Source organism: Musa acuminata, chromosome BXJ2-9, assembly GCF_036884655.1.
Source record: "Musa acuminata AAA Group cultivar baxijiao chromosome BXJ2-9, Cavendish_Baxijiao_AAA, whole genome shotgun sequence".
Classification (NCBI taxonomy): domain Eukaryota; kingdom Viridiplantae; phylum Streptophyta; class Magnoliopsida; order Zingiberales; family Musaceae; genus Musa; species Musa acuminata.
The window spans coordinates 47,029,788-47,090,735 of record NC_088346.1 but is presented as its reverse complement, the minus strand read 5'-3'; the positions used below and the strand labels follow the sequence as shown (position 1 = coordinate 47,090,735).

The following is a 60,948-nucleotide window of genomic DNA, read 5'->3' as shown; positions in this document are numbered from 1 at the left end:
AGGTCACTACGTCGTAATCCCTAGATGATACAAGAAAATCCAATCTATTGGACATGTCTATTCTCAATTGCTATGTATCTATAGTCCCTCATCAATCTAATATACTAAAGATCATATACCAGTGTTATCAGTCCCAAACGGTTTCTACTCAAGTCTCGCTCTAATCGGATTCTCTCAAAAAAACTCTTTCTCTCTCAATCCGAATGACCCTAACTAGGGATTTGCCTAAGAAAAAATATATAAGATATTTCTCTCATGTTACCGAGAGTGTATGATCTTCTATCGATACTCAATAGCCCTCGTAATGTTGGTTACCACTCCCGATGACTGATTGTGTTATATTTGGAACTTCCAAGTTTATAAGTTTGATATCAAATAGTAGAGTATTCATATATAATATCATTGGTATCTCAAGTCTAAGGACCATATACACCATTGAGACGATGGAAACGTTATATTACAGTAAGGTATCATCAACCATCCAACATTTCGTGAGTCAATCAATCAATGTAGTCATTTTCCAATGAGCACCTGCGCGATATCTCTGGTATCCCTATACAAGCAGCTATGAGACCAGTCACCACCATCATATGGATGAGTATACAACACACTAATCTATCTGGTCATCTCGATGTCCCTCCTGAGTAATCTATGATTGAGATTATTTAGGGTCTATGTTTAAATATGAATCAGTCTTATTATTATGATCTCATCATGATCTGATTCCCATTGCATAGATCTATGAATATCACAATATATACAATAGATAATATAAAGTGAAAAAAAATTAAATAAATAATAAGCAAAAAGAGTGCTTGTCATATCACATATTTCATCACTCATGTGATTGGCTTGTAGGGCACCTATGACTAGCAATCGCTCTCTCTTCTCATCTACAACTATCAACAATGACGTTGTCGTCCGTCACTACTAACTAAAACATTAAAATTGCTAGTTACACGTGAGTGATGACACGTGTGATACATTGAACGATTTTTTAGTTGTTATTATTATATCATTTTATTACGTTATATTGATGATGAATATATATTGTGATGTCCTTGGATCATGATGAGATCATGATAATAGATCAATTCGTCTATAAATATAAACCATAAATATTTTCTATCATAAGTTACTCAAGAGGGATATCAAGATAACCAGACAGACTAATGTACTATATACTCGTCCATATGATAAATTCAGCTGGTCTCATAGCTACTTGTGTAGGGATACTAGGGATATAATGTATGTGTTCATTGGAGAATGAGTTCACTGAATGATCCGCTTACGGAATGCTGGTTATTAATGATATCTCATCGTCAAATAACAATTTCGTAGTCCTAGTTATGTGTCCAGTCCTTCAACTTAAGACACCAATGATGCTCTGTATAAGTATTTCACTCTTTGATACTAGGTTTATAGGTCTAGAAGTTTTAGATCTAGCACAATCGGTTATCGGGAGTGGTAATCAATTTTACGAGAGCAATTGAGTGTTAATAAAGGATTATTTACTCTTAGTATTATGAGAGAAATATCTTATGCTATCATTTAAGTAAATCATTGACCATGGTCAATCGGATCGTGATGAATATGATAAACATGAGATTCAGATCGAGAGTGAAGGAGTTTTCCAATTAAATCTTATTAGAGTGGGACCATGAGATATTTCATAAGTTTTCCAATTAAATCTTATTAGAGTGGGACTACGAGATATTTCGTATGAGCTTGATAGCACTAAGCTGATCTTTATGATATTAGATGGATAACAGATTATAGATACTCGGTGACTGAGGGTAGATAGGTCCAATGGATTAGATCCTTCTATACCATTTGGGTATATGGCGTAGTGGCTTAGTACGTCCGTAATTAATGAGTTGAGTGAATTATTATGAAAATAATAATTCATTAAGTCAAAAGAAATTCTAACAGGTGTAACTCGCGATCTGCTCGGTATTGGGCCTAAAGAGTCACAGACATATGGTAGACAAATACGAAAAATAGATGATCGGATATGGAATATCCGATAAGTCCTTATTTCAATGGATCCTTGGAAGAGACCCAATTGAGCTTAAGATGGTTATTGGATATGGATCCAATATCCATTAAGCCATGGGTTATTTGATGGAGATCCAATACCCAAAAGAAAATATCTATTAGGGTTAGTTAAAGGAGGCTCTCTGTAAATAAGAGTTGAGACTAAAAGGGTCATAGGCTAGACTCTTGCTATCGCCACCTCCTACATCTCCTCCTTGCCCCTTCCTCAAACTAAATGCCCCCTCTCTGATGATAGCAAGAGGGACCAATCCCTCGGTTGTTGCGCTACGGTGGAGTCACATCCGTTATGTGGATTATCACTAGAGAGGAGTTTACGAGAACTCCTTTATCCACAAACTACTCCATTATCCACAGACTGAGATATGCAAATTAGGAAATATACCATCTCCCCTAAATGAAAACTTAAATAGTACTATCAAAATTTTCTAGATTCTTTAGCTGGTGCTACAGTTATCAGATGTTCTAGCGGCTGCTAAGAAGTTGTTCCTTGACAACATCAGTGATTGAATTCCAAATTAGTTCTGAATAATATTATCTGTACTAAAGTTTACACTTATGTGAAAGCATCCTCGTATGATGACCTCATATTTCCACTTGTTATGGCATGCTAGTGTTAGTGTTGTATTATCTTTAGCCTGACGAATCTTTTCTCCATTGAAACAAGTTCCAACTCGGTGCCTAGATTTAGTGGTGCTTTCTTCATTGGATGACAAACATTCCAAGAGGTTGAATAAGTTTTGTGCTATTTGCTGCAGAGTTATATAGGAAATAGATGACATTCAAGAAGGATTTCAATGAATTACTCTTGCATCTTCGGCGTATACTTGTGAAGGATGCATTGCACTCTGAAGAAAGTGTATCTGCATTGTCTAGAGATTACAATTCCAACATAAAAGAAAACAAACACAAGCAAGGGGAATTAAATATCTTTCTGCAAGCAGTTTTGGTCAGAGATCTTAGTAATAAATATAGCCCGAGTTTAGTAGCCATGAGCACGCACAGGTGTCGAACATGGTGATGTATAATCTGCTCATGCAGCTTTCAAGCACTACTAACAGTGGCCTGGAAACTGCACTTAGAAGAAGCCATCCAGGAGGTTGCACTTGAAATTTCCAGTAAAAGAAGTTGCATGCTGCACTCAACTAGATACGAAAGAAACCTTTCATGCTTCATCTTGCCAATGGATGCTTCATCACCCCTCGACTTTCGTCCAAAATGAAATTGCTACTTGTGAAATGTGCACCGGAGAAGAATGGCTTCTGATCATAGGTTTCATATTCCTGGGCCTGCCCCAACCAAAACACAGCTTGGAGAACATTGAATTCAACTGATCGATTGACCTTAGTGGATGTTAGAGGAAAACAGGAAAGAATTTTGTTCAATATTTGCCTTGTTTCTTAACTCTTCCGTCTTCACCTCGATGTGTGTGAGACGTGCGGTTGTAAAGACAGTTCTACCAAAATTTAAAGCTTTAAAAAACTACTTGTAATGTTATAATAATTGGTGAAATCGGCCTCGTTTGTGGAATTCATATGATCTTATAACTTATGTTATCTCGGGATAATTATAGATTATCCCCTATAGTTGCTTAGGATTGGTATTTCGATCCTTATAATTTAAAAAGTAACATTGGGATCTCTACACTTATAAAAATAAAATATTTAATCATAATTCTCTTCATATCATTAATTTTATCATAAATAAAAAGAGTACAAAAGTGAATATATAAAAACTTCTATTTTTTACTCATGTGGATGGTAGACCATCAACAATGTCAGTGGTATACAAGGCCAATGGTGCATGTGGCACGCGAGGCCGATGATGCCCCAGGGGAAAGGGGAACAGGACTTATACCAAGGAGGTGTGTGGAGCGATTCTCGATCTAGCCGATCATATTTCGTGCATTGGAGATGGATGTGGTAGCGGGAGGTGCCTCCTGTAGTCCACTGTAGGACTCCCTCTTGGAGTCCCACCACATAAGGGAGTGGTAGAATTCCACCACCTCCAGTACTTGCATCATACTTGTTGTCATCGACCTGGACCCCAACATTAGCGAAGGGGGGAGGTGGAGGTAGGAGAGGTGGCTGTGCTCTGCCGTTCAGTGTGAATTTTACCAATGAGACTAACGATGGAATCGATAGGAGGTATGGCAAGTTGGGCCTTTGCTTATTGCGAAGCAGGACATGGTATGGGAAAAAGATGACATGAGGCCAACACGTGAGGGTGGTGTTCCAAAGGAGATCCGAGCACCGGTGCCATCAACCTTACATGCCCCTAACATTGTCGATGGTCTACTGTCTATGAAATTATTTTTTTATCCTTTTCATTCACATCAAAATTGACGATACGAGGAGAATTGAGATTAAATATTTTATTTTTATAAATGTATGGATTCCAATATTACTTTTTACAATATAGGGATTGAAATTCTAATCCTAGATAACTAAATGGGGTAATCTGTAATTACCCTGGTTATCTCATCAGATAGCACTTTGCGTAGTGGTGCAAGTGCAAAAGAGCAAAAGGCATCCACAGCTCATGAACTTAAAGGCAATTGCAAAAAGAAAGCTACTTGGTTTCATCATTTACAGCAGTGAGGGTGTGAACCAGAAGGGTGGCTGGAAGAACACAGGAAATTTCCTGGTGTTTGGCAGAAAATTTGTCGATGAATATAAGCACTCCCACCTTCCCTTTTTCATATCAAACATTCTAGCTTTACGATAAATTAGCGTCCCTTCAGAATACGTCTCCGGGAAGAACTCCGTAAGATAGATGCAATTTCCTCTCATTCCTCGTAAATCCTCGGTAGAAATCGAAATAGAATTGCTGTTGCCCACCAATAGAGACATATTCCCCAAGTCCTTCACAACATCCCAACAAGGCTGGTCCTCGGAGTATTGCAACCTGAGAACGATGACATCCTCTGATTTATTCACATCATATGGAAGTACGTAGTCGATTGCAAGCTTCAAAACCAGGAACAGCTCCCCTGTGTTCGAGCATGCTAAGTGTATACAGTAAGTACCCGCGGGGATGACACTAACAAGTGCTGAACTCCGGGCAATGATCGTCACTATAGGGCTAACTCCGCTTAGGTCAAAAGCTATGACTTCACCTTTGCGCGTTATGCAGTAGAATTTGCCATCATGATGCATGATGTCCTTGTATGAATCATCGTTCTCGGTCAATGCCGTTTCAAGAAGATTCCACCTGTCTTCGCCCGACTTCGTGTAGGTGAGCTCCCAATCTGTAAATCTATAGATAGCCACGACAACATAGCTATGGACAGTAGGGTTTGCAGAGAAGACCATCTTTCCAATGCGATTAGGTTTGAATGCTTGGTGGTTAACTCGGTCGACGTTCCATCGGGCGACGTGGGAAGGGAGGCTGATATGATTCCCCGTAAGCGGATTTAGGAGGCTGACCTTTCGCTTCCAATCGGTGATCACAAACCAACCGGCGTGGGAGCCGACACACGTCATACGGCAGAGCTCAGGGAGAGAGGGGTAGGTGAAGGAGCACTTGTCGGGGAGAGAAAAAAAGGTAGAATTGTGCTGCTCACCGTCGTCGTCGGGTACGAAAAGCCACGGGGACGGGCTGATCACGGGAACCATTGCAGAATGCCAATCCTTGCATGTGGCACGGATGCGAGCACGATGTGGGATGGGAAACTCTTCGCTGATCTTTGCGAGGAGATCCGGTGGGAGCGACGTCCAATCGGGGCTGTGCATGGTGGTTTCTACCTCCGCTACCGGCGGTTCTTCTTTTCATTATATACGACATGAATACATTTGGGAGAGCGCTGGAATCGGGATGAGGACTCGGAACCGAAGACGTATGCATGATGATTATTGAACCTAAGACAATCTTTGATTTCCACTTTGAGACCGAGCCAAAGTTGTTTGAGCATAAAGGGGCAGACTTTTTGGTTTCTTTCGGTGATCCAAACACATAAATTGGAATGGAAACAAGCTTGACTTAACATATTTTCTATTATACTCTTTTATCCGATTTGATAAAATAAGATTTTATAGCAGCTATAAATTTCTCTTTTTTCAGAGAGTTTTAAAAGTTATATTAAAATATATATACTTATAAAAGTGAAACATTTAATCCCATTGTTTTAATAAAAAATTTTATTTTTATTCATATAAAATTATTTTTTAATCGATATACCAATATAAAATTAAAATATAAAAAATAATTAAATATAGGAGGTACTCTATAATTATCCCGTTTTCCATGTAGAAAGCACTTTACTATTTTTATTTTTTATTTTATATTTACCCTATTTACAGTTCCTATAGAACTCTCTTTCCAAAGTCTAAGGTTTCTTGCTGATGAAATATCATTTATTTCTTTCCTTCCTATTCCACTTTACTCTCATTTATTATTATTTTTTTATCTTGTACTGATTCTCCCTAGGTATCATTTACGTGCCTTTCCCCTTCTCTTTATTAACAAATATATTTATCATGATGCTTATTTTAATTTAGTTGAGGTGATTGCATTTGAGTGAATCTCTTATAAAAAATCTCTCTAGGGAGAGAAATAGAAACTACTTAAAAAATTTACATTTGAATCTATATAGATTTGAAAGTAAAACATCTATCTCTATTTATCTAACATTATCAATTTTACTAATGAAAGTATAAAAATAATAAATAAAAAGATAATTTTAATGGTCAATTGGTGATGATAAATGAAGTTGGTAGTGACGGAGTGATCCCATTAATGGTCACGGATAATTGTTGTAGATAAAGAGAGAGGGTGGCAATGAGAGTTGAGAGCCTCTGCATTGGTGTCGGCATTAGTGCAGTTATCAAGCAATGCGTTGACACAATTGTCGAGTGACGAAAGAGTCGCTTAGCATCTGCATCAGCCTCAACGTAAATGCGTAGCGACATCACTTTGCATCTGCATTGGCACTGATGCAGTTGTCGAGCGACGCATCGATGTAGTTATCGAACAATAAAAGGGTTGTTCGACATCTGTTTTGGTATCAACATAGATACAGAGTGATGAAAGGGTCTTTTGATAATTGCATCATCATTGACGTAGATATAGATATTGAGTGGCTCTTTCGCTACTCAGCAATTGTATTAACATAGAAGTAGAGCGACGAAAAGACTAGTCGACAACTACGTCGACATCGAAACAAATGTAGAACAACCCTCACCTCTCATCCTCACTATAGGAAAAATCTTGCGATAACATCACATGCGCAGCGAAAGAACAAAAAAAAAATTTCAGATTCCTCTAAAGAGGTCTTATCGTTGTGCGAAGATTAGCACGCAAAAGTTGAAAAATAAAAAATTACACATATAAGAAATATATGCTACATAGGGAGATCGTATATCCCTAAAATCCTATATATCTATAAGAGAGGATGAAGGAGGTCAAGTGTCCTCCTCTCTAGCGGTGATCCACGCGACAGAGGCTGCGAAGATACTCCTCAAATCGTTGCTCAAATCTCCACATGCCCTAAATTAGGGCTGTTGGTTGAGGAGAAGAAGGGGAGAAGAGAATAAGAGGTGGCAGCTAAAAAAGTCTAACCTATGCCCTTTGGTTTTCTCCTATTTGTATAGGCCTCATGTCAACTTAACCTTAATGGTTCATACGCTATTGGGTACTAAATCTCTATCCAACTATCTAAGCTTCTTAGATTAGTGGATCTCTACCCAATAATTTCTCATTGGCTCTTATTAAATCTTATATATATGATCTAATAATTTAGGGACTTATTTGGATATCCAATAAGATAGGGGCTCTAATGAATATCTCATATATGAACCTCTACTCGTCGCAACACCTACCATATATGTGCGATCCTTTAGGCTCAATATCGAGCTGGCCATGAGTCATACTTGTTAGAACTCCTTCTGGCTTAGTGAATTATTATCTATATAATAATTCACTTGATTCGTCGACTAACGTACTAGGCCACTACGTCGTAGTCCCTAGATGATACAAGAAAATCCAATCTATTGGATATGTCTATCCTCAATTATCATGTATTTATAGTCCCTCATTTATCTAATATCCTAAAGATCATATATCAGGCATGGTGTTATCAGTCTCATAATGTTTCTATCAAGTCTCGCTCTAATCGGATTCTCTCAAAAAACTCTTTCTCTCTCAATCCGAATGACCATGACTAGAGATTTGCCTAAGAAAAAATATATAATATATTACTCTCATGATACCGAGAGTGGATGATCTTCTATCGACACTCAATAACCCTCGTAAGGTTGGTTACCACTCCCGATGACTAATTATGTTATATTTGAAACATCCAAGTTTATAAGTTTGATATCGAATGGTGGAGTACTCATACATAATATCATTGGTATCTCAAGTCTAAGGACCAGATACACCATTGGGACGATAGAATCACTGTCTTATAGTAAGGTATCATCAACCATCCAACATTCTGTGAGACAATCAATCAATGTACTTATTTTCCAATGAGCATCTGCGATATCTCTAGTGTCCCCATACAAGCAGCTATGAGACCAACCACCTCTATCATATGGATGGGTATACAACACACCAATCGATCTAGTCATCTCGATGTCCCTCTTGAGTGATCTATGATTGAGATTATTTAGGGTTTGTGTTTAAAGATCAATCAGTCTCATTATCATGATCTCATCATAATCTGATTTCCATTACACGGATCTATGTATATCATAATATATACAATAGACAATATAAATGAAAAAATATATCAAATAAATAATAAGCAAAAAGAGTGCTTGTCATGTCACGCATTTCATCAATCATGTGATTTGGCTTATATGGCACCTATGACTAGCAATCGCTCGCCCTTCTCATCTACAATTATCAACAATGATGTTGTCGGCTGTCATTACTAACTAAAACGTTAAAATTACTAGTTACAGGTGTCTTATAAGTCAATCACGTGAGTGATGACATGTGTGATACATTGAATGATCTTTTTAGTTATTATTATTATGTCATTTTATTACGTTATATTGATGATGAATATATATATCGTGATGTTCTTGGATCATGATGAGATCATGATAATAGATCAATTCGCCTATAAATATAAACCATAAATATTTCCTATCATAAGTTTCTCAAGAGGGATATCAAGATAACTAGACAGACCAGTGTGCTATACACCCATCCACATGATACATTCAGTTGGTCTCATAGCTACTTGTGTGGGGACATTAGGGATATACTGTAGGTGTTCATTGGAGAATGAGTTCACTGAATGATCCGCTTACGGAACGCTGGTTAATTAATGCTACCTCATCGTCAAATAGCAAATTCATAGTCCTAGTTATGTGTCTGATTCTTAGACTTAAGATACCAAGGATGCTCTGTATAAGTACTTCACTCTTTGATACCAGTTTTATAGGTATAGAAGTCTTAGATATAGCACAATCGGTCATCAGGAGTGGTAATCAATTTTACGAGGGAAATTGAGTGTCAATAAAGGACTATTTACTCTCAGTATCATGAGAGAAATATCTTGCACTTTCATTTAAGTAAATCATTGACCATGGTCAATCGGATCGTGATGAATCTGATAAATATGAGATTCAGATTGAGAGTAAATGAGTTTTCCAATAGAATCTGATTAGAGTGTGACTCTGAGATATTTCGTATGAGCTTGATAGCATTAAGCTCAGTATATGATTTTTAAGATATTAGATGGATAACGGATTATAGATACACGGTAACTGAGGGTAAATAGGTCCAATGGATTAGATCCTTCTGTACCATTTGAGTATATGGCGTAGTGGCTTAGTACGTTCGTAATTAATGAGTTGAGCGAATTATTATGAAAATAATAATTCATTAAGTCAGAAGGTATTCTAACAGGTGTAACTCGCGATCTGCTCGGTATTGGGCCTAAAGAGTCACAGACATATGGTAGACAAATACGAAAAATAGAGGATCGGATATGGAATATCCGATAAGTCCTTATTTCAATAGATCCTTGGAAGAGACCCGATCGAGCTTAAGATGGTTATTGGATAGGGATCCAATATCCATTAAGTCATGGGTTATTTGATGGAGATCTAATACCCAAAAGAAAATATCTATTAGGGTTAGTTAAAGGAGGCTCTCTGTAAATAAGAGTTGGGACTACAAGGGTCATAGGCTAGACTCTTGCTATCACCACCTCCTACGTCTCCTCCTTGCCCCTTCCTCAAACTAAATGCCCCCTCTCTGATGATAGCAAGAGGGACCAATCCATCGGTTGTTGCGCTATGGTGGAGTCACATTCGTTATGGGGATTATCACTAGATAGGAGTTTACGAGAACTACTTTATCCACAAACTACTCTATTATCCATGGACTGAGATATGCAAATTAGGAAATAAACCATCTCCCCTAAATGAAAACTTAAATAGTACTATCAAAATTTTCTAGATTCTTTAGCTGGTGCTACAGTTATCAGATGTTCTAGCGGCTGCTAAGAAGTTGTTCCTCGACAACATCAGTGATTGAATTCCAAATTAGTTCTGAATAATAAATATTATCTGTACTAAAGTTTACACTTATGTGAAAGCATCCTCGTATGATGACCTCATATTTCCACTTGTTATGGCATGCTAGTGTTAGTGTTGTATTATCTTTAGCCTGACGTATCTTTTCTCCATTGAAACAAGTTCCAACTCGGTGCCTAGATTTAGTGGTGCTTTCTTCATTGGATGACAAACATTCCAAGAGGTTGAATAAGTTTTGTGCTATTTGCTGCAGAGTTATATAGGAAATAGATGACATTCAAGAAGGATTTCAATGAATTACTCTTGCATCTTCGACGTATACTTGTGAAGGATGCATTGCACTCTGAAGAAAGTGTATCTGCATTGTCTAGAGATTACAATTCCAACATAAAAGAAAACAAACACAAGCAAGGGGAATTAAATATCCTTCTGCAAGCAGTTTTGGTCAGAGATCTTAGTAATAAATATAGCCGGAGTTTAGTAGCCATGATCACGCACAGGTGTCGAACATGGTGATGTATAAACTGCTCATGCAGCTTTCAAGCACTACTAACAGTGGCCTGGAAGCTGCACTTAGAAGAAGCCATCCAGGAGGTTGCACTTGAAATTTCCAGTAAAAGAAGTTGCATGCTGCACTCAACTAGATACGAAAGAAACCTTTCATGCTTCATCTTGCCAATGGATGCTTCATCACCACTCGACTTTCGTCCAAAATGAAATTGCTACTTGTGAAATGTGCACCGGAGAAGAATGGCTTCTGATCATAGGTTTCATATTCCTGGGCCTGCCCCAACCAAAACACAGCTTGGAGAACATTGAATTCAACTGATCGATTGACCTTAGTGGATTTAGTGGATGTTAGAGGAAAACAGGAAAGAATTTTGTTCAATATTTGCCCTGTTTCTTAACTCTTCCATCTTCACCTCGATGTTTGTGAGACGTGCGGTTGTAAAGATAGTTCTACCAAAATTTAAAGCTTTAAAAAACTACTTGTAATGTTATAATAATTGGTGAAATCGGCCTCGTTCGTGGAATTCATATGATCTTATAACTTCTGATGGTATCTCGGGATAATTACATATTATCCTTACTTAGGATTGGTATCTCAATCCTTATATTTTTTAAAAAAATAATATTGAGATCCCTACACTTAAAGTAAAATATTTAATCATAATTCTCTTCACATAATTAATTTTATCATAAATAAAAAGAGTACAAAAGTAAATATATAAAAACTTCTATTTTTCTCTCCTATGAATGACAGACCATCGACAATGTCAATGGTGTGTAAGGCCAAAGGTGCAAGTGGCACGCGAGGCCGATGATGCCCCGGGGGAAAGGGGAACGAGACTTATAGCAAGAAGGTGCGTGGAGTGATTCTCGATCTAACCGATCATATTTGGTGCATTGGAGATGGATGTGACAGTGGGAGGTGCCTCCTACAATCCACTGTATGACTCCCTCTTGGAGTCCCACCATAAGGGAGTGATAGAATTCCACCACCTCTAGTACTTGCCTCATACTTGCTGTCGTTGACTTGGACCCAGCATTAGTGACGAGGGAGGTGGAGGTGGGGGAAGTGGCTATGCTCTGCCGTACAGTGTGGATTTTACCAATGGGACTAGCGATGGAATCGATAGGAGGTATGCCAAGTTGGGCCTTTACTTATTGCGAAGCAGGACATGGTATGGGAAAAAGATGACATGAGGCCAACATATGAGGGTGGCGTTCCAAAGGAGATCCGAGCACCGGTGCCATCAACCTTACATGCCCCTGACATTGTCGATAGTCTACTGTCTATGAAATTATTTTTTTATCTTTTTTATTCACATTAAAATTGATGATACGAGGAGAATTAAAATTAAATATTTTATTTTTATAAATGTATGGATTCCAATGTTACTTTTTAAAATATAGGGATTGAAATTCTAATCCTAGATAACTAAATGGGGTAATCTGTAATTACCCTGGTTATCTCATCAGATAGCACTTTGCGCAGTGGTGCAAGTGCAAAAGAGCAAAAGGCATCCACAGCTCATGAACTTAAAAGGCAATTGCAAAAAGAAAGCTACTTGGTTTCATCATTTACAGCAGTGAGGGTGTGAACCAAAAGGGTGGCTGGAAGAACACAGGAAATTTCCTGGTGTTTGGCAGAAAATTTGTCGATGAATATAAGCACTCCCACCTTCCCTTTTTCATATCAAACATTCTAGCTTTACGATAAATTAGCATCCCTGCAGAATACGTCTCCGGGAAGAACTCCGTAAGATAGATGCAATTTCCTCTCATTCCTCGTAAATCCTCGGCAGAAATCGAAATAGAATTGCTGTTGCCCACCAATAGAGACATATTCCCCAAGTCCTTCACAACATCCCAACAAGGCTGGTCCTCGGAGTATTGCAACCTGAGAACGATGACATCCTCTGATTTATTCACATCATATGGAAGTACGTAGTCGATTGCAAGCTTCAAAACCAGGAACAGCTCCCCTGTGTTCGAGCATGCTAAGTGTATACAGTAATTACCCGCGGGGATGACACTAACAAGTGCTGAACTCCGGGCAATGATCGTCACTACAGGGCTAACTCCACTTAGGTCAAAAGCTATGACTTCACCTTTGCGCGTTATGCAGTAGAATTTGCCATCATGATGCATGATGTCCTTGTATGAACCATCGTTCTCGGTCAACGCCGTTTCAAGAAGATTCCACCTGTCTTCGCCCGACTTCGTGTAGGTGAGCTCCCAATCTGTAAATCTATAGATAGCCACGACAACATAGCTATGGACAGTAGGGTTTGCAGAGAAGACCATCTTTCCAATGCGATTAGGTTTGAATGCTTGGTGGTTTACTCGGTCGACGTTCCATCGGGCGACGTGGGAAGGGAGGCAGATTTGATTCCCGGAAAGCGGATTTAGGAGGCTGACCTTTCGCTTCCTACCGACGATCACAAACCAACCGGCGTGGGATCCGACACACCTCACACCGCTGAGCTGGGGGAGGCGGGGGTAGGTGAAGCAGTAGTTGTCGGGGAGACATAAAAAGGTGGAATTGTGCTGCTCAAAGTTCTCGCTGGGTAGGAGAAGCCACGGGGACGGGCTGATCACGGGCTCCATTGCAGAATGCCAAGCCTTGCATGTGGCACGGATGCGAGCACGATGTGGGATGGGAAACTCTTCGCTGATCTTTGCGAGCAGATCCGGTGGGAGTGACGTCCAATCGGGGCTGTGCATGGTGGTTTCCACCTCCACCAGCGGCGGTTCTTCTTTTCATTATATACGACACGAATACATTTGGAAGAGCGATGGAATTGGGACGAGGACTCCGAACCGAAGACGTTGAGGTCGAGGATGCATGATCATTCATGAACCGAAGACAATATTTGATTTCCACTTTGGGACCGAGCCAAAGTACGTTGTAACATAAAGTGGGAAAACCTTAAGAGTATAAGGGGCAGACTTTTTGTTTTGCATCGGTGATCCAAACACATGAATTGGATTGGATAAAAGCATGACTTAACATATTTTCTATTTTATCCGATTTGATAAAATAAGATTTTATAGCTGCTTTAAATGTCTTTTTTCAGTTTTAAAAGTTACAAAAGTGAAACATTTAATCATGTTGTTCTAAGAAAATTTTATTTTTAATCTTATAAAATTATTTTTTAACTTTACATAAAAATCTTAATATTTTACTTTCGTAACTATAAAAAATTTAATATAATTTTTAAAAATATAGAGATCGAAACATTAAAGATAACTAATTACTATATAATTATACAATTCCTTCCGCTTTACTATTTTTATTTTATATTTTAAATTTAACTGGTGCTATTTTTACCTAATTTACGGTTCCTATAGAACTCTCTTTCCAACGTCGAGAAAGGTTCCTACTTTGGGAATTATCATTTATTTCTTTCCATCCAATTCTACCTTACTATCATTTATTATTATTTTTTAGCTTGGACGGTTTCCCACTGCTTAAGACAACATTTATGTGCCTTTCCCATTCTCTTTATTAATAAATATATTTATCTTGGGGCTTTATTTATATGAGTTGAGGCGATTCTATACGGAATCGATACGAATGAATATCTCAAAAAAATCTCTCTAGAGAGAGAGAGGTAGAAACTGTAAAGAGATATGTGAGGGCTAATTACATATAGTTTGATCTTTTTAGTATCTTAATTTTTAGATTTAAAAAATTTATTTTAGAATCTCTATAGTTATAAAGTAAAACATCTTACGCTATTAGTTTTATCGACGGAAAAATAAAAACAAGGGATAAAAAAATAATTTCAATGTTAAGTTGGTGGTGACGAATGATATCAATAGTGACAGACGAAGGCGTCACTAGGGGTCATAGGTAATTGTTATGATGAGGAGAAAGAACGATGACGAGATGTAAAGGTTACTTTGCATTTGCGTGAGCATCGGTACAGTTGTCGAGTAATATATCAACATAGTTGTCGAGCGACGAAAGAGTCACTCGACATATGTAATGATAATGATGTAGATGTAGAGTAACATCACTCTACATTTATGTCTCTACATCTATGTCAGTACCGACATGGTTGTCGAGTGATGAAAGAGCTGCTCGACATCTGCTGTAGCACTAATGCAAATGCTGAACAATAAAAGAGTTGCTCAACAATTGCGTTAGTATTGACACAGATACATATGCCAACCAACCCTTTAACCGCTCAGTAACTACGTCAACACTAACATAGAGTAATAAAAGGGTTGCTCAACAACTACATCGACTTCGACACATATGTAGAGCGATCCTCATCTCTCACTATTGCTCTCCCTCTTTATCCACAATAATCACTCACGATCCCCAATGATGTCATCGTCCATCACCACTAATTAAAATATTAAAATTATCTTTTAAACATTTATTTTCATACTATGTGCCTTATTTTTATAATTATAAGAATTTTAATATAATTTTTTTAAATATATGGACTAAGATACTAAAAAGTGAGGATAATTTATAATTAGCCTGATATATGATGTGGTAGATTTGTTTGCATACTAGAGTTATGAGAACAAGGATCATGCATGCTAGAGTTCATAAGAACAATTATACCACTCGAGTCACCTGTGCCTCGAGACATAATAATTTGCCAACTGCAATATAACCGCAGGAAAGCAACAAGAAGAGCATTAGAGAACAGATAAATACAGTGGATTCATCAGTCTTGACTGGATAGAGCTTGGATGAAACCATGGCTCAATTACAGAAAAATGCATGGTCAAAATAATTGTACACCTGTTGACATTCTTGTTCAGTACATTCTCCTAATAACACAAAAAAGTATTCTGATTGGTAACTACTGTTAGTGCCCACTTGTCTCCGGGGTAGAATTCCGAAAGATAGCCTGTCTTGTCGAGTGAACGGGAACCCAGTTCCGTATGTTGTGAGAATACCGTCTCTATCAACTTGGATATGATGGTCGGCTTATTCTGGCATGCAGTCACATAATAATAAGATCAATGTGATCGAAGCTATATATCGTTTTGGTCCTGCAATTTGGCTCACAGTAGCCAGCTGAGAAAAATATATATAGTTTGAGCTCTTGATCTCGCGTACCTTGACATGAAGATGCCTCAAACATGGTGGGGGAAAGGAGTTATCCGGTATCAAATCCAAACAATCACACAGAAGAACGAGAACAAAGACATCTGGTCACAACCAACTGCACAAGAGAATATCTTGTGAAATATGAAGTGAGACGAATGAATAAGTCCCTACCACGCAAAATGAGGTAAGCAATGAATGCCATATATATAACTACGATGACACAGACGACCAAGCCAAAGAGCGGCCCATGTATTTCGGAAGAGAAAAATTCCAGCAGAAGATAACCGTTGATTATGAGAAGAAGTGCAGCAACAATCCAAGTTACTGCCTGCAGCATACAAACAACCAATGTGATCACTTCAAAACTCCAAACATTGTGTACGTATAGGAATACACACCATAACTGTGTCATCAACAATATCATGAAATTGTAGTAAAAAACGTGATTCAAAGGGACAGTGATATAGAGAAAGCAACAAAGAATGACACTGATTATGTCAGGCTTCTTTAAGCAAAAAATCTGAAAACATGATACCAAAGTCACCAAACCAAACAGTTATTTAAGTTAACAATGTTAACGTGAGCAGCTATGCCAACAGCTGAGGCAGGGAATATATGTTTGCCTCACATATAGTCATCGTTTGTATTTGAAGAAATGGTTTTCTATAGAAGGTTTGTGAACATGTATCATGCCAAGTGATTCCATGATTCTCTTTATTTTTAAGATCCAAAATATAAGCTTCTGGTCAAGATTGATCTAATTTTTCTAAATCATGATGTAAGTAGAGGTTGAGGTTTTACTAGTGAATTCCCCTACAGCTAAATAAACTCTAAATTTATAGGTTATCCTTACCCTCTAGTTGGCCCATCGCCCAAATAATACAGAGTATCTTATTTATATTTCCTCCCAATTCATTAACCTTAAAAGAATTACAAAGATTTATGGCAGGATTCATACTCCTTTTGTTTTACTCCAGTGATTTTAGCCATTCTTGCAAACGTAACTCCATGTGATGAACTCCTATAAGGAAAAAACTTCCCGAGAAATATACAAGTTGCATCAACAATCCGTACCAGATATTTACCACATTAAGTACACAAGATATAAACATTCTAAAATATGTATTTGTGACCTTAATGGAAGGAGATCCAGTCATTCCTTTAGCACCTAAACTAATATAGTCATATACAGCATTAGTAGGTCTCCAAATTTGTTTTGATATTTTGTCAGCACACGCCTCAAATTTTGGTTGGCTAAGCGATTACATAACAAGAAATCTCGAGAAAATGTCGATCTAGAAGTGTTTTGCAGAATGACTTCAAAAAATTGGTAAATCTTCCGCAGCCCCACAAGCATCACAAGTCACTTGTAACCATACCTAATACTCCTAAAATCCATGCTCATGTAACAATTATTTTTTTCAGATTATAAATCATTTTGAAAATTTTATAAACTTAGAAAGGAACACTTCTGGCTCAGTGCAGTAAACATCCCGGAAACTTTCTTCCTTTGAGGTTCTAGTGGTGAATAAATATCAACCAGATTCAAGGAATACACTAACAAACAATTTGTTTTGCAGGAACCACTTTAGTAAATTCTAACAACATAAAATAAACCTATATAAAATTAGATATACAAGAGATGAAGGAAGCAGAACAGGGCATGCATGCTAATATCCGATAGTATTCATTAAGAGTCCATTGGTAAAAACCCCAGATATCCAATGATCTGAGATAACATATAACGAAAGACCATCTTTTCTTTATACACTAAATGCTAATTTAATAAGAAAAAAGACAGCTAATAATCTTAGTGAGGATTTAGATATATCAAAGTATGTGTTTCATGATATATGAGCCAAAATTTTGTGCACACAAATAAAAGATTGCTGATGACAATATAAACAGACTTTTTCTTGCCAGAATATTATTGAAGCAAAACTTTTACCTCTCTGTAACAATTTGCTTTTAAAGGAGTATTCAAAGACCATCATATAGCTGAAGATGTGTGCACACTAAAACTAATAAAAGACTACTGATGACAATATATCAGAAAGAGACTTGCTCTTTCCAAAATTTCATTGAAGCAAGAATTTTACCTCTAACAAGTTGCTTTTGAAGGTGTATTCAAAGGGCATCTACTTCTAAACTTAACATATCCAAGTGAGATATGCCAACATACTATATAAGAAAAACTGTGTCAGCACAAAAAGATTGTAAATTTTATATCACATCCTGCAGCTAATACAAAATTGATGTTGGCAATCTATAGTTCCTCCCCATGATTTTACAGGTAGCAGATGAGCGGTACAAGCACCATGTGCTATGCAAGTTAGATAGCTCATTTTCATCGTTTCTTCTTAAAGTTCTGCTGCTCCTAGAATTCAAATCAATAGAATATTCCACCTTGTTCTTGAACTTCCCACACTCTAAATTGTTAAAAAGTATAATACAAAAATAATTAAGAAAAGAAAAGAGAAGGATATTTGCAGGTGTGAGAACAAAAAATTGGCAACAATAGTGGCTCAGACAAGAAACACATCGGAATAAGATAATAAGAAAATTTCATAACAATATTTAAGATTCACAACTTACTTGAATGGTAGGTCCAATCTTAAAAACCCCCATCACTTGCTCCTTCGACACCAAGGTGAGAAGCGGAATGAGGACAAATGGGATCTGAACTGATTGGAGGACATTTAACCACTGGTTAAGGGTATCCAATGCAGAATCATAAGTGTCAAAGAATAGAGAAACAACTATAGTTGGGACAATTGCGAAGCTTCTAGTGATCAATGATCTGCTCCATTTCTTCAAACGGAGATTGAGAAATCCACCCATTATAAACTGTCCAGCATAAGTTCCAGTAATCGTGCTACTTTGTCCAGCTGCTAATAACCCAATTCCCCAAATATATAGAATAGGAAATAGCCCTCCCCCGTACTTCTCTTGTAGGTATTTCCCAGCATTCTCAAGGCCAATGGTATCTGCTACTTTAGTACCATAAAATCCCTTTGCAAAAACTGCTGTAACGAAGAGATTTATCATAAAGGAAATGATTAGCGCAATCGTTGACTCTATAGTATAATATCTTAGTGCTTCTTGAACATGGCTTTTCTTGTTAGGGTCAATCTTTCTTGATTGTACAAGAGCAGAATGCAAGAAGACATTGTGTGGCATTATCACACAACCAACAATACCAACAGCCTGCTTTATTGTTTTTGAGCCAAGTGTTGGAACCAAGGTACCTGACAGAAAAATGAATGGAATTGAAATTGTAGGAACACGATTTAGAGAAAAATCAAAAACAAATTTGGCAAATTGGAGCAAGGTAATCACCAATCAGAAGCTCCTTCCCACTGGGCTTGGCTTCACCAAACATCCACGTAAATGAAAAAGCCATTGTTGCAATAAGAAAAGCGAAAAATGCTTCCAATTTCCTCACTCCGTAGTTCTCAAGGAACAGAAAGATGAAGCTGTCAAAACAAGTTGAAGGCAAAAGATAATAAAAAATGATATGACTCCTAATAAAAGAAATTAAAGAATATGATTGGTGAAACCAACCATAAGAGTTCTCCAGTGATAGCATTTGAAGACAAGCTGTTGTATGATAACCAAAGTCTTTGTCATTCTTCTATTAGGCTGTCAAACTACTACCTCAATTTAGTGCAGAAGTTAGCTTTGCTAATGAAGAAGGGGGTTAAACTTTCTTTATTCAACTTAGTCCAACTTTATTCAATTGCCAATAATCCTTATCGCTTGATCCTCAATCACCAATGTATTTGAGGTAAATAGTACATCCTAAATTAATCCATTATTACGTACTTGGAAGTGGCAACCTTGAGTGCCTTACAGTTTGCAATGTAAATAACGAAGTACAGCAGACATAGAAGCTGATACTACTAAGCTAAAGCTATAAAATTGAGAGATTTAATGTACCATATAATATAAAGCATAACACACTCCAAGACATGCAATAGGCAATATGCAATTTTTGTTTTTTGATGAAAAGAGGCAATATGAACAGCAACCTGAATCCTCTAAGATGGGGGAGTCCATAATTGAAGGGGAAAAACCTTTCGGCAAGTTCCCATTTGATTAAAGAAGCTAAATTTAACAGATTAACAACAGAAACTTGAAAAAGACGAAAGCCTCACCAATCCAAAGCAGTGATGACGACCCCAACCCAGAGCGGAATCATTCCTCGGCTGAGGATCTTAATCGCGATGGCACTCCCAATCACTTCCTGTATATCCGCGCCGATCAGCGCCACCTCCGCCATGAACCACAGCACCAGCATCGCCCACCGGGGGTACTCCTCGTGGCACAGCTCCGCGAGGTGATGTCCCGTGGCCACACCGAGCCGCGCAGAGAGCATCTGGATCAGGAGCCCCATCGCCGTCGCCCAGAGCAGCAGCCAGAGCAGCGAGTACCCAGCGATCGCCCCGGCCTGGAGATCCCCCTCTAGGTTCCCGGGATCCAAGAACGCAATGCTCATCAGAAATCCTGGCCCAGTAAAGAGCCACAACTTCCTCCAGGAGAAAGGCGGCGGGGGGCCGTCGTCGCCGCAGTCCTCGTCGGAGACCCAAGCGACGACGACCTTCTCTCCGGACTCGAACGCGCGCTCGGTGGTCTCGTCCTCCGACCCGTCTTCATAGGCGGCGAGGGTGCGCCTTGCTTTGCCGTCGGCGCCGCCGCCCGAGGGCTGCGATCGGAGCGGGAGGAAGGATTCCGCCGCCTCCTCCTCCGCCTCTTCTTCGAAGATGGGGTTTCTTGGCGCCATTAACGTGACGAGGCTGAGAGGAAAGAGGTGGCGGAGGGGATTTAATAGGCGTGCAGGAGGAGGAGTGTCGAGGAGGACGGAGGCGGACGTCCGTTCCTTTAGGAGACGTATAGTTTTATTGTTCCGGTGAGGGATCCCGTCCAATTCCACATTTAATTCACGTCGACTGGCTCTCACATCTCAACCGTCCACATGGAACGGCGTTAATTATGAAGCGTAAATTCTGATGCGTATCACCTGCAATAATTGAAACTTCCATACGGCGTTGCAAATTCGTCACTACTTAACCGTCTCATTATTGGATATTAGTGTTGGTCCCACATAATGACTACGCGAGGTAAACTACTGTGTATCGAAAGAGCCCTCCTACTTTGGTTAACCTGTCAGCTTAGGATTCTGGCCAATTGTGATCCACCGATTCCCACATTTTACCCGTTCACACAGTGGTGGGTCCCACCGGGCTAGGATTTCCGTAGTCGAAACGTGTATTTTTCGGCTTAGCCACCGCCGACACCCACCACGTGGTAGGAGGATGCGAAACATGAATCGCACGCACGTAGATGGCATGGTTTTGACATAGTTTCGAGCTTATTTCGGAATTAGATTAAATTTGGACTCGTGGCTCAGTCATAGAATTGGGGTCAACATTAATTTGTTTGAGCGTAATTAGATTCGATTTGATTCGGCACAATCACATTCTCAGAAGGATGTGAGAATTAGATGCTGAATGCTAAGTTTTCGTTGATGTGACGGGACAGCTTGGGATTCTTTGGGGAACACGTGGTGCTCCTTCGGCCGCGGCCTCGTATTCGCGAACCAAAGAAAGCTGGCGTGGACTCGGAATATGATGGAGATTTCACATCCTCAGGAGTCGTGTCTTCTGTGGCGTCCGATGTTGTTGCACTTTATTCGGTCGACAAGGAACGCCGGAGTGTACCCTGTCTGTGCCCAGCGACCGAACTCGCCAGTCGCCGTTGGAGGGTAAGATCCACAGTTGGCGACAACGGGAGGGGTCTTCTTCCGTGTTCGGCCGCTTGGGTATGACAGAAAATCCTATCTGTCCTACTAGCACTGGTACAGTAATGGAGAACGAGTGGGACCCGTTGTGTCATCCAATCACAGAAAGGTAGGAGAGTAGGTGCCTGCAGAGAGAGAAAATTTCTTTATATTCATCACGCAGAGAGAGTGAGAGAACTCCAAGCACTGTGCTGAGGTCACCCTGACCATGTAAAATGAAGCTATCGAGAGAGACAAGGTAGTCAACGGGACCATGTCAAGTGAAGTTCTTGAGAGAAGGAGATGTGAAGTTGCTGATAGGTCTTGCGATCCCTCGGTGCATGTTTGGAACACCATTCATGCCTGCAAGTGCCAAATAAATGAGAGAGAATATTTGGAACCATCACACAAATTGAGTAGAGAACAAGGATGCTGTTGCAACTGTGATTGTGAGGGATGATATATTGATAATGTTTCAGAGTGGTATTGATCTCCAAAATCAAAAAAAGACTATTACAAGTATAGGAAAAAAAAAATCAAATCTATGAGAAGAGAGTCTTCACTATCATCTATTAACATGATATTTTAAAATTTTATTTAATATTAATTTTAGAAGATATTAACATTTCATTGAATGGAATTCTCTAATCAAATGGTATATACACTATCCATGGTTGCAAATAATAAACTATAAATTAAATATTAGAGATTGTGACCATATATATTATTTATTTAGTTTACAGCTACATAGAAGCAAGAATTTTTTTTCGCTTACATTTAAAAAATAAGTTATGTGTCACTCATTCAGGGGCATCTATCCTTATAAATCCCTTCATATTTCGAAATGAATAAAGGAACGAAGATTTATTGTAGCTACTAAGAACTTTAAATGAGATACTTAAGCAAGGAGAGAGTCTTCAAGAGTGAGAGGCCTTACTCTATTCTTTTTTCATTTCCTTCTTCTTCCAACCATTCGCCTATTTCAATTTCATCACCATCATAACAGTAGTACCATAAAATTTGTTCCCCTCTTCCCACCATTCACTCCTCATTTGTTCTAAAATATCAGAAAATTTTTTTTGAACTCTTAAAAAAGAGTACATCGTGGCACTAATAGTAATCAATCCAAAGCTCATCGTATTCCAATTCCGAGGCTCAAGGTATTATCCTAACTTGATAATAATCAAGTAAGAAATGATCTGTGCAAAGCTTATTTTAAATCAATGATTAATGTTGAGCCTTAAGAATACAATAAAGTTGTATTATAGAATTCGTTCATTTTATAAATGATAAAATTTTGATGGTAGAAACATGAAAATAATACGAATAACCATTAGTTTAATTTGTTTTGTAGACCAAAACAAAAAACATTTTGCCAACTTGCAATTGCTACCAAATTGGAAGGGATTATAATTTTAGGTAAATCCAATTCACAAGAGCTAGTGGTTCACATGCAAAGAAAAAGTAGAGGCTTTGGTCGGCACATTCATTGGCAAATAAATGAATGGCAGATGATATGAATTGTGGGTCCCTCATGATTAAAACAATTACTATAAAATGAAATATCATTGTAATTGGACTCACCATATAATTGATCTGCGATCATAAATCTACTCTCATCACATCGGATGCCGACATGATAGTCCATCATCATCAAATGAAAACGAAATATTATTTTTATAATTACTTAAAATTAGAGTATCTTATCTAATAGCCTCATGGAACGTTATAAAAGTAACATATCTAGTAAACTTATTGATCAAATTTATATCTCATATTCATCGACGTCTAACACCATAGTTCCTATCAGGAGATTAACTCAACTATATTGAGTCAATCATATTAAATAAAAATTAAATTAATTAATAATTATCTTTAACGTTATATAATCACACTTATAATTTAGGAAGACGTATAACTATTTTAAATATTTAATTTTGATCTCAAATATTCTATAAAATGTTTCCTCATATATACTTTCTATCATCTGAATTATTCTAATACACTTGCATCCATCACTCAAATCCTTCAAACAAAGAAACTAACTTAAGCATTAAAATTTTTCATCATTCAACATAATATCACTCTTTATATAGACGTTGAAGAGGATCTAATATGGCTTAACAAAATCGATTTAGACCATTTAAGTCTTCTCTTTACACCTTAAATTTGCAAAGCATTATCTCCAAGTATTTATACTATATTACTTGCTAGCCTTCTCAATTTCACGCAACCAAACGTCCCCAAAAGTTGCTCCCATCGCTACCTTGGAATCAAACAAAACATGATGAGATAATAAGGAAAGGCAATGGATAATTGGAGGACTCGACGCAAGTACAACGGTGATCACTGATTGGGGACATCAGCTCCCTCTCCAGATATGTGTATCGCCGCACATGCATCCAAACTCGCGTGCACCGCAGACGCAAAACGATTCAAATCAAACTGTTGCACTCACTCACCTGCAGATTTGCTACTTACGTTTCTACCTTCCTTGGGTTTTGATCCAGGTGGCCTTACATGTGGGTCCCATGGAAATTTTCCAGTCACATGGGAGGTAACGCTCAGGGTTTCGTCGTCCAGAGGGAGCACCCACCAATGTGGCGGTCTCGTTTGCTCGCGGCTGAATTCGTGCGGGATCAGATGTTGAGTTGACTTAAAAAGATGAGTCTAGATGTCGTATTTGAACCTTCCACGTTTTCTTTAGAAAAGTGGGCGGTTGAGATGAATCCTATTGAAATCACACCGATGGTTAAAATGAGTCTTTCAGTTCAAGTCCGGTACCGAGTAATGCATCCAATCCAGATTCATCTAGCGGAGCTCCGTACCAATATAATAATAATATTGGTAACTCTAAAACGACCCAATTCGAACGCGAGAAAACCGAAGAAGGAAGCGATTGAGATTGGGGAGAGGGTGCTGGTGGGCAGGTTATGCCGACCGTCGCCGCGTTCCTCCCCCGGGCTCTGCTCTTCCCTCGGCCTCGTCCCCCTTCTCCGCCGCCGCTTCCCCCGCCTCTGTCAACGGTAGTTGCCCGGCGGCAGTTCCATCACTTCCCCTTCCCTCGGCTGCGCCTCACCAAGCCTCGCCCCCTCGTCATCGTCGCCTCCTCCTCCTCCTCCGGGGCTTCCTTCGATGAGCTTGATTCCGTCGGCAGATCCGACAACCTCTCATCCAAGGTTAGGTTTTGTTTTCCTTTTCCCCTTGTAATTATCGGTTTCCATTAGCTGGTTGAACATGGGTTTCGCTAGTCTCGATGGGAATTTGGAGCGATTCATGTTGTCTACTCTTTCATTGAATTAAGGTTCAAGAACGTCCCTAAATTTGTGGAACACGGTAGATTATTGATCAGCCGTTTCGAATTCACTGGAATCATCGTCACATATAAAGAATCATTAGATCGATACCAAAGAGGGCTTATGGAGGAGATATGTCACTGTGATGAATCTGGTTGAGATAAACTGAAAAGTGCCAAGGATGATTTGAGGAGCATCAAGTCTAATTAGTAGCAATAGGTAACTGCAAGGCCTTCTTTTCTCTTTCATAGCTAAAGGCTGTCCAGCTCATTCGGAGTGAGTGATTGCATCAAAATCCATTGAAAAAGTAGTTCCGGGGGTATTAGAAACTTTACCAGATATTGCCTGGCAAATTTTCTGAAACGGTAATAGTGGAGTTTGATGTCAAGATAGAAATAGAATGAGACAAAATGAGAAATGAGAATAGCTCAAAGTTGTTTATCACATTAAAAGCTCTGTCAATGAAGAACAAAGTCTTTCAACAGTCCAATTTGATTGTGGATTGAAAATTTGAAGGTTCGAAAGTTTTCCAACATACCTTTATTTGGACTAGCAGAGGAAGAAGAGGACTGGTGGAGGGGAAAGAGGTGTCTTGGAGGTAGAGGGGGTGGTGACCCTTACGAAAAGGAGGACACGGTGGCCCTTATGAAGAGGAGGACACGATGACCCTTATGAAGAGGTGGCGGAAGCAATAGCATGGCAGGGTGAAGGCAAAAACTGATGGTCCGGATATAAGTTCATAATCGAATCAGTAGGTATCATCCTGCGTAGACCAGTATGCACAGTGCACCCAGATTTTAATATTGTAGTGGGGGGCAGCATATAAAGAAAGTAAGTGATACGAGTCTAGAACAAGATTCTTGATGTGTTCAAAGGGGAAGGGCAAGAGAATCAGTTTGTCAATTATGTTGAGATTTGGTAAAGATATTTATTAGCTTGCACAATGTCTTTGCCTAACATTGTTATTGATTTTTCTGGAATAAATTACATTGCAGTTTAACTCTATAATATTTGAAAAATACTCTATCTTATCAAAATTACATTCAAAGCCAAAAAGTTGGCTATTGATTGTAAAATAGCTTTCAGAAAACACCTTCTTATAGGTTTTATTTTTCTTTTATAGTTTGTCGCTGATACTTAAGATAGACTTGTGATTAGTGATTTAAAAAACGTTATGTGCTAAAAGACATCAAGGTCCCAAAACGCCTGAGGCGCTAGGTGTTCGCCCGAGCGGAACGAGGCGCTTTAAAATATTAAAATATATAATATAATTAATAACTAATTATTTAAATAAAAATATGTTATTAAATTAAGAAAATATAAAGTACAAAGTCACAATGTCACATTAACAAAAATCCCAAAATTCAAAACAATAAAGTTTTACATCAAAGTCATTTATCATAATTAACATTATCATCATTTTCATACAAATCATCTTCATTGAGTTCGTCCTCTTTCTTTTGTCATTCCTCTTTATTAAAATATATTTCATTCTCTTTGTCTTCAACAATAGTAGGAGTCGTACTTAATGTTTTTGTACTCATTCTTCTTCTTGTCATCTGTCTTGTATATGTTTGTAATTCTCCAGCATATGAAACTCTTGTCACAATTTCTCATGTCAATCTATCATTTTCAAATACAAGCTCGTCTTCGGCATCTTATAAGTTGGCACCTATTTCTCTTACCAACCACTCATTTGAATTATCAATATCTTGTGATGAGAGTGGATCAATTCTATTTCGCAAATCATGATGAGCCTTCAAAACTTGATTATATTTGATATAAACAAGATCGTGTAATCGTTGATGTTCCAATCGATTTCTTCTCTTTGAATAAATCTGTCATGTCATATAATTTTAAAATATATAAATACATCTATCTAAAAAATAAATTAATTGAAATAAAAATATTAAATGATCTTTATATACTCAAAGACACTATAGTTTCGCTCACAACTCGCAGCACTACATGTCAAACTAAGTATTTTGATAGCAAATTGCTACAGGTTTGGGATGAAATTTTCAATTAGACTCCACCATTTAGCTGCAAAATTTATGTTATTATTAGTAATAACATAGTATCATACTATAAATTAAATTAATTATATCAAATTATTAATACCTGATGATGTAGTTGTCTTGGATCGAACTGCCATTGGAATTCCAAAAATACCATTGATATTTTTATATAGAGATAATTAATGAATAATCTTATCTTGCACCTCAAGACTTAAAACTAATCTTGTAATGCACTATTATAACGTATTCAGAACTTCTGCATCAAACCCAACATATTTGATCTTATAAAAGAATTTTGGATTCAAATAATATCCTATTATATGTAAGAGACGAGAAGCTAACAATTCCATCTTTCGTCAATGATTGTAAAAATTTTCTTATATTTTTTAATTTTCATTAAAAGATTTTTGAATCGTTTTTTTTATTATATCCATAGCCTCATAAATATATCTCATTGTAGGCTTATTTTCAGTATCCACCGATCGAATGACTCAAACAAGAAGGCTCATTATCTTTAATATATAAATTATATGATTCCAAAAGGATGACATTAAGATGATATCAGTAGCCCTCTTGCCTTTTGCTTCTTTTGCCTAGCTTGTCATCTATTTCTTAGAGATAAACATGTTTCTCAGGTTATGTTTTTGACGATGCACGCTTTGTAATGTCAAAAATGAAGTAGTAAATTGGGTAACACTATATCTTATAAATTCTTTGTTGCCTGTGAATTCCCTCATCATATTCAAAGCCCTAGTATGATTATAGAGAAATCCAACAACAATGATTGTCTTTTCTAAAGTTTTCTCGATGTCAGAGATCTTTCCAATATCCTCCAACATTAAATTAATACAATGTGCCGCACATGGAGTCCAATAAAGTGTTTGTCTTTTTGTTTCAAGTAATTGACCCGAGACAAATGATAACAAAAATGATAAGACTTAAGAGTTTAATACATTTTTCATTTAATTGAAGATAAAGTAATAAAAAAATTCAAAAATTCAAAATATCAATCTTACAAGCTAATACATAGTTGCTTCCATTATCAATTATAATTTAAACGACATTTTGTTCACCAATTTCTTCCATGAACTTGGTAAGCAAATCATATATCTTATATCCAGATTTCACAAAAGATGAAGCATTTATTGACTTCACAAACATGGTCCCTAAAGAACAGTTAATCATAAAATTAATTACACTCTTGTGTCTCCTGTCGGTCAAAGCATCTTACATAATAGAGCAATCATGTGTTATCCATAATTCTTTATGACCCTTTAGTAAGTCATTTGTATATTTCAACTATTTTCTTAATAATGGAACTCGCATCTCATAATAAGTTAGAGGTTTTAATTTTGTATCATATCTTTCAATAGCTTTAATCATCTCTATAAAGCTATCTAAACGAGTTGTACTAAGGGGAAGACCAGCCTGATATAAGAAGCGAGCAATATGCTGAATTGTTTTTCCTCTTATTTCTTTATCACAAGCATCATTTATATTTGTTTGTCTTAATTTTGAGCCTTCTACATGCCCTTATTGCTTCTGTGATCCTTGAAACATCTATAGATCTATTGGTCGCATTTTACCCTTCTTAGTAACCATAGCTTCTTCTTTTTTTTGTCGTGTACTTTTTTTTCACTTGGGTTGACACTCATAGAATAATCTCCTTCTTCTCATTCCTGCTATGTTCAACATTATCCTCTGGTAAATTCTCATAAGATACATTCTTTTGCATCTTCTTTTCATTCATGTAAGCCAATAACTCTTTTTTTACCTCAGGTGGACATTTCTTGCAGACTGTTGCATTCTTGAAATTTCCTACTATATGTTGTTTTGCACAAAAAAATATACCTTTAGTAGTCTTATCATAAAAGATACAAGTAACTGCATTAGGATCTTTTAGATAATTATACTTCTATGCAGGATCTTTTTTTGATATCAATGAAGAATTTATTGAGTTGCATTGTACACTTGCTATTTATCCTGAAATCCTAACAATAATTTCAAATAAATAAAGATTAGCAGTATTAAAATTAAAATAATATATTATTAATCTAATAAATAAAAAATACTGTTAATAGTATATTGTTAAAAGTATGTTGTTAATATACTGTTAACAACATACTGAGTCGATATGAGAAGAGTAGAGATCAATGTGAGGATTGAGGAGGAGACCGAGGTTGTTGATTGAGAGCAATGGCAGCGATAGTGGTAGCGAAGAGCAACGATAGTGGCAGCGGCAGCGGAGAGAGGCAGCAACAGCAGAGAGAGGCAGCAAAACCGTCGGCGGCGGAATCACGAGTAGGGTTAGGGAAGTCATGACGAGGGGGAGGCTGATATGCGTGCATTAGTTGGTTCAACTAACACAAATGTGATCGAGCAAGACTTAAAAATCTGGTTCGGTTGCCTGGCCATTAAACGAGGTGCTCGGGTCTCGTCGAGCGCTTAGGTGAGCGCCCGAGTGCCTTTTTAAATCACTGATTGTGATTCATGTTTTTCTTTCTGTTATCTTTTATCTTTAACAACTTGATTTATTGACTTTGTTTATCATTGTACTGTCATTATAAGTTTTATGTTTTTCTTACTGTTTTACACAGGCTAAATTTTACTTTTTAGACAACTTGCACTGTTGTTTTCTAAATCTCATGACTAATATTGCATTTCAGGAATCCATTCTCTTAAACATGGTACAAGAGATAGAGCCTTTGGATGTGAGCCTTATTCAGAAGGATGTTCCGGCTAAAACAGTGGATGCAATGAAGAGGACAATTTCTGGCATGCTAGGTTTACTTCCTTCTGATCAGTTTCATGTCCTTGTAGAAGCCTTATGGGAACCACTCTTCAAGTTATTGATTTCATCCATGAAGACAGGGTACACTTGTGCGACAGAGATGCATGTTGCATTTTACATAAAAATCTAAATTTATGCAGACTGTCACTTGCAGTACTTTTTAGTTTTTTGCCAGCCAGCAGTATACAGTTCTTTTACTTGAAAGTGATCTATATCATTATATGCAAACTTGAACTCTTTAGAAATTACTCCTATCCCCAACTACTTTTTCATCAGATGGTACCTGTCTTGCTATGTTTTGCAAGCTTTTTAGTTATCTGAATTACTTTGATGGTTAAAGTCATGTGTTTCAAGAAAAAAATATTTATAATTAATACTACATGATTGTCAGGCCTTCAAATGATATTGGTTGCTCCCTTGTAGAATAAGTTGGCACATGAAATACGATAAGATGTTCCATGATGTTCAACTAGTGTTTACCATAAATTCTGCTTTGGTTTAATATATCTGTTGAATGAACAATAGATCTTCCAATAAATCTATGGACTACAAACTTCTACTGAACTACCTAGATGATTCAATCAAATCTCATCTGGACAGCAGCATGGATGTGTTCAATTATTTTTTAAGATCAATTCTGGATTTTTTTAGTCATTGAGTTGTTTTCAGGTTCTTTTTCCCTTGGTTTATGGGTTAGTTCTCAATCGCGCTTACTAGTTACATTGAACCTGTTATACTTAATCAAATTAGTTTGTTCAAATCATCATTCTATCGGCTATATTTATCATCCTAGTGTTCATTTAGGGATGGAATTGGGATTCTAGCAGTCCTTGCCTAAACTGAGGCATAAAATCAGTTGAATATAATTTATGAGAGGGATTATATGTTGCTTATTGAAAGGATGCCCTTAAAATCCTTCCATGGCTTAATCTTATTTAAAAGATGAATAATGGTTGGGGTTATGTGAAGGGGATCAACCAACTGGTTCTTTTCCTTATCACAGAGTGACATACTCATAGGATTAGAGGTTCCAGTCAGTTTTTATACTACGGAACTACCTGGTTAGATACAAACGAGCTGCAACTGAAGGATACTTAACTGGTAAATTCCTTGACTTAAAGACATTTTTTGTCCATCTTTGTTGTCTCAGTACGGTTGGTGTAGATGCGTACACACAGTAATGTCATCAATCAAGCATATTAAGTGGCATCTAAATATTTTATTTTAAAGAGCCAGTTCTTCTCGTTTCTGTTTTATTTATTATGTATTAGCATATAATTGTGGAATATCACCTCTAAAGTCATGTTAATATCATGAAACGAGATCCAACTTAAACTGTTTTATTCCTATCGTATGCCATATCCTATCATTGATTATTGTGGAAAGTGAAATGTCTTTATACTGCTTTGTTTAATAGCCTGTTCCTTATACATTTATGTATTAAGCAGACTGTTTAATTGGTCTTTTAGTATGCATAATGACCCAATTAGATATTTTAATTTATTTCCATTATGTCAAATATTTCATCTGGGATGCTTTATATGCCAGACATTTTGAGGTTCATTAAGTAAATAACTATTGACTTTGTCATGTATGCTGTATAATAGACAGTAACCTTTGGTTATGCACATGTATTGAAAGTCAGGGTTGAAATTGTAGTAGTATATATAACCGTTTCAAATGTGTCTATCTTTAGTTCAAAATGTCTGCATAATTAGCTTCATTTTTTGAATCAATAAAACTGCCTGGGAGCTCTGCAATATAAAATGCCATGTCCTATTCCATTTTGTTGAAGAATGGGAGAGGTATGACATTAGCATCCACCTGTTCTTAGTTTGATTTTGGTATTTGCAAAAACCAGTCCGCCGTTGCTGGTAGCAAAGTCACCTTGTAGTTACCAGCTCATGTTGACTTAATCTAATGTCTCAGGTGTAAATGTCATCCTATTTTTTCAAGTCGTGTCTGGAGTATATGCTATTAAAGCTTCTCATTCTGAAACTGAACTTTGATTCTCTTTTTTTATCAAGTTGTACAAGTATGTCAATCTGTCAATTACTGAGCTTGGTTTTATGTCTACTCTTTAGATTTATTGTATATATCTTAAATGTGTCTTTATCATTTTATTGTTGTTCTTAATCATCTTAGGTTCTATAACTGCATCGCAGGTACACTTTGCGCAGCGCTGAATATAGGCTATACCTAGAAAGAAATCTAGATATCCATGATGAACATAGTGAAAAAGGAAAAAAGGATCCTGTTGAAGATGATAGTCCTGAAATGTTGTTTGGTAGCTCTCCAACAATATCCAGTGCCCCTGGAAGAAATGATGCTTATTGCAACCATGAAAAGAATGATGAGACATCACATGAAAATGTGGGTATCGACATCCTTGGGGAGTTATCACCTGAAGTTCAAGAATACATCTGCTCTCTGCAATCTCGTTTAAATTCTGCAGAGAAGGTATTACGTATAAGCCCACATATATGAAATGACTAAACTATTTTGTTGGGACTTATATATTTTCTGGAACTTGTCATGGAGAAAACTAAATTGTCTTTTGTTGGCAAGGCATGACAGATCTCTTTTAATGGAAGTGAAACATTAGTAAATATAGTTCAAATTTTATTTTTGACTGATAGGAGCTTTGCGACATCAAAAGGAGGAACACTGCTCTACAGATGCAAAATTTTGTAGGAGAAGAAAAGAATGATTTGTTGGATTATCTAAGATCATTGCAACCTGAGAAGGTTAGCCAGTGCATTTGGTATATTTATTATCTTTGTAGCCTTGCCCAAATGATTGTGTTAGCAAGTAATTTTCAGCTACCAATTTATCCTCAAACTTTCTTTCACCCATATGGAAATTTCATTGAGAGACTTGGATGACAGGTATTGCTAGCATAAATCTATAATTTCACTACATACATTAATTTAATGCCAAACAAAGTGTGGCACAAAGTGTTCTTTACTGCAATTGAGACAATTAACTGTCAGAGTTGGAGATACTAGTAAACTATAAAACAGGAACAACAGTTAATAATTTTTTTATATAAATTAGTAACAATATATTGTGACTAGGTCAAAGAAAAGGGCAGTCAAATGGATGAGCCTACTATTATCATTGTGGGGTCTAGGAGGCTCAATCGATGCAGCTTCTATGGGGAAGATTGTTTCTGTGATTTGAACTCTGATCATCTAGGTCATAATATGCGAGGACTTGCCCTCTCAAATATCTGAAAGTTCAATTGTAAAGTTTAGCTATATTACTCGATTTTTTATATGCATCAACAATAGTTGACAGATTTTGTAAAGAATTTGAATTATATGATATTTGGGTTCCTGCAGTTCTAGAAATGACTGTTGTGTGATATGGATTATGGAGTTTTATGTTGTCCAAATATTTGGTGATTCTCTTTGTTGCTTCCATTTTTACTATTACAAATATTGATAATGTTTCCAAAATTTTCACTGTTGGTGCACTGATTATTTTCCATGTGATAGCGTATATTCATGAACCATACAAAACTGTTGATATGCAGATTAGGGTCATTGACCGGCCAGCTTATATGTATAACAACTTAATTTTGATTAATGTGAAAAGTAACACATCGAGTAACATAAAATTAAGCAAAAAGATGTATAAATCTTACTTATGAAGCTTAGGTATACAGTTCCAAGCCTGTGTTTCCATGCTTTAAAATTTAGTACCGTCATACATCAGCTGCAGTAGAATCAATCAGTAGGCGATGACTTTTTTGGCTACCTTTGTACAGTTTACATGGTTTCTTGTGCAGGTTGCAGAACTTTCGGAACCAACTTGCCCTGGTGTGGAAGAAACAATACACTCTGTCGTGCATGGCCTCCTTGCAACTCTTTCTCCAAAGGTGCATTCAAAACCCCCTCATCATATGGAAAATCCAACAGGAGGAACCTTAGGTGTTGGAAAAGATGACTGTGCTGAACTAGTAGAGAACACTTCGATACAATTTCAGCCCCTTATATCAGTCCCCAGGGATTATCTTGCACGTCTCCTCTTCTGGTACAAATGGCATATCACATTTGTGTCGTAATTTGCAACTGTAGTTATAAAGGAATCTTTAAACCTTGTTTTGTTGTGGTGTATAAGGTGTATGCTGCTGGGTCACTACATCAGAGGCCTCGAATACCGTCTAGAGCTGATGGAACTTCTGACAATCTCTAGCGAGGTGGAAACCGTACCACGAGAAGGTGATTCCCTTGCTTGACAGTGCCTACAGGTTTGCTTATTTACTTCATCAAAGAAGAGTCTCTGATGGATGATTTTGAGTCCACACTATGAAGGATCATCAGAGGCGAAGCGCTCCCGCTGGTAACTATGCTCCAACGTTCTTTATGCCACCAATAACTAGATTATAAAATTATAAAAATATGTATATGTCAAAGTCCAACAATAACAGAGTAAAGTTGCCATTCAACAGTTCTCTTTTTTTCTTTATCGAGGTGCTCAAGGTGCATCTGTTTATTTGCTTTATGATGTCCAAGGTAACTAAAAGTTGTGATTTATTGACTGTGAACTAAAGAAAGAATTCCTTAAGCTCTTTTGCAGCCCTTGCTAACATAGTCTGAGCTCCCCATTTTCACTCGTATAATCAATTTTTATGTTTTGTAATTTGGAGTGGTGAAACATAGAACTTGATCAATTCCAATATGGGTAGTACTGCCACATGGAATTTTCTCCTTAGTGGAGATAGTGTGATGTTTACTGTCAACTGCATCAGCTTCCTATTGCCACAATTTAATGAGTATTGTTTTTGACTCGGTCCTCTATCCCTGCACAGCTTTGCAAAACCCATTCATCCTTTCGTTGTTTCCTGGAGGATACTTAAAAACCTTCACGAGTTTTATCTTTTATATCTTTTATAGGTACACTCTTCAGTATCTTGATCCTTAAATTTAAAAAATATATATTAATTTCTTTTATAGTTATAAAAATAAAAATATTTAATCTCATTTATCATTACGCCATTGGTTTTATCGATGGAAGATACAATACATAATAATACATGCATGAATGATACAGAAATGATGGATAAAATAATAATTTCAATAGTTGTAGGTGACTATTGTGATAGTAATTGGTCTTGTTAATATCGATCCAAACATCGACGATGAGAAGGAAAAGAAGGCAGAGCGGTGAGATATATGCGTTGGTGTCGCACCACTACGTATGATTCCTCCTCTAGCGTTATTTTGCATCTGTATCGGCACTTAAGGAGGAAGAGGAGGCAGATGAGGCATTTGCAACACTGACGACAAGGAAGGAGGAGGAAGAGGGGGCAGGTGAGGTAGAGTAGTGTAATGTTGGAGGAGAAAGAAGAGGCAAGTGAGGCATCTATATTAGCGTCTGTGTTAGTGCCAAAGGAGGCAAGTAAGGCATCTACATTGCCAGACGACGAGGAGGAATGTAATCACAAACAAAAATTACAAGCAAGAGAATGAATGGAAATTGATTTATAGTAGTTCGGTCTTCTTGACCTATATCCACTCTTGATTTCTCTTCTCTCAAGGCTACCGACTTTCACTACAGATCTTCTTTCTAACATGCGAAGATCAACTACCTTTGTTATAAATTTTTTTCTTTTTACAGGCCTCGGAGAAAATCTCCACACTCACTTTTACAAGAGATCTCTCATCTCTTATAACTTAGTATCATAACTACACTCAAAGAGAGAGGAAGAGACTCAAACAATGCTAAAAGAAAGAGCTATAACACTTCACAAACTTGAGAATTGATGACTCATCAATTAAGCATGAGTGGGGTATTTATAAGTTTCAAAAGGTTTTAAAAATATAGCAAAAAAAATTTCAGATCTTAAAAATTTCAGGGTATGGGTAGTACTATTGTTGGCGCTAAACGATACCATCGTCATAACTTTTAACATCATAATTTTGGACTCCGGCGGTCCTATCACTATAAAATTTAAATTTCGAGCAATAAAGGCTGACAAGCACAAATAGTACTTATTGATTGACTCAAGCAGTACTATCGCTTGGGCCAAGTGGTACCACCACCTATGCTTGCTTTAGGCTACCTATTTGGCCTTTTAATAGGCCTAGTTCGACCTAGCTTCAAGCCTAATGACTTTCTTAATAAATTGGCATTGTTTTGATGTAATACCAATTTAAATTGACTCAAATAACCTTGATCAAGACTTTGACAAACAAAGCACATATCTAACACATTTACGAAGCTTTCGACACATTATACGCTCTTTTGACATATCGTATAATCTTCCAATACTTCGTCTGAATTTCTAACACATCACCCTTTTCTTTAGCATATCGCTCATTCTATCGGCATGTTAAGTTTTCCACGATATCTAATCTTCCGACGGAATATTTGATCCCTTTGGTATGATACCCAAACCCAAGCATGAAGTTTGATATTTGGCACGTTGATGAATCCTTTGGCTCGACGTTCAATTTTTGACACAATAATTTTTAAACGCAACGGTCGACTCTCTTGCTCTATAGTTGACCCTTGGGTGGTCAAAATATATGATCGAAGTATTTCTTACGTTACTTATTTGAAAAGCATATTAGTCCAATAAACTCATAAATTGATTTCATCATCAAAATCTAAAATTCAATAGTCTTTAGATATGAAGTCCATATGATGGTCGATATCCTTAGTAAATAATCACCTTCTCATTGGAGAATTTTAAATAATGTTAGAGATATGTTCAAGTTGATATATGCTATGAATGATTAAAATCATATTGCTAATTGGTTGGATAATTATATTAGCACTACTAAACTTTTTGGTCTTTGCATAAATTTATTTCCCCTTTTTTGGTTTGCACTAATAGGGTTATTTCCTTTGGTTAATAAAATTCTTCAAATATTTTCTTTCTAATCTATGTATATATATACATACATATGTATATATATATATGTATATGTATATATATATATATACATATATATATATATACATACATATATATATATATATATATATATATATAGATATATAATGTGTGTGTATATATATATGTGTATATTATAATTATATATATATATATATGTATATATTATACATATATTATATATATATATTAAAAGGAAAGAGTTAGAGAATTTTATTTCTCCAATTCTTACAAGTTCCTCCCGATCCTCTGGCCACCACTTGGTTGAGGTTAAAAGCTTCTAGGGAGGTTCTAAAGGATGAAGTCTCTGGAGACCCACGTGAAAGAATTAATTTTGACCTATAAAGGAGGGTATTTAAAAGGAGGAGGTCAATCTCTCTCCTCCTACGATTAGGACAAGTGTCAATTTGGGGGCAAATCCCATGAGACATCAATAATAAGAAGATCCAAAACCCGCAATGGTGAAAAGGACTTAAAGCTCACCACGGTGGAGGGAGGACTTGAAATTTGTCACGATGGAGAATCCAAAATATGCCATAATAGAAGGAAAACTTGGTATTTGCCACGACAGAGATATAGGGCGAAATGTAATTGATACATGTGAGTCAGGAAAACTCGACCCGCACCAAGAGAAATCCACCATGGTAAAGAGTAGGGCGAAACGTGCTCGAGGTGTGTAAGTCTTGAAAACCCGACTCGTGCCAAAAAAAATCCGTTATAGTGGAGACATAGAGTAAAATGTGCCCAAGGCGTGTGCTCACACTAAGATTAATCCGTTACAACAGAAGCATAGGGCAAAATGTGCTCGAGGTGTGTATCGAGAAAACTCAACCCATGCCAAAATTAATCCATCATAGTGAAGGTTCAGGGAGAAATGTGCCCAAGGCATATGAATCGAGAAAACTTGACCCACACCAAAAGAAATCTGCCATGGCAAAGACGTAGAGAAATATACCCAATGCATATGAGTTAGGAAAATCTGACCCGCGCTAAGAAAAATACGCCACGATGGAGACATAGGGTGAAATATGCCTGAGAAAGAGTCGAAAAACCCAGGCCCACACCAAGATTAATCGACCACGGTGGAGGCTCATGATGAAATATTCCCAAGGCATGTGAGTTAGAAAAATCCAACCCGCGTTAAGATTAATCCGCCATGTTAGAGACGTAAGACGAAATGTACCTAAGGTATGTGAGTCGAGAAAACCTGACCCACGCCAAGAGAAATCTACAATGACAAAAAACATAGCAAAATTTGTCTAAATCATGTGAGTTCGGAAAACTTGACTCATTGCAAGATTAATCTTCCATGGTAGAGTCGTAGGGTAAAATATGTCCGAGGTGTATAAGTTGAGAGAACCCGACCTCGCACTAAGATTAATCAGCCACGGCGGAGGTGTAGGGCGAAATCTGTCCAAGGCATGTGAGTTAGAAAACCTAACTCATGCCAAGAGAAATCTGCCACGATGGAGACGCAAGGCAAAATATGCTCAAGGCGTGTGAGTCGAGGAAACCTGACCTGCACTAAAGAAAATCCTTATGACCAACGTGTGTCCTTTATGTTGGTAATGGGCTTATCGAATGAATTGAAACATCATACTCCAAGCCCTCCAATGAAGAGCTCCGAAAGACATCTTGGGGAGGGGGTAGGATAAATGATAGGGAATACATTAATGATCAATCATCATCTGATACGTAAGCACCACGTGAAAACTGTTGTGGAAGAAGAAATATCTAAGTCACCCCCACCTGCCCATATAGACAAAAGTCTAAGGTAGGTCATTCGGGTTTGTCCGTCTCGTGCTGCCCATGTAAACAAAATGCTAAGGGGACATTGTAGCAATTATTAATTATCCCCTTCAAGGCATGGTATAAAAGATAATCCCTAGCACTATGTCGAGAGGCACTTTTTTCGAAAAAATCAATACTGCAAAAGATAAGTCCTTAGTGACTAACTTGAATGTCAGACAAACAAGGTCAAAAATAAATTTCGACATCTGTCTTAATGTAAATGATACTTCGGATGCTCAATGTTCTCACATTGAAGCCATCTTGGGGCCATTTTAGAGTTACCTTTGAAGCCACTTTGGATATTCCTATATATTCAAGTTTATATCATGTTAAATTGACTTGAACATCGATGATGATTTCTCTGGACAATATTCAAGAAGCAAATTAATGACAAAGTCAATGACCAAAGCCCACCCCAATTTACAAATTAATTGAAGACACATTATCTTAACTAAAATGCAATCCTCTCAATTTTAATTTATGTGATAATAAATAAACTCACATAATCATAAGTCATATGGATAAGGTCCTATAACTACCCTCTCTATTTTTTTATTTTAAGTTTCTTTCTTGATATTTTTCTTATTTAATTCGGCTGATGATTTCATGGACGAGAATTGTTCTGTTTCAGCAAAATCATGTATATATATATATATATATATATATATATATATATATATATATATATATATATATATATATATATATATATATATATATATATATGAGAAAAAATAGGATATCTTCAAATTTTATGGTACGAGACTTTAAATAATTAATTTTTGATAAATGAATTTGGTAAGCATCCTCATATCAATATTTTAGGTGCAAAAATTTATCGTTGCGAACATTAAATTCATCCTCGATAAGAATGATGGAGCAAGATTTATAAGTCACTATGAAATTAATATCTTTAATTATTAAGATTTTAGTGAAAGCTTATGAAATCATGCTAGGGTTAGGACTTGGATCTTTTGGTTGTCGCTGACGCGAACAATATGTCTGCTACAACCACATAGATCTCAGCTGTCCCATCCCCACCTCGATTAGTCTTCACGGAGGAACAAAAAGCAGGGAACACGATGGACCCACCACCCCCGGCGCCGTCTCCGGGCCCCACGTAGGAGACAGCGGGACAGCCGTGCCGGTGAGTCGCGCAGCCGCTGTCCGTCGTTCTCACCGTCGCTCTCCGCTGACCGGTGCACGTCTCTCCCTCTCTCTCTCTCTCTCTCTCTCTCTCTCTCTCTCTCTCTAATGTGGTACTGAACAAACAGTGGATGCACCGATTACACCCCTTCACGACATCAGGAAAGGAGGAAACGCAGGCTCATCAAAGAAGCAAATATCCGGCGAAATCCACACATAATCTACAAACTACAGCATCTTACTCGTAGTTGTTGAACGTTAGCTGAAGTATGACTTGCTGTTGGCCACCAAGTTGGTTCTCTCTCTCTCTCTCTCTCTGTTGATATATATACGTCGGCAAGCGGCAAAAACAGGTATTCCCTTTCGGTAGATCAGTATTCTTTTCGCATACCGTGCTAACATCCACGATGTGAAGGCAACAGTAAAGAGTTCGTTCAAGTTGTTGGAGTCTATTATTGTCCTTTGATTTAGTTGTGCAGACATAATATAATCTTCATCACACAACCACCAGATCACAAGCTTGCCCTACAGCAATTGTATCTGGATTCGGATTAGGTAATAGCTCACTGTTCTACTCTCTCTCTCTCTCTCTACAGAGAGAGAGAGAGAGAGAGAGAGAGAGTATAAGAGAATAAGAGAGAGAGGGATGGGAGGAGACAGTGAAGCATGATTTCTATTAATTCCGTCGGTCTCGAGTGGCGGTTTTGAGTAAGTCGGGGGAGGTGACAGCAAGCCCGAAGTGAACAGAAGAGCACACAAAGCATCCAAAGCTCGCATAAAGAACACGAGGAAGGCAACAAAAAGCAAGCAAGCATGCAGCCCATATCAGTCGCCCATTCGTCCGGCCGCGGTGAGGTGATGTCAAAAGGTGTAGAAGAGGCCAAGAATAGACGGAGAAGGTTTCCAGCCTTTACTCTTTTTCTCTTCCGAAGACTTTCTTCCCCCCTGCAACAACAACATTTCAGCCTATTGACTCGATAGGGAACTGTGCTGTGGCTCTTCTCTCTTCGCTCTTTTTGCCTTGCTTTTCCTCTTCTTCTTCTTCTTCTTCTTCTTCTTCTTCTTAGCTTGAAGACTGTTGATGGAGAAGGAGAGTTTCATGGACTTGCTGGGCTCAGTTGAGGGAAAGGATCATCTGTTCTCTCCACCCTCTTGTCTCTCATCTCCCTCCTCCTCCTCCTCCTCCTGCTACTCCTCTTCAACGTCAGCACAGATGCTATGGTTTGGTGGGAAGGAGGAAGATGCTGTTGCAGTACTTTATGGGGTTCCTCAGATATCAACCGACTCTTCTCTGTCTTCCCCCTCCTCTTCTCCACCTTCCACCACCATCAGTACTTGCAAGTCTCCAAATAAGGTGAGCCTGACTTCCTCTGCCTATTTATACTTGACATCATGATCGGAAGGATAACAAATGGTTCTGTGACATGCATCCTTTCTATCGATCACCAAGACGAAAGTGGGAAGAGGGCGAAGAACAACAAGTGTGACAGCCACCAAATTCAACACTACCAAGAAGCCCAAGACAGCAGGCTCATCCTGTCCAGGCACGATCATGGTATACTAATTGTTTATCCCTTGGATATTGCTTTGGTTGTGAAGCAATATATGTGGCAATTAATGCATGTCTCTGTGAGGAGAGCAGGTGAGGAAAGACAAGTTAGGGGAAAGAATTATGGCACTGCAGCAGCTGGTCTCTCCATTCGGCAAGGTAGCCTAATTGATGGCTTCTTCAAAGTACACTGGTCTTAATTAGGTCCCTCATCTGATTTGACTTCGTGGACATGGCAGTCTGATACGGCTTCGGTTCTGCATGAAGCCTTGGGGTACATCCGATTCCTGCACGACCAAGTCCAGGTTGTGTGTGTGTTTTCTTGTACACCTTCCCTCTTTCTATTCTTGTTCTTTCTCTGACACATCTTCTGAACTTGTGCTTGTTCGATTCTTGCAGGTTCTGAGTTCTCCATACCTGCAACGCCTGCCGTCCTCTGCTCACCTGCATGTAACGCGAAGCATGCACACACACACACGCACTCTCACTCTTTCTCACTCTCTCTGTGATCTCTGACATACGTTGTGAGTTTAAGTTGCTGACGGTTCTGTGATCTTGGAAATGAAGGAAGGGAGAGTGAAGAATGATCTGAGGAGCCGGGGGCTGTGCCTGGTCCCAGTGGCGAGCACGGAGCACGTGGCGAGGAGCAACGGTGCCGATCTGTGGTCGCCGGCCGCCCATGGGAAGTAGCAGCAGCAGAGACGCTCCTCCTCTTCCTGGAGTTAGCAGGCAAAAGCCTCGTTTCTTGAAGCTCCTCCTGTTTTGATTTCCTTGCTACCAACAGCTCCCTCTCGGGCTGCTCATTCCTTTGCACTTCTCAGTTGCAGAAAGAAAGTATGTCGATCACGCTACGACGTCTAATTCAATCATAGATTGAATTACTGCATATTAGAGTTTAATATAATTTGGAATCTTTTCTGAACCGATCAAAATTTTTGATTATTTATTTCATGCTTAAATTGACGATAGCAATTCTGATTATGGATGTGAGTTCGATTTTGAACAGTAATTTATAAAAACTTATATGCATGCAAACAAATTAATAAGAGTTTTATATACTTTTTTTTTATATTAATAATTAATCATCATGAAATTAATGTAATAATTATGCAAGCACAAGCAAAAGATAAAAAGAATTAATTATATATTACTTCCTATAGTTAACTATATTTAATATTTCGATCCTTACGGTTTAAAAAATTATATCAGGATTTTTATATTTATAAAAATAAAATATTTATTTTCGTTTCTCTGCATATTATCGATTTTACTTACGAAAATATCGTACGTACTCAGTGATAAACCAAAGTGAGATAAGTCCGCACATTATTAATTTTACTTGTAAAAATATCATACGTACTCAATGACAAACCAAAGTAAAATGGGTCATACGTACTCGATGACAAACCAAAGTGAAATGGGTTTTATATCAGTACAATCGACCACATGCGAAGAAATTATATTTTTTTTTATAAACATAAAAATATTAATATAATTTTTAAAATTATAAATATCAAGATATTAGAGATAATTAATTATTTAAAAATATATAATTAATCTAAGAAAAAAACATAAGATGGGATTAGATGATCAGAGAACTCGAAGACAAAAGCCATAAGATGGAGCGATTCTTTCAAACATGACAATGCAATTCACCGGAAATTGTACGATTGATCGGCACATCATTCATCTCATTGAGCTGAAAAGGGAGAGATGCATTAATTTCTTGCTTTTGTATCGCTTGTCCGAGTAAGTAACTGTCTTAGACGTCATAACTTTGACATGTAGAGGTGACAGTACCCCCTTCAATTTAATATGCCAATTCTTTTGTCAGCAACGAGTTGATTTGATGTTGCCATGTTCACAAACGTACAACAATTAGAGAGACCATAGATTCGATTCAGCGTATTCGTTCTCTCCATCAAAATCTTGTAATAGAAACCGATCCCATCATCTATTTTTACCATCCATGTATATTTTGAAAACAATCTTAGTTAGATTCAAATTTATTGATAGATTAAGATTAGAAATTCAAATATGAAGAATAATACTTAGAGAATTAAGATTTATTTTTATAAATATATTATGAGTCTTAAGATTATGACGAGAGAAAGAGATTTTATTATATCTTATATTAAGATGCTTCTTATTTTTCTCATTCTTTTTTCTTGCACCGGCTTAATTCATTGAAAAGTAAAATAATACTAGTATTACATCTTCTCTTTTGATTCAAAGCAAGTGATCCTTCATCTTCATCATCACAACAACATTCAAGGGTGCATAATCTAAGATGGTCATGCAAATCTTAAAAAGCATATTTAACATCAACAGGGTGTAATCATGTTTATAATGACTTGATATGACCTTTTCATCATGCTTATTATGTATCTCATTCGATAACAAAAATGTCCCTATATCTAGAAATTATAATATATAAGTAGTCTTATATAATATAAAAATAATATTGGTAAATTTCAAAAGATGAATCGTATTTGTTGGCAACATGTTATCGAGTTCATTGAAATTATAATCATCTACCGTTCGATTTGATTTTTTATTTTTTTTCGAAGTCTACTCACCAATAAAATGAACCAAATATGTGTATTGTCTCGATCGATTGATGAAGTCTCATATGTTTCGATTGTCGATTTGACTAAAAAGATTAGTTTAAAAAGATTACATTTGAGATAAATTTTTTCACTCATATCATTGAAAATATAATATCTTGAGAGAGTATTTTAATTCGACTCATTTATATACATATTATTATAAATATTTAAAATTTATATTATGCAAGGAGATATTATTTTCATTGATCCGAATGGAAGACGATATCAAATACCACGAAGAAGTACATAACAAAGCTTTTATGTGAATAAACAAAAAAAATCCTGTGTTAACGAGCAATCTAAAGATTATATAAGTGAAGCTAAGAATAAAAATCTGTTCGATGAGCCCAACCCAACAGGAAACTTTGAGGTCCATGGCGTTCGACAATTCACTTGATTTGATTTAGGTCACGATTGGCTCGAGTGGAACCCATGTCTCGTTCGCAGGGTAGTGCGCGGGACCCATGATGGGACCCAGATTTTTTTTTTCTTTTTCTTCTTTTTTTTTTTTCTCTGAGGGACGATGGTGCACGTGGCGCGGCATGAGCATTTGGTGGTTCGCGGGGCCCACCGTGCCTTGTTGATTAGGTGGGCCATGAAGGGCCGCACGAAGCAAGCGTACGGTCGAATGGACCCGTTTTGCATGCGCGGGGCCCACCATGCCTCCGTGATTATGTGGGCCACGATAGGCCTCACGAAGCTACGGTATGTCGGATGGGCATCAGCATTAGGAGGTGCGCGGTGCCCACCATGCCTTGTTGATTAGGAGGGCCACGCAAGCGTTCCGTATGGTCCGACGGCACTTGCGCCCGCCATGTGATTGATTCCCTCTTGATCAGGTGGCGCCGGTCCCCGTGCTGCACACGACGAGGTGGAACGCGGACCCACCGTGCAGTTTCGCAGGGTTTACGTGGTGCGATGGGGCCAGCCGTGGGAATCCCCCTCACGCGAACCCTGGGACCCACTCGGTCAAATTTCTCGGTCGTGGCGTCCACCGCGTACAGTTTCGCAGCACTGAACCGTGGGACCCGCTCGGGTGAAATTTCCCGTACGTGGGGCCCACCGGGTAAATTTTCACACACCGGCTGAACGGAGGAGGGCCCATCTTGACAATGCCATCGCGCATGTTTAAATGGCGCTGGGGGACCCACACAAAACGGAAATATAAAGTAGACGTCAACGCTTTCGCCGGTACACCTGTTTCAACATGAAGTTACCTTCCCACAATTTCCTAATCTCGTTCGGATATACTTAAAAGTCAACCGCAGGGTTATTTCCTTCTATCACCAACAGTGTAGCACATTGTTGGTCAACCCGCGCGTTGACAAAGCTCATCAAACATCCACATTTTCTTACTCCCAACGCCAAACTTGCCTTTTCCGGCACAACTCCACTGGAGCAACCGAACCAACCCTTCAAGGTTTTTGGCTTATTTATGCTAAGCTCTCTACCATGCTCTTAATCGTCAACACCTTTGACCTAAATCACGTCACCGTGCCCAATTGATTGTTGTTTATGCTTTATGGAATCGATGCAAGTTGTAATGTTTCATCCCAACAATGAAAATTTCCTGCTAATGACCAGTCACGTCATCTTCCATCCGATCTCCTAACTCAGTTTTGACGCGGACTCTCCGTCAACTATATGATTCCAACATTAGGCCAACTCTTCCACTGTTCCTCTATCAATGACAAGTAAATTTGACAGATCAAAATATTTACTTGGGTTTCTTGTCTTCTAATTCGATGGCTAACATTCTTATTTGCGGATCCATACAGAATGTGTATGAATGACACAGTCTTCTCTTCCCCGTTTCTGGCAACATGTCGAATCCTACATCCTGATGGAAGTGCGGTTCACACAACTTCATTTTAATTGTCATGTAAAATGGAAGGTATATAAAGGAAAGAAATGCTTATTTAATGTCTCTTCTCAGGAAATGCTTACAGAGTAGTAGAGAAAATGTCCCTGTTTGATTGGGGGATTACATTCTGAAGTAACATGTAATACTTTATTGAACTCCTGCGCAGCGGAGTTCTGTAACTCCAGAAAAATTGGAATCACGAGGGAACATTGTATATGTTCATCTGTTTCCATGTCAAATCTGTATATATAGTTGTGAGAGATGACCTCACATTTAGACATGCAGAGTAACCTTGTCTTCTGGCTCCAGTTCTTCTCCATGATGCTCGTGGCCCTTCTCGCAGCCTGAGGGGCAATCTGTTCTGCAGATTTTGAAGAACATGCAGCTCATGATGACATCAAGAACAACGAGGAGCGCGTGAAAGTACGTGATCGAGAACGCCTCCCAGAAAAGAGATGAATTCAGCTCCCCTGAGAGGTTGTATTGCCTCACCACCCTGTACTGAAACAAGGCTTCGACGGCAGCCATTCCCAGGTTGGCAGGCAAGGCCAGGCCTAGTGCGGTCATGACCCTTCCCCTGATGAGCAGGCAGGCCTTGAGGACCGGGAGGTAGCCGCCGCAGTTGTCCGTCGCAGAGACCACGATCGCCAGGTTGCAGATCACCGTTGTGTTGGCGACGACGACGGAGTAGAGAACGGCGCCAGCAGCCGAGAGGCAAAGGACGACGTTGCTCGTCGAGAGGCCGAGAAGGTCCACTGCATTGAAGACCAGGAAGAGCAAGGCGAAAGTGCTGGCGTTGGCGGACAGAACAACGAAGGAGTTGAAGAGATGCGTCGGTAGGATCGAGCGGTAGAGGGGGAGGAACGAAGACAACGGAGGCGGGCCTCGTTTACGCCGAGGATCTCGACCCTCGCAGACGACATGAACGACGGACGCCTTGGCTAGCAGCTGGAACGTGAGCACCAGCGGCAGCGTGGAGACGAAGGTGAAAACAGTTTGCGCGAGCTTGACGTTGAGGAGGGAGAAGAATCCCACGGAGGCAGGAAACCTCGCGGCCTGGAACAGCGACCACAGCCGGAGCGAGATGGCTTCGAGGAGCGGCGGAGTCGCGAAAGGGATCAGCGCCTGGGACAGGAGGACGGAAGCGGAGACGGGGAAGACAAGAAGAGCAGCAATGGAGGTAAAAGACTGGTAGCCGTCGAAGAAGGCATTGATGGACCTTCTCACGATCCACACAGCCATTCCCATGGCTTTGCGTCGAAGGTGTTCGAGAATGGTGCGGTGGGGGGGATGGAGTGGTATATGAAACGAAGCCAAGGACGGCCCTCATGGGGTCTATGGTTGGGTAAGGGGAGTCTCTTGGATGCGGTGGTGCTGTGTGGATGAATGATGGGCCAACCACTGAGCCACCAAACTCATAGTTGGGTGCTGCAGGCGTCGCATTGTTTTCACCGGCAGATGTTTGGATACTTTGTGTCAGTGGTTGTTTTAGCTCTAATACTTAAGGTTTTGGCCTGTAGCAACGCATAATGATGAAAACGAGGTGGCTGTCAGTAGTCTACATTTCCTTCCCATTCATTTGGTACTATGCTATCAGGATGTGGAAGGCATGGATGAATGAAATGAGGAGACTTCCTTTTCTTCTGATATCAACCCCTTGTTGTCTATTGGTAATTAAGGCCATCAGTGTTTATAGCTCCAGTTGAAGTTGTGATCATTGTCAGAAGAAGAATACACTGCACATAGGTTTAACTACTGAGGTTGGAACATTGTGCTAGTTTTGGATCAAGTGCTGGTTTCATTCAATACACCATTCCTGAATTGCTAGTGAAGCTAATATCAAGAGCAGGACAGAGGATGTGAAGCCTTCTGAAAAGTTGGTGATACGTAACAAGCAGAAAGGATTTGATGGGCATTGTATTTTTTGAGATGGTAGGTGATTTGTCTCAATACATCAGCCGACACTAGCAAACCCAGTGTTCAGAGCATCAGAACAATATAGCATGGATTTGAGGACACTAATACCAATGTGAGTTAATCTATCTGTAATTTGCAGAAACTGCAGCAGCAGGGCTGCAAAAAGAACTTGTCTCAAGTGATGCAGATGTAATGTGATTGCTGGAGCTAACAAAGGTGTAAAGTGATCTGTAAGAAACTGACACTTTGATCCAACTCAGCAACTTTTCCATGCATGTATTTATTTATGAGTCCTTAACTATTAGATTTAGATCGCACGCAAAGGTAGATGATGGATCCATCACTGTACTAAGTGCACTTTAATCCTGTCTTAGGCACTCAGCTATGATCAATGGCTAGTGAGTGAGCTCTGGGAACTAATCAATTGCATGTACAGTATTGACCACTGCATCATCTGATTAATGACCACTTTGTTTTGTTTTCTAAGGAACTCAAAGTTGCAAGGATCAGATTTAAATGTCTTAGGTAAGAGGTCAGCTCATTTGGTAGGGAGAAGGGTCCCTTATTACTAAAAATTCAGAATATGATAACACAAATCGCTTTCATCGATTATATAAAATCCTTCTTTAGCAGATCTTTAATAACCTCAATCAAGTGGCCAATAATTCAGGAACTGCTAAACACTTCATCTGTGGCCAATTCATCTGTTACTTTTTTTCTGGACTTCTGAGTTCTGACTTTGAAGATTCAGCTAAAATTATATGCAATCAAACAGCAGGCAGAATCCATGAATGATGATGCAACTGCAAGCCTTGTTGCTGTCTAAAATGGCAAGTTAGTTCTATCAGATGTTTCCAGGAAATTCTTTGTATCAGTTGTCCTGTCAGTATGACTGCAACAAAGGCTAAAGCACCTTTTAACAATTGCACTCTCTCAATCACTCTTCTTTCTAAGGTTTATTTATATAATCATTGAGATTTTTACATACTTTAAGATAACATATCCACTAATCTCTGTTGCTATTATTCAAGACAAAGTGATCATCATTTGGTTGGCATGATTAAAACTTGCTTACTTAAAAGCTTAGCAGGGCAGGCAAACTTCTTTCTTCTTCTCAATGGATCAGGCACATATATATATAATATATATTTGATTTGGATTAATTTCACCATTTTCCATGCTTTGTAGTCATTACTAACAGCTTAAATGATTATTAATAACTCTCCAAAAATCCTATTAGCAGTAGGTAGGCAAATCATTCATTGCTATTTAGAACCTGCAACAAAGCAACAATATGTGGCTCTCTGCATATTCTTGAAGATATTATTATATACAATTCCACCTGTTGAACACCATGCAGCAGTAAGCTGGAACAAGATTTGCAGAGATATGTCCAAAAGAATCCTTCGGAAATGCCATCATCACAAAGAAGAAGTGTGATAAACTAATGAGGAAACTCAAATTGCATCTTATGATGAAGTCCTCAGAGCATACCACCAGCAGCTGAGGCATTTCTTCTGCCGACAATGATGAACGTAGCAGATATGCTGATTGAGATGGTAGCTTGAAAACCACCCAACTTTGGTCTTCAGCCACAACCTCTCTTGGTTTGAGCTGGACTGCAGAAGCATCATCTTCAATGGTTCTTTCCATTGAATTGATTTATTTCCCATGTCTAATAAATTCTGGATGTGTGATAGAGATTGAAAACATTGTAGATTTTGACTCAAGCACCTCTGATAGTTTGATCCCATTATATATGAAGTTGATGTATATGTAGATTTTGAGAAACACACTTATTGTCCAATGTCTTATCTAACATAATTAAACCTTTCCTTCCCCCATAAATTCTGGGAAGAAGCATTTTTCATGAGCTTTTTGCCATTTCTGGAGTCAGGAAAATGGTGTGATTTTGTACTCAATTTACCAATTGAATTCTTTCTTGTGTTAGATCTTCAAGATGTGCTTGCTTGACTACTGGTTTTTAGGAGAATGGTTTACAATTAAGAGGTGTCAAACAAGCAGGTTGCCTAACCCCTTTCTTCTTCATTATGGCTTCAAACTCTCTGCATTGATGAATGACTCCATTTCTGTACAATGATAACATGCTAATTTGCATTAGCATAACCAAAACTTTTTTGTGTTAATTTGAAGGAAATCTTCAAAATTAATGAAACATCAAGTGATTAAAAAATCAGTTTTCAAAAATCTGAGACCTCCTTTGCTAAACAGAGTTGAAGTAAAAATAAACATATCAGATAGGAAGGAAGATCAAATATCTTTGCCTTTTAAACTAAAATAGCTTCTTTCCCAATCTGACAATGAATGTATTGATAAGATTGAAATTTAGCTTAGTGGATGGAAGAGATGTCATCTTCCAGAAGTGTTACCTTTCTTTTAAGTGAAGTAACTTAGGCATTGTCACGAAGCCCTGGCCATAGAGACTTGAATTCAGTTGGGTTCTTCCTTGGAACTGAAGGATTAGTCCATGTCAATAACTTGGTGTATTCCTTGTGGAACAAAATTACCAATTTTAATTTGATATCCAAATTAAAGATGTTATCTGTAACGAGAAAAAAAAGGAAAATAAATATCGTAAAGAAACAACGTTACCGTATCACCGGGTCCCTCACGCTTTAGAAAGTTACTTGTGACTGAAATAACAAATAATTCACTTGGTTCTTTTCTATGTAGAAGGATTGCTGAAATTGATCTCTTTGTTAATATAAAAATTGGGAATTTTACTAGGAAAAATGATAGGGATGATCCTGTTTGATAAGGCTTCCAAGACAGACTTGGGCTTTACTTTCAGCACTTCTCTGAGTGCATGGTGGGGGATGGTTGAAGGAAGTTTCTTGTTTGGAGGCATAGGAATGACATGGTATTTGCAACATCAAGCTTCAAAGTGAAGCTTGTGGTAGAGGGAAGTTTCCATCATAATTGATTGTGCTACAGCCATTTTGAGTTTGAGTGGCATTTGGAGCTTCAGCTCAGTGGCAGCATTAATTTGGTAGAAACTTCCCAAAGACTGGCACAAGCTAAATTTAGATTGATTTGCAGTTCTTGTACAATACATAGTGATTTAAGTGTTGAGTTTGATTAAGACCCAGTGGTTTTCCCGATGGAGGATGATGCTTAGGGTTTGTATTCAATTAGCTATTAAAGAGGAACTCCATAAGCTGAATTGGATCAAGATCAATTGTGGTTCTTATTCTGATGATGCTCAAAACAATTGGTTGATAGTCCTAAAGATTTCCATCAAGCTGTTGTGGAAGAATCCAATTCAAGCCTTGATCAAGAATGGATCATTATGAAGTATTACTGAAACTGAACACACACAAATTTCAGGTTCAATCAAGAACAATTAAGTTCCACAAGAAGATCAAGTGTGTTAAATCAAGGATCCATTGCATACATTCATTGGCAAATTCCTCAGTGACACTTGCATTGCATTAGGATTAGGAATCCACTATGGATCTCATGGATTGTTGGAATCAATTGAAATGGTTCCCAATAGTTCACAGTTGTGTGGCCATGTTTAGAACAAATCTAATGGACTGTCTGCTAATTTAAGTTGAGACAATCCAAAAACTTGACTTGTTTAAGTTGAGGATCAACTCTAATATATCTAAGTTGATTCTTTAAACTTGATCTGGTTTTAATTAATCCTCAACATACATAAGTTGAGGAATATCATATAGAATTAAGTATGATATTTACATTCTACATGTCATTCAATTCCATTCTTCCAAGTTCTTGTCAAAAGAACATAGTTTTGGAAGAAAATTATGTGAACATGTATTAAAGGTATGTTGACCTATCAAAAAATTGTTCTTAATTTTTTAGATTCTTCAATTTCTATAATTAAAAAGTCAAACTCAAGGATTACAAATCTTAAGGGCCCTGAAATCAAATCTAATGAGATTGGAAGAGACATGAAGTTGCAGAACTAAAAAAGATGGCATGAATATAGAAAGGGAACTTTCTATATTTAATTCATCAATACGATGAATGCACACGTACTCATATCCCATGAATACATCTAATTCAGCACATTAAATATAAATTTGTTCCCTCTGACATCCCATTCCCTCAATTTGGATTCTTTGGTGAAGAGACGACCTCTCTTCCGCTAGTCGAGATGGTCCTGCGGCCGCAGCGACATGAACATTGCAGCGTACCTCCTAAGGCGGCGCTCGCTGTCGTGCTGCTTCGGCGGCGAGCTCGCCGTGCCTCCAGTCCTCGACTTGTAGCGGCGCCAGGCGAGCTGGATGTTAATCGCAGCCCACGTCCGCCAATTGGATGAGTAGAACCGGGCTGTCCTCTTCAGCCTCTCGTTCGCGAACTTGTACCGGAAGTGCTCGGTGATGTACCGGAGGTCCGGCGCCTCCAGGCTGAAGGCCTCCGTGGGCTCGACGCACTCGAAGGTGGCGGAGGAGGCAGGAAGCCGGTCGACAAACGGCCGTCGCAAGCACCACGACAGGAGCTCGTCCCCCAGGAAGCTGCCCGGCCCCAGCGTGCTGGTGGCCACCATGCCTTTGCTCAGGCACTGGCTGCTCTTCAGGTGGCCTCGGACGACGAACACCATGCGCTGCACCGGGTCTCCTTCTCTGATCACCTGACCACCACAACAACACCACCCTTAGCAAAGTCCCAAGATTCCTGACAGCATTAGATTCTCGTGTCGGCTTCGATACCTTCTCGCCCTTGGAGAAGACGAGGGGTTTGACCCTCTCACAGATGTTGTCGAGGATGAGATCGTCCAAGTTGTGGAACAAAGGCACCTGATACAACAACCAATATGAACTCGTGCTTTTCTTCCCTTCCAATGCTTCAAAGCTCGTTCTGTCTTGTTACAGATTGAGATGGTCTTGGTATGTTCGATTACAGATGATAACTTACCTGCTTTATGAGAGCAAGGCAGAGATGTCGCTTGATGTCGCGGCGTAATCCTTCAGGGAAATCCTTGACCATCTCCGTCTCCTCCTCCCCTCTCCTTGTAGCCCACCGTTGGCGCTCATACTGACGCACTCTCTGTCTCAGTCTCGACGGCAGTTGTCTCCGTTTCATCCACCATTCCATGTCTCGCGACCGAAGCTGCATCTTTCTCTTCCTCGCCATAACAGCGTGCAAGAATACCTATTGACATGAGAAGCATACATTATTGATATGCCTGATGAGAACGAAGATTGACAACGTTGCTACGTACCTGAATATTCCCAATCAACAGAGTGAAGAGCATTAGGCCACTTAGCACCACGATTATGCTGAATATAACTTCAATCCAGTGACTCGTAGGCTCAAGATCATTGCCAAAAGTGCTGTAGCAGAGTACAAAGCGTTCGATTAAATGAGGCTCTTTCCTGCAGCTTCCGCTTTGCAGCATATAATTCAACATTTACCTCAGAGTCATGAGGCCCCAAAAGATCGGATAGAGGATCTTGACAACAAGTGAATTGCTGGAAACAACAGGGAGAGCCCAGTTGTAGATTCCGTAAGGAAATGGCCCGTCGCCATTTAAGCATACCGGTGTGTTTTGCATCCCAATAGATGCTGCCAAGTCGCCCTCGCAACTCAAATTGTTCATGCCCGATGCTAAGGGGAGGTGGTAGCAGACCTCCTTGGAGCAGGCCAGTGACACAAGGTTGCAGTTGTTGTTCTTCTCACATTGCTGCTGAAGACAAGCGGCGACCCGCTGGATCGCAAGAACATACCAGCATCCACCAGCTACCTGACAGCCACAGAAGCAAGTGATATGAAGGGCCCATCAAATTGTTGGACATATTGAGTTGATGCATAAGATTCAAGTTCATCTTCTGCATGCTGTTCCTCAGTAAATACTATTGTGCTGTAGATGAAGGATATCTAGTTTAGATCATGTTATTTCTTCCATATTCATTATGTGACTTCCTCTGCTTGAAGCCTCTGTGATATTTCTTATAAGGTTTCTGATGACTTGATTAGCTCAAGATCTCCACAACCGTGTTCTAATCATCAACAAAAATTGCTGCATGGTATGACTGAGTTTAAGATACTAACAACAATGTTCTGATCATGAGTTAATCCTGCATGATTTGAAGGGGGACCAAATAGACTGTACTGGTGTCAGTATCATGACTGAGACTGGTACAGTGCCAACCAGTACAAATGGGTACCACATGACATGACATGGGGTTATATCAAAGCAATAATTGGTCTCTGTAATAACAAGGTCACAAAAGCAAGAAGGACAAAATTGCAATCTCCATCTGTGACAAATCACCTCATGTGATATTCTCTTTGTTGCATTACCGCAGGATACGAAAGGCATGCTGTTGAATGCCCAAAGGCTCAGAGAACTCAGGTCTTCTTACTTGCAATTCTCCCTTTCCTTTCCATAAATATTTTAATATAGGAGAATCTCAAAGCTTATTCAAATACGATCTTGATCTTAACAGAAGGAGCACTTACATGGGAGGCGATGAAGTAAGCAAAGAGGTTGAGGCCAAAGCCCCACCAGATTGTGCCGAAGATGTAACCGGTGACCTTCTGCATCCTCCTCATCACACAGATGCTGTGATACACCTTGGGCAGGAACTGGAACACGAAGATAAGGAGACAGATGGTCATTATGAGCTTTATCTCCTCCTCTCTGATCAATTTTGGCACGATCAGCCAAAACACAGCCTGCACACAGTTTCAGTCTTTCAGAAGATAAGACAAATTAATTTCCCACATCTGACAGATCAACGATCGCAAGTTCTAACTGGTATTATGCCAAGAACTGCTCAGAGACCATGAAACAGGACGTATATCCTATAACATATAGTAAATGGCTTTGAGATTAACAGCTCCAAGTAGTCGGGAGACATTGATGCTTCCTAATGAAAGCAAAGCAACCTACAGTTTTAGGATTCTGAGTCACTGTGTAAATCAAAGCGAAGCTTTCTATTGGGACACTGACCTGAGGCACCGGGAGGATGACGAAGACGTCGAACCAGAAGCCCCTGAGAGACCTCAGGTATTGGGCGGCGATCATCCGGGCATCCCACACCAGCTTCCCACACCCGACCACTAGCGACTCCCTCGACACGTACGCCACCCGGAACTGCAGCCACACATGCACCAGGTGCACGGCGTCGGCCGCAGTGCGCAGCGCCGTCACGATCACCGCCAGCCCGCCGTCCATGTACAGGCACGGATCGCCCCGCCGGCCGATGGACAGCGCGTAGAAGAACAACGGGTCCACCGCCACCGCCACCGCCCGCGCCAGCAGTATCACCCGGTTCCACCTCTGCACCTTCTCGCTCCTGGGGTCCAGCACTGGTCCGCGCAGCAGCGACGCCGACTTGCTCAGTCGAAGGTTCTGCAGCACGTTAGTCTGGCTTGGACGGATCGGGATCAGCGAGGATCCCGCGCTGGCCTCCCACTCCGGCGAGTGGACGCGGTCGCAGGTGGTGGAGTGGAAGGCCGGCACCCCCCGCTGGGTGCAAGCGTAGCACTCCGCGGTCGCCATCGAGGACGGCGTTCGGCCACCGCTCTCATTGTCATCATCCCCATCGTCATCCGACGACACGACCTCTTTCCGTCGCCATACCAGTCCGGCCGACCTGAGAAGTATCACAAAACTTATGTCATGCCTCTCGCCACATAATTGCCGTGAAGTGTCTGTCATAAGCATGTAAGATGAACGAATGAAGCGTACAACCAAATAGAGCTAACCATGAGAGGAAAGAGCGGAGCTTAACGAGAAGCAGAGGCATCTTCCATGAATGATGGCAACCATGAGAGAAGAAGAAAGAGCGGTGGGAGTTCTACAGGAGTCCGGCCATGCTTCCTCAATGTGTCGATGCGTTGTGAAGGAAATAGAGGTGAAGGGCCGGAGGAGATAACAGAGGAAGACGTGAAAGTGAGAGATGCGGGCGGGTGGGATCGGGGCCGCGGACAAGGCGGTGTCCACCATCAAACTCCAGGCGATTTCCAGAGTCAGTGATGACGTGTAGGGATGCGAACGCGAAGTCGGCTGAGGTGAAGATCTTCTGTCGACACCGAACACGATACAGCTGGGCTAACCGATCTAAAATGGGGTCGAACTAATCAACGACAGGCGTCCAGTCAATTTATGATCGATTAATGCTAAATCCTGGCTGGCCTTGATACGAGAGCTGGACCCGTGGGCAACAAGGCTGTCGATAGCGAATGGCGTGACTCTGCTGTACCACCTCAAAAAGGACACTGACAGAAAGCTTCCATCTCGCTCGGTGGGTCCTGCCTTTTAAACCAATGATCGTTCAAAAACTGCAGTCACCTGTTTGAGGCAGAACATCCATCCCGCTGCACACATGGCGTCTGTGATGAAGTCGGATCAGGTCGGGCCGAAGCTTTAGAAATCGTGCGTCGTCTTGTAGCGTGGATACGCAGCCAAGCAAGGCTGGTGATGACAGCAACAACACGTGGATCGCTGGCCACAGCAAGAAAGACGATGACGATGGTAAAAGACAACTCTACCCTCTTTATAACAACGAAGACTTATTTGCACCGTACACGGCCACGTCATCGTTCGATCGATTCTTGATAGGTGCATCGAGTCTCCTTATATAAATTTCGAATCATTTCTACAAGTCAAACTCCACATAATTTTACCTCCACAAGTAAAATCACGTCGATAGCTCAAATGCCAAGAAATGATTGATGATAAATTGTCTGGTCAAATAATGCCAAATTGATACCTTTCTTAACCCTATCAAAAGGAGGAGGACAATTGTGGTCTATGTGCTCGAATGCAAGTCGAGCTGCCCACTATGTCGATTGAGATTCCATCTGCAGCAATCATAGCAAAATGTACATGTACACTTCTTAGGGTTTGATCTTGTGTTTTAGGTCATCTTCAAGATGAAGACTAAACAATGATTCTATTGAGAGTGTGATAAGTTGTGTTCAGAAATTTCACTTTTCATGTGATTGACCATGTCGACCAAAGGAAGTCGATCCATGATAGTTATTTATTTTTTATTTATCAAAAATTTATGTTCATTTTTGATAAGTTAGATTTTGATCCAATCGATGTCCTTATTTTTTAATTATCGTAAGTTGATTCTTGTTGTCGGATAAATTAAATTTTAATTCTCAATAATAATCTTATAAAGCTATCATGTATTCTTTCTAGCATATAAGATTATGTATTGGGAACATATCTGAGGGTCTTCTATAGAAAATATGGTGTATTTTCTTATACTTAATTTCGATCATAATGTATTGATCCGAAATATGATAACATACTGTATTGCTAATCGTGTGACGCTAAGATATCAACAACATGACATCGAGGTATCGATCATCTGACACAAAGTTATCAATCATGTTATTATTCTTTTTTATCAAACCATAATAATTATCTTTAATGCATAAAATTCATACTAGTAAAACATATTTTAAATTATTTAGATCACAAAGCAAACAATCTTATCACGTCAACCTTTTGATTTTGTCTTGATGATAAATCACTCTCATATAATCAATTGTAAAAGATTTTGAGCACGCAATTTGCACATAGCATCATGACGGATGTTGAAGTGTTAAATGTTCCCTTTGCAAAGACCAACCTTAGCCACTCATATCTATATCACACAATCGAATGTTCTACGGCTCTTGGGATTAACACTGTTATTGTTATGTCCATTTGCTGGTCTCTTCACTCTTCGCGACCAGAAAATTTGCGACCACAACCAATCACAAGGAGGCAATCATCTCTTCGCACGCCACTTGCCGGTGTCATTGATGGAGCAAAGTCGAATGGATTTCACGGCACCACTCATCATGTCCAACCATCACAGTATACATCAGATTTGTCTCACCGACATTAGAATTTGGATCTATAGCTTAACATTAGATTAATTATAAATTATATATTGAGATTTTTATAGTTATGAAAGTGAAATATTAAAATAATAATTTCATTGAGTTAAATGTTTAACTTTCGTAAATATATAGATCTCGATATAACTTTTGAATACGATGCTAAAGATAACGAGATAATCTATAATTAGCTCTTTAATCCATATATTTTCATATTATCCCTTACGATTAGCTAAGAATTTCAATCCATATATTTTCAAAAGTTATGTTGAAATATCTATAGCTATGAAAGTGAAAATTTTAATCTCATTTCTCCTCATGTAGTCGATTCTGCTAATAAAAATATCGTAATGTTTATCATTAAGCACATGTGATATTTTCGTCAACAAAATCGATGGTGTGAGAAAAAATAAGATTAAATATTTTACTTTCTTAAAAATAAAGATCCAAGTATAATTTTTAAAAATATAGAGATCAAAATACTAAAATTAATTAATTATAAGAGATAATCTATAATTAATCCATAAAAACATGATAGATCTCCCACATTTCCTCTTCTACGGATGAAATAAAGAAACCAATCTTATATCAATGATATTTGGAAGCAGCATTCACATATGAACTAATTAAATAGAATATTAGAGGGATTTACTTTTAATATCCTTTTAGCTTTGCTCTCAATTTTTATTTGAGAAATTAAAGAAGTAGATTGTAGATCTAAAGATGATTAAATTTAAGATCACAAGCACAATTTAACTAGAAGTAGTATTTTTAATCGTTACAGGTATTTTCTGAATTGGTAATAATATAATTTCACATATTTGATTAGAGTCAAATAGTAACTAAGGTTAAAATCTTTCATAAGTAAACATTATAATATGGTAATAAAAATCATTGGTGTCAAGATGTAAATAGCAAAGCCAACATTTGACCTTCAAAAATTATTACAAAAATCCAACCAGAATTGGAGTCCTTTAAAATGCATTTTGTTCATAATTAGGCACTTGTTAATGAAACAATACTCAAGAGAGGTTTCTTAGCATAAAAAATACGGCATGGATTTATCATATTTTTGCTCCACATTACCCTTCATAATCTTCTTTCTCAATCATTCAAGGAGATGATTGAATAATGCAAGACATAAAAAGATAATATATATAAAAAGTTTATTTTCATTAAAATTTTGTCCATAAAGTATCATATTTCTTGAACATAAATTTGCTACACATTATCTCACTATTTTTTTTCTTTAATCATCAAAGAACATAAGAAATCTTAGTCGAAGAAATAGAATAAAATTTAATAACTTATTATTCAACTTAGATATTATCCAAAATAAAACTCAATAATAAGATAAGATTGATGTAAACCATTAGTTGAGATATTACGACTTGTTAATATTATAGTTCTAAAATATTAGTTATTTTCATATCGACTACAATGGTTATAGAATGCAATTGGGCTTTTGATTCCCCTTATGCATTCCAAATAAAAAATACCACAAAATTATTGTATTCCTTGTGATAATTTTGCTACACATTTCCTCCATATAGAGTTTGATTATTCATGATTTAACTTAAATAATACCTAACATGGAGCTCAATACTGAGAAAAGATTCATATATTTGTTTGTGGGTTCATCTCTCTCTCTCTCTCTCTCTCTCTCTCTCTCTCTCTCTCTCTCTCTCTATATATATATATATATATATATATATATATATATATATATATATATATATATATATATATATATATATATATATATATATATATATATATATATATATATTACAGTGGTTGCGTAATGAAATGGGACTCTTCGAAACCCTAAAAGGAAGATGAACAAGCTTGAATTATTGGCAAAACAACAAGCAGCAACATGTGGGGCTTGAGTTGACAGGAATTGACGTTCCAACCTCTACAAATACAAGGTTGAAATGTCTCGGACAAAACACTTCTTTGTCTCTCTAGTCTGTGATCCAATCCGTATATTTAATGCAAGATTTAGAATTGAAGGCCTGCATGCACAACGTTGTATCGTTCATCTGTTCATGTCGTTTTAAGATCGGATAACTACGAATAATTATCATCAGATCAAATAAAAACAAATACCGTACCATTTGATACCGTACATTAGCGCAAAGTTCAGTGCTAATGAAAGCAAAATCATGTGAGAGAAGCTAATATTGCTGTTTGTTGTTGTTTGGGTGGCGATTTCTTAGTTTCTATCTATATTCTATACATGAAAAAGTATCTCAGAAACAACAAGACATTTTTCTTATAGTTTGAAATTGTTTTTAAAGCCGAATATAAGATATTATAATTTTTCTGATCTTTTCTGTATACAAAGCAAGATATTAATATTTTATTTTAATTTATTTCCTATACTATGAACTAATTTGATACTGATATTAATATATTTTTAATTTTGATATTAATTATTTGATACTGATTTAATATTAATTTTTTAATTATAAGATTATAAAATTATTTAATTATGAGATTTAGAATCCTTTAATAATGGGATTTTCTACCCTCCCCTCAAACTAGCTTAAAGATGTTAATTATTCCTAGCTTGTTGTTTACATCCTCATGAGATCTATGAAGCTGGTAAAAGTATCTCTCTACGCAAACAATTCATCCTTCAATTTTCTCGTATCGATCTACTTCAACATGTTTTACTCTATCATGGTCTACTAGATTATGGGGAATTTTTAAAATAATTCCGAATTTGCATTTGTTCATGTTCAAAAAAATTTTTGAAATTTTTTTATATTTTGGAATTATTTTTGAAGCTATAAAATAGATTTGCGGAGACAAGTGTTGTGCAAGAACAAGAAATTTGTGAGCTCAATTTAGCTAAACTCAATACAAATTAGAATTAGAATTATTAACCAAAGAGTAAGAGGTTTCTGATCACATTATGTGATTTGATTCCCCATTCCCTCAGGAAGTACATGCAAGAAATGTGATGGATATTCTGATGATCGATAGGAATAGAATGAATGGGATAAACTTTGATTCCTACCTTGGTATTTCTGATATATCATTTGCATTGGGAAGAAAGATTTCGCTGATGGACATAGGGATCAAAAAACAAATGCAATTTATGGCTTTGTTTGGAGTGTTATGTGCATCATCTGTACCAACAAAAAAGAAAATGTCCATTTCATTTAAAGCAATCATGTAGCAACATAAAAAGTACATGTGCAAATCATTTAAAGCACATGTCCAGCAATCTTACATTCATAGATTCATAGATGATAGAAGATTTTTTTTTTATATATATAAAAATTCTTACAATCTAAATGTA

At 38.2% G+C, this 60,948-nt stretch overlaps 7 protein-coding genes across 10 annotated transcripts; 2 read left to right on the top strand and 5 right to left on the bottom strand.

Moving 5' to 3' along the window:
* Positions 1 to 4,643: 4,643 nt before the first annotated feature.
* LOC103999417 (putative F-box protein At4g17565) lies at positions 4,644 to 5,789 on the bottom strand. Its single transcript, XM_009421174.2, has one exon. It carries the CDS (start codon positions 5,787 to 5,789, stop codon positions 4,644 to 4,646), a length of 1,146 nt encoding a protein of 381 aa, XP_009419449.2.
* Positions 5,790 to 12,635: 6,846 nt separating this feature from the next.
* On the bottom strand, positions 12,636 to 13,781 carry LOC135622098 (F-box protein At3g56470-like). Its single transcript, XM_065123738.1, has one exon. The coding sequence runs from the start codon at positions 13,779 to 13,781 to the stop codon at positions 12,636 to 12,638; it is 1,146 nt and encodes a 381-aa protein (XP_064979810.1).
* Positions 13,782 to 15,688: 1,907 nt separating this feature from the next.
* Positions 15,689 to 21,007, bottom strand: LOC103999147 (metal transporter Nramp3.2). Of its 2 annotated transcripts, XR_672767.3 has the most exons (5): positions 20,292 to 21,007; positions 19,474 to 19,610; positions 18,730 to 19,382; positions 16,144 to 16,462; positions 15,689 to 16,016 (listed from the first exon to the last, which is right to left on the bottom strand). XR_672767.3 is itself a non-coding variant. In XM_009420806.3 (4 exons), the coding sequence occupies exons 1-4, from the start codon at positions 20,915 to 20,917 to the stop codon at positions 16,208 to 16,210; spliced, it is 1,671 nt and encodes a 556-aa protein (XP_009419081.2). In that variant the 5' UTR covers positions 20,918 to 21,007; the 3' UTR covers positions 15,689 to 16,207. The 2 variants fall into 2 exon arrangements, 1 of the variants encoding a protein (XP_009419081.2); XM_009420806.3 differs by having other exon boundaries at positions 15,689 to 16,462.
* A 3,766-nt stretch (positions 21,008 to 24,773) lies between these two features.
* Positions 24,774 to 34,590, top strand: LOC103999146 (uncharacterized). Of its 2 annotated transcripts, XM_009420805.3 has the most exons (6): positions 24,775 to 25,092; positions 29,894 to 30,099; positions 32,184 to 32,478; positions 32,658 to 32,765; positions 33,812 to 34,056; positions 34,144 to 34,590. In XM_009420805.3, exons 1-6 carry the CDS (start codon positions 24,847 to 24,849, stop codon positions 34,259 to 34,261), a joined length of 1,218 nt encoding a protein of 405 aa, XP_009419080.2. In that variant the 5' UTR covers positions 24,775 to 24,846; the 3' UTR covers positions 34,262 to 34,590. The 2 variants fall into 2 exon arrangements, with proteins under 2 accessions (XP_064983019.1, XP_009419080.2); XM_065126947.1 differs by lacking the exon at positions 32,658 to 32,765 and having other exon boundaries at positions 24,774 to 25,092.
* A 5,999-nt stretch (positions 34,591 to 40,589) lies between these two features.
* Positions 40,590 to 42,333, top strand: LOC135623698 (transcription factor bHLH113-like). 2 transcript variants are annotated; one of them, XM_065126945.1, is made up of 6 exons: positions 40,590 to 41,216; positions 41,313 to 41,417; positions 41,505 to 41,570; positions 41,651 to 41,716; positions 41,811 to 41,861; positions 41,979 to 42,333. In XM_065126945.1, exons 1-6 carry the CDS (start codon positions 40,944 to 40,946, stop codon positions 42,099 to 42,101), a joined length of 684 nt encoding a protein of 227 aa, XP_064983017.1. In that variant the 5' UTR covers positions 40,590 to 40,943; the 3' UTR covers positions 42,102 to 42,333. The 2 variants fall into 2 exon arrangements, with proteins under 2 accessions (XP_064983017.1, XP_064983018.1); XM_065126946.1 differs by lacking the exon at positions 41,811 to 41,861 and having other exon boundaries at positions 40,792 to 41,216.
* Positions 42,334 to 45,919: 3,586 nt separating this feature from the next.
* Positions 45,920 to 47,253, bottom strand: LOC135580741 (uncharacterized). Its single transcript, XM_065126944.1, has one exon. It carries the CDS (start codon positions 47,130 to 47,132, stop codon positions 46,158 to 46,160), a length of 975 nt encoding a protein of 324 aa, XP_064983016.1. The 5' UTR covers positions 47,133 to 47,253; the 3' UTR covers positions 45,920 to 46,157.
* A 4,516-nt stretch (positions 47,254 to 51,769) lies between these two features.
* On the bottom strand, positions 51,770 to 55,726 carry LOC135623697 (cyclic nucleotide-gated ion channel 2-like). The gene is made up of 8 exons (XM_065126943.1): positions 55,503 to 55,726; positions 54,745 to 55,390; positions 54,252 to 54,467; positions 53,204 to 53,532; positions 53,011 to 53,122; positions 52,704 to 52,940; positions 52,499 to 52,585; positions 51,770 to 52,419 (listed from the first exon to the last, which is right to left on the bottom strand). Exons 1-8 carry the CDS (start codon positions 55,541 to 55,543, stop codon positions 51,934 to 51,936), a joined length of 2,154 nt encoding a protein of 717 aa, XP_064983015.1. The 5' UTR covers positions 55,544 to 55,726; the 3' UTR covers positions 51,770 to 51,933.
* Between the last annotated feature and the right edge of the window lie 5,222 nt (positions 55,727 to 60,948).

Coding starts and splice junctions, on each gene's coding strand:
- LOC135623698 (XM_065126945.1), top strand. CDS start 40,944: ATGGAGAAGGAGAGTTTCATGGACTTGCTGGGCTCAGTTGAGGGAAAG. Junction 41,717..41,810: donor TCCTGCACGACCAAGTCCAG/GTTGTGTGTGTG, acceptor CGATTCTTGCAG/GTTCTGAGTTCTCCATACCT. Junction 41,862..41,978: donor CGTCCTCTGCTCACCTGCAT/GTAACGCGAAGC, acceptor TTGGAAATGAAG/GAAGGGAGAGTGAAGAATGA.
- LOC135580741 (XM_065126944.1), bottom strand. CDS start 47,132: ATGGGAATGGCTGTGTGGATCGTGAGAAGGTCCATCAATGCCTTCTTC.
- LOC103999417 (XM_009421174.2), bottom strand. CDS start 5,789: ATGCACAGCCCCGATTGGACGTCGCTCCCACCGGATCTCCTCGCAAAG.
- LOC103999147 (XM_009420806.3), bottom strand. CDS start 20,917: ATGGCGCCAAGAAACCCCATCTTCGAAGAAGAGGCGGAGGAGGAGGCG. Junction 19,383..19,473: donor TGGGAAGGAGCTTCTGATTG/GTGATTACCTTG, acceptor TTTTTCTGTCAG/GTACCTTGGTTCCAACACTT. Junction 16,463..18,729: donor AGATTGGACCTACCATTCAA/GTAAGTTGTGAA, acceptor TGTATGCTGCAG/GCAGTAACTTGGATTGTTGC.
- LOC103999146 (XM_009420805.3), top strand. CDS start 24,847: ATGCCGACCGTCGCCGCGTTCCTCCCCCGGGCTCTGCTCTTCCCTCGG. Junction 25,093..29,893: donor CCGACAACCTCTCATCCAAG/GTTAGGTTTTGT, acceptor ATTGCATTTCAG/GAATCCATTCTCTTAAACAT. Junction 32,479..32,657: donor GTTTAAATTCTGCAGAGAAG/GTATTACGTATA, acceptor TTTGACTGATAG/GAGCTTTGCGACATCAAAAG.
- LOC135622098 (XM_065123738.1), bottom strand. CDS start 13,781: ATGCACAGCCCCGATTGGACGTCACTCCCACCGGATCTGCTCGCAAAG.
- LOC135623697 (XM_065126943.1), bottom strand. CDS start 55,543: ATGCCTCTGCTTCTCGTTAAGCTCCGCTCTTTCCTCTCATG. Junction 53,123..53,203: donor TGGGGCCTCATGACTCTGAG/GTAAATGTTGAA, acceptor ACTCTGCTACAG/CACTTTTGGCAATGATCTTG. Junction 52,420..52,498: donor TCTTCTCCAAGGGCGAGAAG/GTATCGAAGCCG, acceptor TGTGGTGGTCAG/GTGATCAGAGAAGGAGACCC.